Source organism: Microplitis demolitor, chromosome 2 (genome assembly GCF_026212275.2).
Source record: "Microplitis demolitor isolate Queensland-Clemson2020A chromosome 2, iyMicDemo2.1a, whole genome shotgun sequence".
Classification (NCBI taxonomy): Eukaryota; Metazoa; Arthropoda; class Insecta; order Hymenoptera; family Braconidae; genus Microplitis; species Microplitis demolitor.
In genome coordinates, this window is record NC_068546.1 from 824,574 (window position 1) to 882,842 (window position 58,269).

A 58,269-nucleotide genomic window follows, 5' to 3' on the forward strand; every position below is an offset into this window, starting at 1 on the left:
CACAGAGTTGTGTTTGTTGAACAAAAAAAACAGAAAAAACTAAACGAAACATTTAACAGACTTCGGGTTTTTTATCACCCAGTTCCTCGCGCAACGGATTCTTATTTATTTTCGTCTACTGGCGTTTCAATTTCGGTAAGAAATATTCTTGCTTAAACTTTTTTAAGCTGATAGATAGATAAATAGACAGATAGATTTAGTTGAAAAATTTTCTTCTGATGATTTTTGTGCTTACATTTAATTAAACTTTATTATTAACTATTAACTTTTAGTGCATAGTTGAATATTTATATTCTTTTAATTTTTGAATTAACTTTTTTTTTATACTTTGCTTTAGGAGATTCTCTCTATTGTTTTATTTACAGATGAAGTTATTTAAGGATTTTTTTGTATTTTTTTCAAAATTTTTTACAAACAATTACATACAACAATCCGAATAATAACAATAATAACAACAACGACAATAATAGTAATAATACTAATCACAACAACGAAAACAACAACAACAGCAGCAAAAACAACAATAAAACAACTAACAACAACAACAACAACAACAACAATAACAAAAACAACTACAACAACAGCAACAACAACAGCAAAAACAACAACAACAATAAAACAACTAACAACAACAACAACAATAACAAAAACAACTACAACAACAGCAACAACGACAACAACAATAAAACAACTAACAACAACAACAACAATAACAAAAACAACTACAACAACAGCAACAACAACAACAATAATGACAGCAACAACAACAATAAAACAACTAACAACAACAATAATAAAAAAAACAACCACAACAACAACAAAAACAACAACAATAACAACCACAACAACAGCAATTACAACAAAAACAATAACAAAAACAACTACAACAACAGCAACAACAACAACAATAATGACAGCAACAACAACAATGAAACAACTAACAACAACAATAATAAAAAAAACAACAACAAAAACAACAACAATAACAACCACAACAACAGCAATTACAACAAAAACAACCACAACAACAATAAAACAACCAACAACAAAAACGACAATGAAACAACCACCAACAACAATAACAAAAACAACCACAACAACAGCAACTACAACAACAATAATTACAACAACACCAACAAAAACAACAATAATAATGACAGCAACAACAACAACAACAACAATAACAAAAACAACAACAGCAAAAACAACAATGATAATGACAGCAACAACAACAACAACAATGACAAAAACAACTACAACAACAGCAACAACAACAAAAACAACAACAATAACAACCACAACAACAGCAACTACAACAACAATAATTACAACAACACCAACAAAAACAACAATAATAATGACAGCAACAACAACAACAACAACAATAACAAAAACAACAACAGCAAAAACAACAATGATAATGACAGCAACAACAACAACAACAATGACAAAAACAACTACAACAACAGCAACAACAACAAAAACAACAACAATAACAACCACAACAACAGCAACTACAACAACAATAATTACAACAACACCAACAAAAACAACAATAATAATGACAGCAACAACAACAACAACAACAATAACAAAAACAACAACAGCAAAAACAACAATGATAATGACAGCAACAACAACAACAACAATGACAAAAACAACTACAACAACAGCAACAACAACAAAAACAACAACAATAACAACCACAACAACAGCAACTACAACAAAAACAATAACAAAAACAACAACAGCAAAAACAACAATAAAACAACCACCAACAACAATAACAAAAACAACCATAACAACAGCAACAATGACAACAACAACAACAACAACAAAAACAATTATTAATAAGAATAACTATATTTTGTGTTTTAAAATTTTTCGATGCTCACAAAAATAAACAACCAATAGATCAAATATTTTTGATTTGCATCAGAAACAGGTGAACATGTATATCTTAAATATACATATAAATACATATGCATATATACTAAAGTTGTTTCCGTAAGCCAGGAGCAAGAATATTATTATTATCATCATCATTATTATTATTATTATCGTAAGTATCTAACAATGAATAGCATACATCATAAACTAAAGTTTCGAAAACAAAGAGAATGAAAATTAAGTTTTTAAATTTTTCTTCAGACAAAATAAAATCTCTATTAAAGCTTCGTATCGTCTTTACAAAAAACAGGTAGTATATATAATTCTCGACTATACAAAGACTGGAGACTCAGTACAGGAGCAGTCCGTTCTTTCATTTTTATATTTTTATACTTATTTTTTAACCGACGTCTTTCATTTTGTTGACATCCACCCGCATTCTCTCTATAACATCTTATTCATTTTATTCAAAAGCTTCAGCTCCAGCTTGAGCTTAAAGCTCTAACCCCAACTACGGGTACACTACTAGTGCCCATAATACTATTCTATACTTTTTTACCCTTCAATCTAATTTAATCTGGGTTTTATTTTATACATTTATGCTCATTCAATGACTTGTGCTACTTGGAGGAAGAGTGAAACGAGTCGAGGGTTATATACAAGATGAATAAAAGTCACTTGTTCTCCGATGTCTGACGGAGGATTTAAGTATACATTCACTAACCCTTTTAATCATTATATCATTAATCATTATATCATTACACTCTATTTCATTTATTTTTTTTTTTTTTCATTTTTTTTAACCTCGCGTTACAGTTCAACCAGAACAATAAACGCATCACCTAGTTTTTCATTAGTGGACGTGATAAATCGCGTTACTGATACAGTAAGGGCGTAACCTAGCAAAATGTAACGATGCGAGGTCATAAGGACCTTAAAAAATTTTTTTCATTGCAATTTTGCTCGAAAATATAAAATTGAAAAAATAAAAAAAAAAATTTTTTTGGCCCTTATGGTTCTTGAAGTAGGTCAAGGAAACTATAAGGACCAGTTAAAAGTTTTAGTTATGGTTATTATTAAGAAATTAATCAGAAGTCTCAAAATTAAAAAGCGAAAATTTTTAAGTTTTCGGACCTTATAGTTGCCAGGACCTATGCCGAGAACCATAAGGGCCAAAAATTAGAACCTATAAATTGTCTGTAAGACAAAAACCTGTAAATTGGTGTAAAACATTTAATCAATTGTCATAAATAACATTTTTTAGTGGCCCTTATGGCTACCTTGACCTACTGGGGAATCATAAGGGCGTTGAGAAAAAAATTGACTAAAAACTGTTATAACGTTCGTGTGATTGTCTAAAAATAAACCAGTAAAAATTTTAAGTTTGTCAGTCAGCCCTTAGGGTTCTCGGAACCTATACCAGGAACCATAAGGGCCAAGAAAAAATTTTATTTATAGTACTTATAACGATCTCTATCCAAAGTCTAAAAATTAAAAAAAAGTGAAAACCTAATTTTTTGGCCCTTATGGATGCTAGGTCCTATACCAAGAACCATAAGGGCCAAAAAATTAGAAATTTTCACTTGTTTTATTTTTATACCTCAGACTAAAAAAGTATCAATAATCATAAATAAAATTTTTATTGGCCCTTATGGTTCCCTCGACCTATTGGGAAACCATAAGGGCTTTGAAAAAAGAAATTAACTAAAATCGTTATTGCTTTCATGAAGTAGTCTAAAAATCTAAAGTTTGTTAATCAGCCCTTATAATTCCTGGAACCTATAAGGGCCATAAGGAACCATAAGGGCCAAAATAAATTCTCTACCACTAATCACTTCTACTATTATCTAGAAGTAAAAAAAATTATTATCTCGCCTATAGATATCGGCCCTTATCTGAGGAATCATAAGGGCGCTTGAAATAAATAAGAATTTCCACTCGCTAAGTTCTTAACTTCCAGACGATGTACATTAGATATCACGAAAAGTTTTTTCACGCCCTTACACCGCTCACCATGAGGACCTAAAAATATCTGTGCGCTCCCGCGGGATCCGTAACTCAGTATAAAAATAAAATAAAAACGAATACAACGGAGTTATATGAAAATTGAATTTTAGCTTTTCCTTACTGCCATTTAAATTCACTATTCCTACTATAGATATTTTATGTAAATTATCTATACTTGTATGTACTAAACAAGTTTTTTTTTTTAGAAACCAACTTTGTCAATAATAATAATAATAATAATAATAATAACAATTATTTTATTGTTTCCAACGTATTTTCCGTCACATTATTTTCAGTTATTGCCAAGATAAATGGGTCTTTAGTTTCAGAACAACCGAACTTTTACAATTTAGCGTAAAATTTCTACTTGTCTTACAGCGTACGCCGACTCAATCTTTTAAGCTTTCAACTTGAAATAGTAAAGTATAAAAAATTTAACCGTAAAAACAAACTTTCTTAAAATACCACTCCAAAGAAATTCATAAAAAAACGTTTATATATATATATATATATATATTTTTTTTTTATCGCTTTATTATTATTATTATTATTATTATTATTATTATTATTATTACTATTATTATTATTATTATTATTATTATTATTATTATTATTATTATTATTATTATTATTATTATTATTATTATTATTATTATTATTATTATTATTATTATTGCGTTGTTGCTGTTGTTGTTGTTGTTTTTGTTGTTGTTGTTGTCGTTGCTGTTGTTGTTGTTGTTTTTGTTGTTGTTGTTGTCGTTGCTGTTGTTGTTGTTGTTTTGTTGTTATTGTTGTTTTGTTGTTATTGTTGTTTTATTGTTGTTGTTGTTGTTGTTGTTGTTGTTGTTGTTGTTGTTTATGATGTTTATGATGTTGTTGTCCTTGTAATCGATTACGATAACACCGTTTTAGAGCTTTGCTGCAACACCAGAATCGATGGTTCGAATTTTAAAATTTAAAATTTTATAAATTTTAAATAATTAATTTTTTAATTTTTCATAAAATAAATTTAAAAAAAACTACTTGAGATTTTGAAATTAAATTTTTTAAAATCGTAGTCGTAAGTTCGCCCAAAATTTTTAGCCCTATCAAAAGTGGCTGCAGTAGATTCCATAAACTAAAATTTAAAAATGAAAAATCCCGAATTCCACTAAAATGAATTTCGTCACTAAATTTATTTTATAAAAACCCCTCAAGAGTTTTTTTTTCGATTTTTAAATTCATTACAAATTGAAAATATTAATTATTTTTCTCTTATCTATCAGGGCAATTAATTCTATTTCAACAAACAAACAAAGTAATTAACAATTAGTGACTTCTAATTATGATAATAAATTTCCGACACTAAATATCCAAAAATCTTTTATTAAAAAAAAATTGAATAAAATAAAAACCCGCCATCTTGTTTTTATCACCCAAAATCTCCAGCATTTAAAATCCCCATTTTTTATTTTTTCATTCTTAAAAAAGTATAAAAAATGACGACGAACGTGAGTGAGAATTCCAACGAGAGCAGGTCGTGTGTCCTGTCGGATGCAACTTTCTGATGCTATAATGTCACACAACAGGGTGGTCCTCTGTCAATCTTACACACTCAGTACACATGTTATTAAATAACAAAAAAAACAACATTCAAATTTGAATTAAATTTTTCTTTTTTATTAAAACTTCATTATTATTTTCAATTATACACAAACAGCCATAGTGGTCATTCCAACTCTCAAACACTTGCCCGAGCAGCAATCGGTATCAAAGACACACTAGAAAAAAAATTTATATTTATTATCATTTTCCAAAAAAAATTTTTTTTAACGCACCTCTGAAGATCTTTCTTTACAGTCGCAGATCGCATACCCAACAACTGTATCAGCATAAATAATTGTCATAATTATAATAATTAACAATAATTTAAACATTTTATTTTCGCGCCAATCAAAATTATAATTGAATTAAAAAATAAATTTATTTTTTCCTTAACTTTTTCAAGTCTGTGTACTAAAGTGCGTCTCTAAACTGAATGACAATTTTATAATTAAAAAAAGTCATTAAATAATTAATTGACAACGTCAATTGCTCACAAAATTCTAGTGTGCGACGGTAGCTGTAAATAGAAAATTTTCTATCCATATTTGGAATATCTCCGAACGAGCCCTACCGATCAAGCTCAGACGAAGTCCCGGCAGGATTCAGGGGCAGTGCAATTTTTGGCATTTTTTTATGTGCACAGTCAACCGAGAGACCAATTTTTTTTAATTAGCCTACTCTATGACAACAATAAAAAAATTTATTAAATTTCTTATCTATTAATAATAATTTATGCCAGCGAATTTTCAAAGGAAAAAAAATATTCTTATTTATTAGTAAAAAAATTTTTCTTTGTGTAGTTGCTTAAAATTAAGTAATTGTCATTTTCGTTGATGTTAGATTTAAATAATTATATATAATTAGCGATTTTAATTAAAACTTGTGAAATGTTTAAGGTAGTTATATATAATTTGTAGAGGATTTCGTACCTCGGGCTACTGAATAGTCTCCTCACATGCTACTAAAGTCCTAGTAAAACGTTTTTAAATCCTCCACTTAGCTTTATGCTGTAGAATAAAATTTTTAATAGACAATTCGTGTATAGGTTTTCTGTATACTCCAGTCTTGGTATTTTGATGTCTCATAAATATTGTTAATGTTATTTTATTGTAACCATACTATAAATATATATGTATATATATATATTAGGGTGGTCGTTAAAAATTAAATTTTCTCAGACGCCCTATAAAAGCCACTTTTTAGTGAAATAAGGACGATCTAAGTTCATTTTTTGATACGATCGCAGTTTTTTTAAAATATCTCATGAAATATGCAGATTAGAGGAAAAAACCATAGGAACAATTTTGTAGGAAATTGATTTTTTGACAAAAAAGGTCATCTTCATTTTTTTTATAAAATGTGTATTTATGGAGATATTTAATGAAAACTTTTTTAGGTCTTATCAATAGGGCATTTTAAGGGTAACGAATGTTAAAAATAAGGTTTTTTCATAAATATAGACAACTTCGTAACTCGTAAAATATCAATTATTAATGCTTGTTACAGTTTCTATATACTTAGGAAAATGTTGTTTTCAAAATTTGTAATCCTGAGAACGCGCAATTTATCAGATCTAAAAAAAGTTTTTTTAAAATATCATCATAAATATACATTTTATAACAAAAATGAACATGACCTTTTTTGTCAAGAATTTAATTTCCTAAAAAATTGTTCCTATGATTTTTTCCTTTAATTTGCATATTTCATGAGATATTTGAAAAAAACGCCGATCGTATTGAAAAATGAACTTAGATCGTCTTTATTTCACTAAAAAGTGGCTTTTATAGGGCGTCTGAGAAAATTTAATTTTTAACGACCACCTTAATATATATTAGAGTGATTCAAAAAATAATAAATTTTTTTTCTTTTTTCGCAAACAGGTTCAAAAGTTTCATTTAGATAAAAAAGACGCCTGTGAAAATTAGAGCTCTTAATACTAACAAGAGGTTCCGCATTGCATTTTTCTATTTTCCATAAGAATAACATGGAAAAAATTTTTTTTTCGTCTTCTGATTTTTATAAGTAGCTAACGATGCGTCATAGGAATAATTGGCAGGCATATTTTTGTAGGTAATTAAACACTTTACAAAAAAAGTTTCTTATCATTTTTTGATAAATCTATTTGTTAAAAAGTTATTTGAGGTTGAAGTCGAATTCATATAAAATTTTGAGATTTTTTTACTTTTCCGGCGAAACTATCAGACCTATTACAAAATATCATAGGACCTTTTCTGTAGACAATTTTATTCCCTATAAGTTATTCTAATAAAGTTTTTTCGAATTCCGCATTGTTTTCTAGTTATTTACATTTTAATGTCAGGCTCATCAAAGAAATAGTTTTCTGATCGATTTTAAGAGCTTGACATTAAAATAAAAATAACTAGAAAACAATGGGGAATTCGAGAAAATTTTATTAGAATAACTTATAGGGAATAAAATTGTCTACAAAAAAGGTCCTATGATATTTTGTAATAGGTCTGATAGTTTCGCCGGCAAAGTAAAAAAATCTCAAAATTTGATATGAATTCGACTTCAACCTCAAATAACTTTTTAACAAATAGATTTATCAAAAAATGATAAGAAACTTTTTTTGTAGAGCACGAGTTGTAAAAAAAAAGCAGGAGAGGGGTAAGTTGACCAGCTAGTAGTTAAAAATTTTCATAAAAAAAAAAAATTATCTCATAATTGATGTCCATTTTCCCAGCCTTCCTTTATACCTTCACATACTTAAAAAAATATGACAAATTTTCTCAACTAATTAGAAATATTTTTTCGTCTCAAATAACTGCACATTAATATTTAAATAAATAACTAAGTAAAAGTATGAAAAAAAATATAAATGATTATAAAAAAAAAAAAAAAAAAAAAAAAAAAAAAACATAAAAGAACCAGATGACTAATGGCCTCAAGCAAAATTATCCCATTTTCTTCAGTACACGGAATAAACATCAACCGCAAATATATAGACATAAATTACAAAGTTTCCATGCTTCTATATATATATATACATACATATATATACAATGTATATATCTATTAATAAAAAAAATTAAAAAAAAAAAAACTGTGCTTTCGTCCTAAGACGTCCAGTAGTGAAAGCAACGTATCGTCGAGCTCGAATAGACCCAATTGGTCATCGATAAATCAGAAGGTGTTGAAGACTAGGGACTCGGTACATGATAACTGCGGCAGTTGGAATTCGAATCAGTGTCTAGAATTCAACATGAAACCGCACGGAAGCGGCGACTAGGGAACGCCTGCGCGTAATAATTTCTGCACCCCTTAAGCACAAACCATTCCCTTGTTTCATCCCTTCCCCCAGCCACCCTACCACCCCACCCCCACTTTCTCTTTATGAAACAGCACCCTCTTCTCTCTACTCACCCTTACCTTTAAACTCACCCCCTTTTACTACCCCTGCAGATCGTCAGTGTACTTTTTTCATCCACGTACCTCCTGTGGCGCCACTTCCAGTCGGGGTCAGTTCAGTCTACGTTAGACCGTAGCATCCGGTGCATCACCTACGGGTTTGTTGTCACCTTTTTTTATGTGTAACGCCCTGACTCGTGTCACCGTCTGATTTTATTATTATTAATATTCATTATTTACTTTAATTAATAATAATATCCATATATATACATATATTGATATATATAGATTTATATATATATTTAATTTTAATCACTGCCGTGTGTGTAGTGAAGTGCAGTTCAAAAATAATTATTATTATTATTATTTATTTGTAAATAAATAAATTTATTTATTTATTAATTAGTTAATTAATTAAGTAAATAATTAATTACTTACTTGACTGGATTAAATGTGAGTGCATGGTGATTTTATGTGAAGTGGGTGATGACTTATCATTATAAAATAATTACAGAGCTGGAAATGTTACGCGATTACTAAGACATGAGACAAGATTTGAGGGTGGGTTTTTTTTTTTTTAATTATTGAGGTGGTTTTTTTTACTGGTCTTATATTTTTTTTTTTTTTATTCAAGACCAAAATTAGTAATTTTGTAGTTTTTTTTTTTTCATGGAATTTTTTATTTAATTTTTTTAATTAATGTACAGGGTTTTTAATTAAAGAAATTTTGAATTATATGGTTTTAATTAATTTACCAAAAATTAAATAAATTTTTTTTCTTTTTTTTAAAATTTATATTCGTAATAATTTTTTTTGCTGTATGAAAAATTAAACAAATTTCGAGATTTTAAAAAATAGTATTTTTTTTTTTTTTTTTTTTTTTTTTTATGTTAAAGTATTTTATTAAATGTAATTGAGTGGAATTGTAAATTTTCGAGTAAATTAAAATTTTAATTATTTTTATATCATGGAGGTAATTTTCACAAAATTTCAATTAATTTTTTAAAAATATTTTAATTAAATTTTTGATTCAATTAAAATGTTAATTATTTTTTTTTATGGTCATAATTTCGACAAAACTTCAATTAATTCGTAAAAATTTTGCTTGATTACAAAAAAAAAAAATTTTTTTTTTAAATCTGATAAAAAAAATTTCTCACAGATTTTAGATAAGAAATAATCTGATTAAAAAAAATATTAAGAATTTAAACGAACAACTTTTTTTTTATAATAGATTGCATGCGTACACGTTGACTATTGATTGTTATATAGTATACTCACTCTACATAATTTATTTATTATATATATATATAAATATAAATGTACATAAATATCACAAAAATGTCAACAAGCTTTTAATTGTCACCCGCTATCATAAATTTTTCAAAACAGTCGCAGTAATTTATAAAAAAAATTAGGTCTCCAAAAATCTAAATTTGGAATTCTACATATCTTAGATCTATATAGATCTAGATCTATGTCTAAATTAGATCTACAAAAAAAAAAAGATCAAATTTGGAGAAATTTAGATTTTAGTCTTCATTAAAAAATTTTTGGGAGTAAAAAGAAAATTTGAAAATTGATTAATTATAGATATATATATATATATATATATATATGTGCGTGTATAGATTTATTTATACATATATTTTTTTTTAAATTTAAATAGAAACATGAAAGTAAAACATAGAATTCTAATATATAACAAAACATAAAATAAAAAATTTTCCTGCATTTACTACTCGCATGCGTGACGTCACGATACGTTCTAGTTTCGATCGCAACTCTGTTTTCAAACAACTTGCACATTTTTACATTCAAACTTGCCTGAGTAATAAAAAAAATTAAATGAAGTAAAGAAAAAAAAACATTTTATTTTTGTTGTGGAAAAAAAGTTGTTTCTTACTTTTTCGTGCCCAAAGCGGAAAAAGTTTGATAGTAAAAAAAAAAGTTTTACCGCTAGATATTTTAGGAACTATTTTTTTTTATTATTCAAATTATTTAAAGTTAATTATGGCTAGATAATTGCTGTTGTTATAAAAAGTTTTAAAACGTCGGTTTTTTTATTTTCACTTTTATGAGCTCGCGATATTCTTTTACTGTTTGGCTCGGAAAGTATCGATATTTTTAGAAAAATATATCAGTGCAAATTTGTAGCTCGGAAAATTTTCTAAAAATTCCACTCAAAAAAATTTTAATTACAAAAATTACAAGTTTTAAAAATTTGAATTTTCCCGAAAATTTCCTTCAAAAATCCAGCCTCATACTTTTTTGTCTTTTATTGTCCATATCTCGAAAACTATCAAAAATTTTGAAAAATTATATCAGTGCAAATTTGTAGCCCATAAAATTTCCTACAATTTTCACTCCAAAAAATTTTAATTACAAAAATTACAAGTTTTAAAAATTTGAATTTTCCCGAAAATTTCGTTCAAAAATCCAGCCTCATACTTTTTTGTCTTTTATTGTCCATATCTCGAAAACTATCAAAAATTTTGAAAAATCATATCAGTGCAAATTTGTAGCCCATAAAATTTCCTACAAATTTCACTCCAAAAAATTTTGATTACAAAAATTACAAGTTTTAAAAATTTGAATTTTCCCGAAAATTTCCTTCAAAAATCCAGCCTCATACTTTTTTGTCTTTTATTGTCCATATCTCGAAAACTATCAAAAATTTTGAAAAATCATATCAGTGCAAATTTGTAGCCCATGAAATTTCCTACAAATTTCACTCCAGAAAATTTTAATTACAAAAATTACAAGTTTTAAAAATTTGAATTTTCCCGAAAATTTCGTTCAAAAATCCAGCCTCATACTTTTTTGTCTTTTATTGTCCATATCTCGAAAACTATCAAAAATTTTGAAAAATCATATCAGTGCAAATTTGTAGCTCGGAAAATTTCCTACAAATTTCACTCCAAAAAATTTTAATTACAAAAATTACAAGTTTTAAAAATTTGAATTTTCCCGAAAATTTCGTTCAAAAATCCAGCCTCATACTTTTTTGTCTTTTATTGTCCATATCTCGAAAACTATCAAAAATTTTGAAAAATCATATCAGTGCAAATTTGTAGCTCACAAAATTTCCTAAAAAAAACATTTGTGTTTCATGAACTTAAATTTTAACCGAGATAAGTTACAAGCGTATTAATAATAAAACAGAAAGTTTTATTACAAGAACTGTCAGAAAATTTTAAAAAACTCATACCGCCCATAAATCACTATTAAGAATTAAAATTTTTTTTTATTAAAAAGGAACATTATAAAATGAATAAAAATGTCTGTCATTGTCTAGATATTCATATATTTTTATTGTGTTGTAAATGGAACGAATAGATAAAAAAATATTAAAACCGAAGGGATTTTAAAAAATTTTATAATAATGATTTATGACCTGAGAATTATCAAGATTGATAACAACTTACCCAGTTATTTATTTGTGATTTATGACTATTAATTGTTATTAAAAATTTACAGTCGCCTAATTTTTTTTTTCTTTTATTATTGAAAATTCTCAAGAAAATTTGATGAGAAAGTCGGAGATAAAAAAATGCAAATACGTTTTATTAAATAATTTAGATGGTTTTATGTTACGGGTTATTAAATTCCGAGTTAATGAGGTAATATTAAAAGCTATTTTAATTACATGGTCTTTAAGAAAAATTATTAAATATGTATAATTTTTTTTTAAAGCTTTCTAATTAAAAAAGAGGAAACGTTTTTCTGACATTTTTGACAATTGATTAACTTTGCGTCATTAATATGCATGTAGCTTGTGAAGATTTTCATTAAATTTAATTACCAGTATGGGTTTTGGTTAGGAAATTTTCCGAGCTACAAAATTGTACTGATATATTTTTTCGAAATTATTAATAGTTTTCGAGATATCGTAAGTTAAAAAAAAAAGCTATGAAAATCGTATTTTTAAAAATTCAAAAATTCAAATTGTGGCAACCGGAAAAATTTTTTTTTTTAATTTTATTGAGATGTAATAGTTAGAAAATTTTATAGGCTACAAAATAGTACTTATAAATTTTTTCAAAATTTCCCATAGCTTTCGAGGTTTTTTTAAAAATACTAAAGTTCATCTGAAATTTCGCTGTCAAATTTTTTTTTTTTATAAATTAATAAAATTTTATCAAAATTATTGTTGACAATTTTGTTAAAGTAACATTGGGTGTATTTTTAATTTAACCGTAAAAAAGAGTAATTCCCTAGATATGATGTCACATAAAAGAAAAAAGGACGAGAGGAGTGACAACAAAAAGGGGTTAAAGTAAAGTAGAAAAAAAAATATATATATAAATATATATATATATACTACATACTTGATATCACTATGAGTGCACATCACATATATTTATACGTATATATATATATATATATATATATATGTATTTATACCGTACTAAAGTCGATTGCTCATGAAAACACGAGAAAATGTGTTACTACTGTCTAGAGGGCGGACATAAAAAATAATTAAAGATACCATATCATTATCCAGACATTACTTTCCTCATAATGCCCAACAATTTTTAATAATAATTGAAAAAAAAAACCAAAATCATTATTTTTTAAAATGATTTTCGGAAAATTTGAAATTTTAGTACTCAGTTGACTTCAAATTCAAAATAACTTGAAAACTATCAAGTATTTCAAAAAATTATAAGAATACTTTTTTTTAGGAAATTATCTCCTCTATAAATTTGTACTCATACATTTTTACCGTATCTTCAATATATAATGAGTAAACACACAAAGTATGAAGACATCAAAAAAAATGATTCGGGTATTTTGTGCTTACATAGAAATTTTGGGAAAAATAATGAAAATATGATAAAATGTGTAAGGACAAATTTGTAGGTTATGAAATTCTGCTAAAAAAGTTTGAGATAACCTAAGCTGTATGATGGATATTTTAGATAATAATTTGCAATGAAGCCCAGAAATCAATGATTTTTTTGTTGGGGGATGATATAAAATATTTATTATGATTGTTTATATATATATATATTTTATTATTCAGTGGTATTAAGTAGTTATGAAAAAAAAAAATCAAATTTAGTGGTGTAACGGCGACATACAAATGCCTCTTAATTTTTTTATTGAGTCAATTTTATGGAATTAAGGTCACGTAAAAAATGAAAAAAAAAAAAAAAAAAAAAAAAAAAATGGGGATAAAAGTCTTGGGAATAACTGTAGTATGGTGAACAGTAGAAACTAGGGTGTGAAGGATAAGGAGGTGGGAAGAAGTCTAAGAGTGATAAGGGTGCTAAGGGTAAGGGGGTAGGGTGGGGAGGGATGAACAAAAACGGATGAAGAATGAGAGCAAGAGTAGAGTATGCCGACTCTTACTCGGGATAGGAATCCGAGTGAAGCGAAATGAGGAACAAGAAGATAAAAAGGGCAAGATTATGTTGCTGGTACCGGAGACAGAGTTTTCTTCAGACAGAAATAAGGGTTGACTTTTAAATCTTAATGATAGTGTGGTTTTTAATAATTTCATGTTCCCGGTTAAATATGTCGGTCTTTATGGGCTTTAATTAATTGTCGAGATTAAATTTTAATTTATTGTTACTATTGTTTGCTTTTATGTCCTAAAATTTCTATATGAAGAATTTTTATTTATTTATTTAAAAAAAATACGTTTATTGCGCAGGATTTTATCACGATGCTTATCAACAAATAGATTGTTATTATTAACGAATAAAACCTACGATAAATCCATTTATTTGGTATAAATTTATTATTATTTATATATAGAAATATTGTATAGAAAAAAAATTATAATGATAAATATATAAAAAAATACAAATGTTATTTGAAAATAAATATTTAATTATGTGAAAAAAAAAAAAAAGTGATATGAAAAAAAAAGTAAACGGGTGTATGTATTTAAAATATTAAGCAATAGTTTGATAAGAGATTTAACTGGAGTATTAATCAGAAATTATAATTCATTTAATTAATAAATTAACTAAATAATTAATTTATTAGATGAGTATTTTTTTTTAAATTTAACCGTAGAATGCTTGCTTGTGGAGATTGTTATTATAAATAATGAGTACGCTGATTAAATGTCTTGAGAAATGGTCATTTTTTTACCGGTTAATTATTTTAATTATTTTTATTAATTGCTGATAATAATTATAAAATAAACCGGGGTAGCAAAATAAATAAATAAAAAGTTTTGTTTGCTGTGATTATATAGAGCGGGCTGTTGAACAAAATATTACGCGTATATTATTTATTTTTTTCGTCGAAACATTAGCGAGGCTGTTTTATCTGCAGGTAAAATAAGTCGCCGCTAAAGATCAGTGGCTCTGATAATTTATTTATTTATCTTAATTATCGTCACGAATTAGTCGCTCGTAAATAAAATAAACATATAAATAATTAATGACTAAAAATATGATAAATACAAGAGATTATTAGAGCAACTAAATAACAAAACGATCATGTCGATGTAAATGATCAAAGGGGGCATAATGAACATCGTGGTTTGATAATCGGCTCGTTAAATTAGTCGGTTGATAACACAAATAACAGGTCGCGACATTGAAATATCAGCAGACACCGCCGCCGTTAACCGACGTGGATTTCATTTTTTTTAACCCGCGGTATTTATTCAAACATGTGGAACCATGTACTCATCTATGCAGACTCTCATTATAAATATTAAAAAATTAAATTTAAAAGTAGACATTCAAATATATTTATTATTGTTTATTATTTATTAATATTTGTATGATAATTATTTAAATAAAAAGTTATCAAATAATTTATAAATAAATAAATTTAATTAAAGAGACAACTATTAAATATATATAAATATAAATAATATATATATTATTTGATGACAACAAAAAAAGATAATTAAATACGACTGTATTTAAAATTGAATTTAATTAAATGTGTTCGTGGCTTGGCGCCAATTCAAAAATCTATCGTCAATAATTATTAATTAAAATTTAAATAAAACGCTCAACTGAAAATCCGAGATCTACAAATACAAAGACTTGTAATAAACAAAAAAAAATTGTATTATACGATCGTCTTATTATTGTATTTTATAAAAAAATTTTAATGTTTCTTAAAAAAACAATCGTTTAATTTTTTGAATGGAAAATTTAAATCTGACGTTAAAATGCCGAATTATTTAAAAATCAAACTAAAGATTAATCCCAACTCTAAAGTAAACAAATTAAACAAAAACATCTACCGAATTTAAAATTTTCCATTAATCCATTAGCATAAACTTTACAAATGTAATTATTTCCACTAGCAGCTAAAACCCAATAAATAATTCACAAGAATAAAAAGATTATCATCCCCAGAATTCAAAGCTCAGCTCAAATACAAATCCATCTGTATAAATTATAAAAAAAAAAAAAAAAAAAAAAAAACACCATCTTAAAAAACAAGTTTCTTCCTTTTTATTTCACTCAATCATCCGTTCACTCGTTAAGATCATTAATTTTATTTTAAAAGTAAACCCCCATCTCAATCACCCTCTTATAAACTCCTTCCCTGTCTCCCCTCGCTATCGGCGTTTCTCTTAACGCGATTATCACAGCACGAGTGAACTTGACTGAGGAATATTTTACGCTTGACACTATTCTTTACAGCCTTCTTTGTGTTTAAGAGCCTCCCAATATTCACAATCAACCTCCCCCTTCTTCTCCCTCCTCTCCTTTCCTTCCTTTCTTGCCTTAATTTCCGCCAAGAAATGGCTAAGACTCGATATCTCTGCCCGAGACCTGGAAAAAAAGACCAAGGCCATTAATCAGCCCTCATTAACCATTAATCATTAAGGCCTCATGTGCAGATAGAGATTTGTATCAATATTCGTAAATCCATCGGCAAGACAATTAATCATTAACTATAATCGTTTTCCAGGTGAGGCCGCCAGGATCACCAGCAGCAGTAGCAACTGTAGCTATTGGTTGCCAGCGGTAGCAGTAAGCCGATTAAATCCTCAATTCGAGCAGTCCCTGGCAAAACAGTCAATCGAATCACCAGTAACTGTCTAATTGCCAGCAATAAACCACCAACTCACTTAAATCACAATGAATTTGATAAATATGGACGCGGAGAACCGGGTGGTCCTCAACATTGGAGGCATCAGACACGAAACCTACAAGGCGACCCTTAAAAAAATACCCGCTACGAGGTTGTCCAGGCTAACGGAAGCACTAGCCAATTATGACCCCATTCTCAATGAGTACTTCTTCGACCGGCATCCAGGTGTCTTTGCCCAGGTCTTGAACTACTACCGCACTGGAAAGTTGCACTATCCTACGGACGTGTGTGGTCCCCTGTTTGAAGAGGAGCTTGAGTTTTGGGGACTTGACTCAAATCAAGTGGAACCCTGCTGCTGGATGACGTACACGCAGGTAAGTCACCGAAAATTCTTGGGCCCAGTTGGGTTGGAGCTGAACGGTCTCAGCTGGTTGATGCATCATCAAATGATCGGGTGATGATAGGGAACGTGGAGAATCAATTGACGATTGAGCTAATTCATTAGCGATGTCAAACGAGCCATTGCTATCTAATCCAGCTGCCCGTTCTCATGCTGGACTGGTCGCTTACTCTGTCGATTCGCGTTCTCTACCTGCCACTAACGGACTTACACACCCCGCGTACCACAAGTGCGCTGGTGATTGTATACGCCGGCGTACGTCGACATTAACATTTCCACGATAATCTATTGCTTTACATTCGACGACGATCAACGAGCAACAACCGGAGAGACGACGACATTCTATTGTCGATGGAAATTATTGCGCAAAGTACTGCAGATAAATTTGAATTGATTATTACTTTTTTTTTGGGGCTTTGAAATTCAAATGAGTAACGGATCAACTGAATAATAAGCTGGATTTTATTTCTCGATTTAAAATGTTACGCAATTTATGTCAGATAGAAAATTGGATATCAGTTAGATTGATTTTACGTCGGTCATTATTTTTGAGATTTTAGGTATTACGAGCTTATTTCAGGGATTATCTGATGAAAAATTTTTATTGAAGCTTCAGTTTTGTTGTTTGAGAAAAATTGGTATAGATGTTAGTTTTTAATTTCTAAGGCGCTTGAAAAAATTGAAGTTATAGAGTAAATAAGCTTTAGATTGGATTAAAGCCAAGGAGTATTGAAGCTTGATATATTGCTGAGATTTTTGTGATAGAATATTTTAATCAATTTATACATGCCTTGAATCCGGTGATTCCTGTGGAAATCTGAATTGGGCGCTTTTTTTAAAACCAATATAATTTTGCTGTCAGTGTTTAGGATGGAATCGCACTTCCAGATCTTTAAGAACAGTGAATTTCTGATATTTCAAAGGTCAAAGTTCTAAATATATTAAGAATTATAGAAATTACATCAATTTTTTAAAAATTCGAAATTTGGCGCCTTTTACAAAATGAGTATAACTTTGGAGACAGTAATTAGTTTTAAATGGCACTTTGAGGTCTTCAAAAGTTGTGAATTTCTGACATTGGAAGACATCAAATTTTCAAATTGATCAATAAACATTGGAACTGCATCATTTTTTACAAAAACCGAAATTGGGCGCCTTTCCTAAAATAAGTATAACTTTGGAGACAGTAATTAGTTTTGAATGGCACTTTGAGGTCTTCAAAAGTTGTGTATTTCTGATATTTCAAGACATCAAATTTTCAAATTCATCAATAAACATTGGAACTGCATCATTTTTTACAAAAACCGAAATTGGGCGCCTTTCCTAAAATAAGTATAACTTTGGAGACAGTAATTAGTTTTGAATGGCACTTTGAGGTCTTCAAAAGTTGTGCATTTCTGACATTGGAAGACATCAAATTTTCAAATTGATCAATAAACATTGGAACTGCATCATTTTTTACAAAAACCGAAATTGGGCGCCTTTCCTAAAATAAGTATAACTTTGGAGACAGTAATTAGTTTTAAATGGCACTTTGAGGTCTTCAAAAGTTGTGTATTTCTGATATTTCAAGACATAAAATTTTCAAATTCATCAATAAATTTTGGGAATGCATCAATTTTTGTAAAAATCGAAATTAGGCGCCTTTTTCTAAATGAGTATATCTTTGAAGACAGTTATTATTTTGAAATGGTACTTTGAGATCTTGAAAAGCTGCGAATTTTCGACGTTTTAAGACATTAAATACTTAAATTGATCAATAAATAACGAAACTATACAAATTTCAGAAAAAATCGAAATTAGGTTTCGTTTCGAATATAACTTTGTAAGCAAAATTTAGTTCGAAACGGCATTTCTAGATCTTTATTAGAGATAAATCTATGATATTCCATAAGCCCTAATCTTAGAATCGATAAAAACTATCCAAGATAAATTTATATCCTTATAAAATTCCACTAAAAATGAGCATTTCTCAAGCCGTTAAGGAAAGCATGAAAAATTCCACCATTTTCCAGACCTACCTAAATCGATCTCAGAGCATCCGAGACATCAATTCTCTACCGATCATAAAAAACCTTATCTGCAACCACTTATAGCTCCCATACATCTTAAATGATAACAAATTAGCATCCTATTAAAATCTCCATCCAACTTCGAAGACCATTGGGCGCCATGGCCTTTTTTAATTTGACAAAATTACTACCCAATCACACCTTTTAATCCTTTTAAGTCTCACTTAACCAGCATTCAGCGGTAGTCGTTGTAAAAGTAAATAAAAAAAATCTAATTAAAATAGTGTAAATTAAAACATTGTTCTATATTTTAAAAGTGATATATTATTTTACATAACATATTTATGCATTATACATTGAGCTAAAAAGTATTAACAAAAGTTTACTTAAACTTGTTCTCAACAATTTTATTTTGAGGTCACGTTTTATAACAAATTGTCTAAAGCAAACTTTTTAATTTGCCTTCGTTCCTTTTTCTTTATTATTAAAATAATAAATATCTGCATAAACCAACTATTTAATTAATTTTATCACATATTTAACCCAGGCTTTACATAGCAATAAAAGTATATAGTCTATATTTAATCCAGCTCGCGCTAATTATTTAAAAGCAAGCAGTGGTACCGAGTCGAGTCCCAGGTTGGGCGCCACTGCGAATATAGTCACAAGGTTATTACATAACGAATAGTAAAAATAACTGAAAATATTATATAGGTCATACGGGAACTTATTATGTGTTTAACAATTTGCAATGGTCTATATCTGACTGGTGAATAATCTCGTGGGAGCTTAAAAGTATAATCTACAAGCAGCCAACCGAGGGATGGCAAAATGAGTCACTTTGTAAGTATTACATTATATAGAAAATGTAAGAGGACTCTTTGTGCCGTTAATAGTGTTGGTTGGTTGGTATACACTGTAACTGCTTGAGGCATCACGAGTCTGTAGTCTGTAGTCTATAGTCTCGCGACGAGGAGGAATAACTTAAGACTTTTAAATATGGAATGTCTTTCATGGAATAACTTGGTAAATGAGGAAGCACCGAATAATAGGTAAAACCTGTCGCAAACGTTAAACTCTCATTCAATACAAAGAATCTCTATTGCTGCTATGAAACTTTTGAATTTTAAATTACTTTTATTCCAAGACATTACTATTCTACTGGTCTACTTTCATACTTGGAGCATTTGTATTGGTTGATCGAAAAAGTTTTAATTTCTTTGATCGACAAGTAAATTATATTTTTCTACTACTTATTGCCGAGTGATATTGCTTTAGTTTATATTTTTACTGAAAGTAATTAATGGATAAATATTTTATGAGCTCTGTGATATCTGAGTGACAGCCATGGCGCCCAATTTGTGTAATGATCAAGTAAATGCTCGACGAGTTGAACATTTCAGCTTTTCGAGTATTGGAAGTTTATTGTTTCAAGTTTTGTCCTCGATTTCTACTAACGAACGCTCTGTTTCTGTGACAAGTTCGGTTGAAATAAACAAAATACTGGAAATTTGTTGATCAATTTTAGAATTCAGTGGGTGATAATGTTCGAAAGACTTTAAGCGTTGAATTTTCAGATGATTATTCCAAACTGACGCTTGGTCACGAAGTTCCGTTGGTTTTTTTTACAAGCACCCAGTTGGGGCTGGCGCCTAAATTGGCATCAGATCAATTAAATGCTCCACGGGTTTGACTTTGAAGCTTTTCCAGCATAGAAAGTTTATTGTTTCCAGATTTTCCCTTGATTTCTACTAACGAACGCTCAATTTCGATGACAAGTTCGATTGCATAATGAAAATTCTGGGAATTTATCGGTCGATTTTAGAATTCGGTGGTCGAAAATTTTTGAAATACTTCGAACTTTAAACCCGCAAATGATTATTCAAAACTGACACTAGGTTACAAAGTTAAGTTGGTTTTTTTACAAGCACCCAGTGGAGGCTGGCGCCCAAATTGGCAAATGATGCGTTTTCGTAAATTCTTGAGCGTTATAACGCCTAGTTTGAGCTTGTAAATTTGATTTATTTAGTTATTGATCGGTCTGAACGTTTGACCTCTCAATCTGTTGCTAGCTTATCACCCTCGTAGACCTTGACGCCCGATTTAAAACTCGATGCTGCCTGCTAGGTAATCATAATTTTTTATGACGACCTTTTTCAATCTTTTTAAAAATGGGTTTACTTGAAATGTTTGCTGGGCAATCAGTTAGACCTCCTGTCACAAATTTCACACGCTCCATCTTGAAATTGTTTGTTTTTAAACTGATTCTATTTAAAAGACGGCAAGTTTAACTTCCAGACTTTATGTCACATATCCTTGGTCTGATTTAAAAGTTTGGCTGCTTAAAATCTTTTCAATTGCTGTCGCTCAAAGACTTTTCCAAGCGGCATTCCAATCTGAAACCTACTTTTAAAGTAATGCCGCTTTCTAGAAGGCGACCGGAATTCCTTGGAGGATCCACTGATGCAATGAATGGATAAGTCTCTTGATTAAAACAAATTAATATTCGATACTGTAATTATCAAGTCACCGAAAAGTTAGCAAAACAATTCCAATCGACTGAATCATCAGAACCCACTGTCTGAATATCCAGTAATTAAACTGTTTCAATGATTGTCGGAGCAGATAAATGGAGCAATTAATGGATGGCCATTGATAAAATCAAGTTATCCGGTAAACTAAGAACAACCATTGAAATCTAAACACCACCAACGTGGAAGGATAGTTTGGAGTTAATCTTCTCGGAAGGTCGTACTGAGAGTCCACAAGTTGTCTAAGTACTCAGAGGGTTAAAGGTACCGAAAAATAAGTGCACTTGAATTACTCGAACCCAAGTCGTTAAACTCTCATGACTCGTAATTCACTTGCTCGATCGAATCCTATAGAATTTTTACCACTTTCTTACCAGTTGGTTACACGAAAGATCACAAGCGTAGCAGACTCCTCGTTTTATTAATCTTCATACCTACCTCAGCTGGATTTTTTCACTAAAAGTTCAACATCCACCGGCTGGCTACTCCAGATGGTTTATTTTTAACACAGAATTACCACTGGCCGCTGGCCAGAAACGCGATCATCGGAATTACTTTTAAAGCTTTTGCTTTTGAGGCGAATAAAAAAGGAATATGATATAGAGCAAGGAACTGGTACCTGGCGAAATAAAAAAATGACTTTCTCTTCGGAAGCTTCCAATTTTCCAATGCCAGTCTCTATTTCCTCTTTCATCAACTTCTATCATTTATTTTTTCGTTCTCTCTTTTTTCACCAATCCCACGTTGACCATTTGCAGTTTCTCACATTCTACAATTTTACATCATCGCATTGGAGTCACCTTTGTCATAAAGTTTCACTTAGTAACTTATCGCCATATATATATATATATAATACAAAAAAAAAAAAAGGAATTTAGCAGCCATGCCTGTATGAAAAAATAATCTATGGTTGAAATATATAAAATTATATATGTTTGCAACAAAAAATATATGATATCGTATATTGTATATTATAAAAAACATACAGCGATTTTGGCCGATTTAATATAAAATTATATACAGTAGTAAATATATGTATTCCATATATGTAACTTATATGTTTTTTATATGAAGCTATATATACATTTATATTTACCTTATAGTATATTGTATTGATATATTTCCTTTTATATTCAAAAAAATATAAAATTTTTATATGAAATGAAATATATATTAACATATAATTTATATTATATATGGCAGCGTATATTTTCTTTGTTATATTTATGCATATATTTTATTCGGTGTATGTATATGTATATGGGTATATCATATATTCGCATCAAATTAACTAATTTTTAAAATTTTATCTGCAATTTAAAGAGTATATTAAAATTTATATCTAATTTAATTGGAGTTGGTCACACGAATAAGAAACTTTTTTTTTCCATACACAATATAAATATATGTTTTTATATATGATCAAAGTATATTTTTCGTATATGATAGAAATATATTTTTATATATGAAAAAAATATAGTTTTCGTATATGACAAGAATATATATTTTCATATATGATAATAATATATTTTTTGTATATGATTGACATACATATTTTATATATGCTAAACATATACGGACTCGTATATGATGAATATTATATTTTTTAATATTAAAAAATTTTTTCAGAAAATATAGTTAAATTGGCCACATATATTTTCTGATATTCATCATATATTTTTACATATATTTTGACCATACATGTTATTTTCATACGAGTGTGAATGCCCAAGTAATAAAAGAAAAAATAATAATGTGCTGGGTGGTTTACATGTGCATAAAAGCCTTCCGTGTACGTGTTTATCCTCCGTGCGGGCTTAGAGCTTTTACCTGACGCCTGACGCCCGGTTGTAACTTATCGATTGCCTCGGTTATACGCTAGCGAGGAAAAAGAAAATAGATCAAGCCTCTACTGGTTGGTTGGATATTTCTTTAGAACAAACGCAAGCGTCACTATACACAAATGCAATACCTACAATATACATTTATATATTTTTTTTCTTCAGATGTATCGAGCTTTCATTCTTTTGTTGTTATTTTTTATTTTTATACTTATTTGACAAATAACCAGATACATCCGGACGAATTCCAATTGGATTACGGTGATTCCTGTTTTTTTTTCCGCTGGCAAACTTGGCAACTCTACGACCCAGATTTCCCTACTCGCATGTCGATTCACATATATGTATATATAAGTATGTGGGGATAGATATGTGCATAATAGGAGTGTAGACACAGAGAAACCGTATCCAGAGTATTCGCAGTCTATCCTTTTTCACTTAAGCTCTCTCTGCACAGACTAAATCGATGTCTGACCCAGCAATAACACTTTCAAGTCAAGTACCTATTAACACCCTTAAATCACAGTGTAAACACTTGAATGTATTTACCAGGTAATAAGTCAAGATTTAAAAAATCGATAAATTTACTTACCCAAGCACTTGTGAAATCCTCCTTAACTGCTTTCTATTGATTTTTTTATTTTTATCCTATTATTTGAAAAAAAAGCGACTTCTGTGCTTCTGAGCTGCATGCACTTTATGATAAAATCGCAATATTTCGAGGTGTACTAAAAATATCAGAGCTAAAAAGTCCAAAAATATCAGCAGTTCGTGCACTTTTCTTTGTTAGGGCATTAATGGACCATCATTACTGGCTAAACCGTACGAGCTACCGTTAAATACTATCAGAGCTTTTTTGTAGAGAACGAAATTCTAGATAAAAAACTCTTTGGTGATATACTACCGCAGTTAATAGTTTTGACGTGAGAAGCGTTTTTATAGTTTAAATGACATTTTCAACGGGTTAAATAGGTTTAGTCTAGTTCAAATACACTTGAGAGTTTATATAACGACTGTACAACGTGTATTACTATAACAAACAAATGTTTTATTCTATAGTCAATGTCACCGCAGTTATATTAATATAGTAGTGCAGGTTGTAGATATTATTATGTAGGCCGCGTCGTTTGCACGACAAACATGTCATCGGATTTACAGAAGTCTATTCCGTCTACTCTAACCCGTTATGCAAATTATCTTTGTATATTTTGTTTTGTAGTTTTCACCCCGGCTAAAAATTTACGTGTGAATACGCTCGGTGGTAAAAACGATCTAGATCTACCGTGACCTTTTCAACGGGGTAAGCTAGGTCGTTTCCATGCAGGCACTAGACAACCTGATTCATGTTGCCCTAGGATACCATGACAATCTCATGTACACTGGACTACTAACACCCTTAACAATGTTTCCTAACTCTCAGCTGTCCAACCCCTTCCTATCAAAACTTTCGGACAATTTGATGAATCATCTTCCAGTTCACTGGTGTTTATCTAACTTTGTATGTTGGTATGTTCCAACAAATATGTGTTTATCTATTATTGTGTGCATTTATCCCTGTCTACCTCACTCTCGAACGTGTTTGGACAGCTATATTGGATTTTATCCATTAGAAGTCAGTGTCCGATTAAATCACTGGATAATAAACTTAAAATTTAACTTGGCTACAGATTTCCCGCTTTTGTTAAAGTCACTAGTATTACTGTATACATATATATATATATATATATATATGTGTATGTGTGTGGTTACGTGAGACAGCTCGTAGATGTAATACGTCAGTGAAAAGTTTTAAGCCTCTGAAATCCACTTTTGAATGACGGCTAGATCCGAGTTTTGATACTTTATTATATATATATATGTATATAGTTACTGTTGGATAAATTATTTTTATTCAAGCTTTTTTCTGGATTATCCAATTTGGATTATTAAGTTTTTAAAGGGATTTTATTTTCGAAGATTAACAAATAATTTATCAGTGCGATACAATTAGTGGTCATTATCGAAATTAGTAAATTTTTGAAATTTTTTTGAAATTTTTAACCCATGGAAAATTAACTACGAGACGCCAAGGACTTAAGAATTGTTTTATGAAATGGCGGGAAATTTGAAATTTCAAAATTGGTATTTAACCCTTTTCCGGCTCGGAGTATCGGTGAGTTTAGGTGTGAGTCATGTGGGGATAGAACCAATGAAAGTCCATTGTAAGGCTGTATAAGTGAAAGTTTAGATGTGTAGTGTAGAGAAGCGCCCCCTTCTACCATTTTTCTGGCCGTCTCTCTAGGAAACAGACTATTTCTCTCCCATTTTAAGAATAAGACGTACGATTCAAATTAAGAGTAGGGATTCAAGGTCGACAGGGAAAGGGTTAATGGAAAGCTTGTTTCTGCATTTCGAGGACTATATATATATATGAATATGTATGTAAAACTTTTGAAAATTATAGTTTATATGTCACTGGTTATTATCTAGATTATATTCAGTCGGTTATTTTGCCGTTTTGGTTCCGGGTCACTGGGCATGGCGCCCAAACATAACGACGAAATAACGAAAGTTTTGTAATGGCATTATTTGAATAAATTCAATAAGATTATTTGAATTTTGTTTTATTTTTGAAGTTTTTGGGTGAATTGGTCTTTTGATAGTTTAAGTTGTTTTACAAGTTCGAAAACAGAAATTTAATTCAGGTTACGGTTTGCAATAAATTTAAATATTTTCGTATTGATGTTTAAAGTTGTTGTTTAGAATTGACCGAATAAAGTCACTTTCACTGAATTTGAAGGCGTTCTTTACAGTAAACAGACACAAATTTTAAACAGTAGGGGATAATTTTTACTGAATTGCGGCTAAAGTTTTTTGGATTCAAAAATTTTTGAAAATTTCAATTTCTTTGTTTTAGCAGTACGCAAAAAAAATTATCGATTTACACAATGAGAATCTGCAGGCATAAAAATGGCATCTGCAATGCCGAAATGTGGGACGAAAGTTTTATAATAACTTTTCTTAACTCAATTAAAAGCTTTGAAATCTTTTAAAGTAAATGTTTGAATTTTTCTTTCACATAATCAAAGAACTAATAATTAATTACTGACTAAATTTAAAATTCCCCAATTCTCAGTTGTTTTTTTTTTTTTTATTTAAACTTTCTTTACATTACTTAATGTTAATAATTTATTATTAAAATGCCTTAGCATCGGGACACCCAAGAAACCTTAACGGTCCTTGACAGACTGGACCTGGATACAGAGAAACCCAGTGATGAAGAATTGGCCCGTAAATTTGGATTCGAAGAGGCCTATTACGAGAATCGTCTTACGTGGTGGCAAAAGCTCAAGCCTAAAATGTGGTCATTATTCGACGAACCTTATTCCTCAAATGCAGCCAAGGTCGGTAAAAAATATATGCATGTATTCATCATATATAACATTCATCAGAATCCAAGAAAGAAAAATATATGTATATGATCATATATGATCTTATATGTTCATATATGATTAATATGTGATCATGACCATATATAATCCATACTTAATCATATAAGATCCACATGTAATTAGTGATCATGCATAATTGATATGTGATCATCGATCATATATAATTCGTATCTGATCAGTGATCATATATGATTATATATGGCCATATCTATTTATAGTAAGCCTTTAGACAGAATTTTTAAAGCATCATATATGAACGCATATGCTCATATATACTGCAATATAGGCTTATATACTCGATATATGATCATATATGTTAATAACATATCCAAACAACAGGAAAAAAAAAATTATATCTGGACATATATACTCAGATAAATTAAACATGATTGTGTATGATTCACATATGTTCACATAAGTCCATATATGGAGAAGTATGAAACTTATTTATGATTTATTTATTTCGTTTGAAGTTAATAAACAGTAAAATTTAATTGTTTTTTCTTTCAGTTATATGGTTATTTTTTAACCATCATATATATCATATATGATCATATAAAACAATATATATACGTACAAGACAATATATGATAATATATATGCACTTGTAGTCATAAGATTTGATAAGGCCAATTTTTTAATATGATCAGATATAGAATCTTCATATATGACTTATATGATCATTTAGGGCTGTTTATGATCATGTACGACCATATATGATCATATACGATCATAGATGATCATAAGATGTTGTAAGGCCAATTTACATGTATGATCAGGTACAGACTCTTCATATATGATCATATAAGACCACATATGGTCATATACGATCATATATGATAACATGTGATCATAAGATGTTGTAAGGCCAATTTATATGTATAATCAGATATAGACTCTTCATATATGATCATATATGACCACATATGGTCATATACGATCATATACGACCACACATGATCATATACGATCATATATGATCACATATGATTATAAGATGTTGTAAGGCCAATTTACACATATAATTAGATTTAGAGTCTTCATATATGATCATATATTGTCACATATAATCATATATTCTTCCCCCGGAAAAACCCACAGCACTCTTTAGCGTGTGACCTCTATCGATTAAAAGTTGGAAGCCGTCAGCTTTGTATTTTATTTTATTTCACCTGTTTTCATGTTAATATCACTAGTTTTTTTTTTGACATAATTTAATTAACTGTCCAGTTAATTTGCTAAATGTATTTGCTGGCTGATAACAAACTGTGAAACTGTCTCCACTAATTAAATACAAACACTTATACATTATTTATCGATAATACAATTCATCATGTAAATGTATATTATTTATTCTCCATATTTACATTAATATAGTTTCATACATTCTTATATAAATACATATATGTAGATGCTAAAATACATATACTTTTATAATTTTTACTGTACTGAAGACATTTAATCATCGATTGAATTGTCCGGATGCACTAGATTATCTTTTGTGATAAATAATTTTTTTTATCTCCGCTTTTATCTATTGATTTTCATTTTATCTCATATTACATCATTTATATTTATATAAATTTCTTTTTAACCTAAAACTGAAATAACTTTTAAAATATTGAGTTTAATAAAAAATTCAACGAATAATTTTTTTTATAAAATTTTATTCTCTATAAATTTGTTATCATAAATTTTTATCGTATTTTTGATAGTTGAGCCATAAAACCAATTTATAATGCGCGCTGATAAAGCAAATAAAAATTTGATGATTTTTTTTTTGTCTAGAAACGTGAATTTTTCTGATATTATTAAAAATAGATTAAAAAAATTTTTGAATAATTTTCGAATGTAAATTTAAATTAACGGAGCGAACATATGTAAAATTTCGTGATAGTTTCCACTGCAAGTGATTTTTAATGCCTTTATTTAATTACATAAGCAAATTTATTCAAAAGCTATTGATTTTAAAATTAAATTTTAAAACGCTAAGCATGCAATGAACCACAATCGCAAATAGTTCAGTGATATCTACACACTGCACGTCATTTAGTATCAGTTTGCTACATAGATGTACAGTAATTTGCCTGTCATTGATTCGATCATGTGGGTTACAGTTAACTCATTGCCGTGCCAACGCTTTTTGTTATCAACATTCTATCCAGTCATCTATGTGTACTTATGCGGTAATAACGACTGTCCTACATCCAAACTTGATTTTCACTACATTCCCTTGACATTTACACGGAGAAGAATATTTTACCGAAAAACTGGGCTCAAAATTGCAAATCATCGATTTTAGCTAAAAAAAACTACACGGAGAAAAATTTACGGTAAAAATTACAACATAGTAATCGAAATAGTTCCTATGTCATAATGGTAATAATTACTATGATGATATGGTAACCATTACCATAATATTATGATATCGATTCTCATTCATTGTAGTCCTTGTTATCATGATGTCAGGGTTATATTTGCCATGATATTGTTGTAATAATTATCATAACGTTTGAAAATTCTTCATAGTATGGAATCATTACCATATTATTAGGGTAACTATTACTATGGTGCATGAGAATCATTAACATGGTATCATGGTAATGGTTACTATACTATCATAGTAATCATTATCATAATATAATAGAAACCATTACCATAATAAATGAGAATCGTTATCATAATATCATAGTTATAGTAAACAATACTATCATAGTAATCATTACCATGTTATTATAGTTATCAATACTTTCGTAGTAATCATGACCATACTATTACGGTAACCATTACCATTGAATAAAAATTATTACCATACTATCACTGTAATCAATACTATCATAGTAATCATGACCATACTATTATGGTAACCATTACCATTGAATAAAAATTATTACCATACTATCACAGTAATTATTACCATACTATTACAGTTATCAGTACTATCATAGTAATCATGACTATTCTATATGGTAAGCATTACCACTGAATGAAAATTATTACCATACTATAATAGTAATTATTACCATACCATTATAGTAATCAATACTATTATAGTATTCATTACCATACTAGTATAGTAACTAATACTACCATAGTAATTATTACCACACTCGCATGGTAACCATTACCATTAGATGGAAATCATTAAATTAATATCATGTTAATGGTTACCATACTTTCATAGTAATTATTACCATGCTATTATACCAACCAATACTATCATAGTAATCATTACCATTCTATTATGATAACCATTACCATTGAATGAAAATCAATATTATAGTCTCATGTTAATGGTAACTATAATATTATGGTAATAGTAATGATACTACCACAGTAATTATTACCATAGCATCATGTGTTGATATTTAACAAACGTACTAGGAACAGTTACCGTAATTTTCTCTCCGTGTAATAATAGATTTAGCCACATTAATTAATCAATTAGTATCTCATATCCACAACGTAATTAATTATCGATCGTCATACTTATTATGAATACATAAAATTTCAATAGATTTAGCGAACCCTTCGCTCCGTGTAAATCAATACAAATTTCAAGTGGGTTTCGTATTTTACACGTACCGCCAATGTTTAATCATCAGTGGAACCGACCCCTGACTCCTTCCTTTGTATTTCTCTCTACATCTCCCTCTATCATTGACTCCCGGTTTATTAGCAGACACGTTTAAACCCGATAAATTAATAGACAGCCATAATTCAACATTCCCTTAACAGAAATCGTCTAAAGTTCCAATTACTCCTACATCCTATCCTTGAACCAATTGGCGCCCATCCTTTCAAACCTCCTTGCCCAAAATCTCCCTATCAAAAATTGTCTAACCAATGGCTAAAAACAATATTGTTATTTGTATTTCCACAGATAATTGGCGTGATATCCGTCTTCTTTATTTGCGTATCAATTTTATCATTTTGCCTAAAGACTCATCCAGACATGCGGGTTCCCGTGATAACGAACAACGTCGTAAGAAAAGGAAACCGTACGACGATACACATCGACAAGGAGCACACAAATGCCCACGTTGCATTTTTCTACGTAGAAGCACTTTGCAACGGATGGTTCACTATCGAATTCCTGACCCGGATAACAGCGAGCCCGAATCGTTGCGAGTTCATCAAGTCGTCAGTGAACCTGATAGACATGATAGCCACACTGAGTTTTTATATTGACTTGGCGCTGCAGAAGTTCGCGTCGCATCTAGAGAACGCAGATATCCTGGAGTTCTTCAGCATAATTCGTATAATGAGACTGTTTAAGTTAACGCGGCATTCGTCGGGACTTAAGATACTGATACAGACGTTCAGAGCGTCTGCTAAAGAGCTGACCCTGTTGGTATTCTTCCTAGTCCTCGGCATCGTCATCTTCGCCAGCTTGGTCTATTACGCCGAGAGGATACAAACAAATCCACACAATGACTTCAAGAGCATACCTTTGGGTCTCTGGTGGGCCCTAGTCACTATGACCACTGTAGGTTATGGTGATATGGTACCCAAAACATATGTGGGAATGTTTGTTGGTGCACTGTGTGCACTGGCTGGTGTCCTAACCATCGCCCTGCCGGTGCCCGTGATCGTTAGCAATTTTGCTATGTATTACAGTCACACGCAGGCGCGAGCCAAGCTGCCCAAGAAGAGGCGTCGAGTATTTCCGGTGGAACAACCTAGGGTGCGTCCTGGAGTTCCGGGGGCTGCAGGGCAGGCTACTGGTCATGGTGGTGCTGCCTGTACTCCACAGACTGCCCTACTGCCTCCGGGAAGCGGGGGGCTCGGGAGTGGGGGCGGAAGTGGAACCATTATTACTCCCCAGAACAGGAGGATGAATGCCATCAAGACGAATCATCCGAAGGATCCATTTGCTATCAAAGGTTAGTGGGAATTTTTATTGTTTTAGGGTTAGTTGGTTTCGGGGCCGGACTAAATGAGAACACCTTTTTTTCCATGTTCGTAAAAAATATACTGATTTCATTCAAATTTGAAAATGTCTGAAAAAAATTTTTTTTTCATGAAATTTTACATGGACATGAGATAGGCGATGTTAGCAAAAAAAATCGAAATCGGACTATCGATTTTCAAAATTTTTCACCATCGAACCATCCATGTTTTGACAAAAACATCGATGTTGAAGATGCGCGAATTTCAATCATTGAAAGCTTTTAAAATCCTTCAAATAAAAATGCAACGAAACTCACAGTTAGTCAATAGTCGAAATTTGCAAAAAAAATGGAACACAATTTCTTATTGGTTAAAATTAAGGCTCGCGCGTGGCGCGTTATTTAAATTTCTTGTAGAAATTTATTTCGATGTCGATGGTTCATTATATTATATCGAACATCGATGTTTCGACTTTAAAAAAAACCGACCGAAAAATCCATGTTTTCAAAAAAAAACATGGATAGTTGAAATATCGATAAATATCGCCTATCCCTATCACGTACGTCGGCGCAGTGGATAGCAGCGAGGACTTAGAATCGGAAGGTCTTAGGTTCGAGCCCAGCAGTCGCCGGAATTTTTTTATTAAAAAAAAACATCATTCTGTCTCACTAATGTGTGCATCCATCAGACTAATTTGTAAAATCTAGTTGCAATTTTTTTTTTTGTGACATAAAATTTTTTTCAAAAAGTATTAGCTGACTAGAATTTTATAAAATTTTGTCAGACCATTTTCAGCAAAAAATTTCATGAAATTTTGTGAAAGAACTTGTTCCTAGATAAACAAAAAATTTCTAAATGAATTAGATATTTTTTGCCGAAATCAATCATGGGCGCCACGACTCGGAAAAAAGTATTTTGCTAAAATTTTGTAATTATTACCGTTGATTTTTACCCCCGCGCATGTAATTAGCCAGCATTAATTAACTTCTAACCCAAGAGCCATAATTAAAAATAATAATAACTTTAGATGAATGAACACGGTCATTTAGCCGTAGGTCATATAAGTAGAATTTGAAACCCAGAGTTTATCCAATATAACCGATAAACATTTTCCAATTAATATTGACATTTTCTGTTATGACGAAACCGCACACTAGCATCGTCCGAGCTTAATTATACCTCCCACATAGCATACTACACACTACATATATAGTGTCCACCCTATAAATGTTCCGGCGAAAGTTAATCGAGTTTGTCATATGTCAAAATACTCATAGATGTCACCACTTTTCTGATGCATTTACGTTCTATTTTAGCAGGGCGGGTTTTTTGGCGCCCAAAAGCAGCCGAGACCCGAAAAAATTTATCTAACTACAATAGATATCATTCGTGATATAAAATGAGGTATTAATATCAAAAGAAGCCGTAAAATATATTTAATATTAATAAAATAACAATATGCTGAGTTAGACAAAAGTTTTTCGAGCCTGGGGATAAATTATTAATATAATTATATTATACATCACGTAATATCCTGTTGCCTTTAGGGGAAACTCACTAACTCTTGTTGCATATATATAACAACTCCCTTGCCTACATACTTTGTAATACTCCTTTACTGTCATTATTTAATCAGGAGACCGCGGAAACCACAGAATTCTCTAGACCTAGACGATTCTTCCAGGTCTTTGTATCTGCACCCATGTGATATGTCTGTTTAAGTCATTTGACCTGCGGTGATTAATAGTTGTTTTGTTTGATAATGTCAACAACTATCAATATGTTTGTACTGATTAATTATTAAAGTTTATAAATGGAGAGAAATTTACGGTAACAATTACAAAATTGTATGGAAATGGTTACTATGATAGCATGGTAATGGTTACTATAATAATATGGTAATGGTAACCATACTATTACAGTAATTGTCACCATAATGTTATAGTAATATTTCTATTTATAAATTTACATTTATAAATTCTCCATATTACGGAAACCATGACCATAATATTATGGTTATTGTAATTATATGGTCACAGTAATCTTTACCATGCTATTATGATAATAATTACCATAATCTTATTATAATTATTACCATAATGTTATTGTTATGGTTACTATGATAGTACGGTAATGGTTACCATACTAGTATGGTAATTATTACCGTAATATTATACTAATGTTCATCATGATAGTATGGTAATTACTACCATGAGATTTTAGTAACAACTACCATAGCTTTTAGAAATTATTCAAATTATAATAATGGTTACCATTCTATTACGGTAATGGTTACCATACTAGTATAGTAATCATTACCATAACATTGTAGTAATAACTACCATAACTTTTAGTAATTAATCATATCATAATAATGGTTACCGTTCTATTATAGTAATGGTTACCATTCTATTATGGTAATGGTTACCATACTAGTATAGTAATCATTACCATAACATTGTAGTAATAACTACCATAACTTTTAGTAATTAATCATATCATAATAATGGTTACCGTTCTATTATAGTAATGGTTACCATTCTATTATGGTAATGGTTACCATACTAGAATAGTAATCATTACCATAATATTGTAGTAATAACTATCATAACTTTTAGTAATTAATTGTATTATAATAATGGTTACCATTCTATTATAGTAATGATTACCATACTAGTATAGTAATAACTACCATAACTTTTAGTAATTAATCATATTATAGTAATGGTTACCATTTTACTACGGTAATTATTACCACACTTTTATGGTAATTATTATCATTTTTTTATGGTAATTATTACCATATCATTATAGGTTCTAATTTTCTAAACTTACTAGCGATAGTTACCATAATTTTCTCTCCGTCACAAAAAAAAAAACTTTTAAGTAACAAAATGCCTCATTTTAATTTTTGTCCGGCCCAACTTAAATTAAAATTTTCGTTTTTATTCAAAATTAAAAAAAAAAAATTATTTTGTTTCAGACGACGACAGAAGAAACTCAAATTTACGAACTAACGGGACCAAATCGTCAAGTGGCCTGGGCTAGTATTGAAATAAAACCTCACCTCCACTGCCACTGCGTTCGTCATTAGAGATTTTCGATAAAATAATGCCAGTTAACGAGACACTTGTGTGAGTAAATATAAAATAAACTAAAAACAAAGTGTGTGCTATCGATTGTGTTATAAATAATTAACGAGTTAGGGTTTTCGCAGATTAAATTCTCGCGGATAAAAATAATAATCACTAACAAGAAAACAAACGAACAATTGAACAAATAATTAGATAAAATAAAGTGAATGAGTGAGTGTACATTAGATAGCTAATGACTTAAATTAGAGTTAATCAGGTCGTAAATAAATAAATAATAAATAATAATAATTTTAAAAATGTGTCCAAGATCGAGGAGAAATGAGTACGAGGCGCGGACCATATAATGTAATTAAATAATTTAATTAGTGATATAATTGATTACTGATAAATGTTTTAATAGATAAAAAAGAGGCGTGATTGCATCTACATTAAATATTTACCCTTTTACTATATTACTAATGATATGTATATAATATATATGACCAAATTTCTCTTTACATCGACACGTGATTGATTATCCAATCACTCATACATATGTCTTATCAAAGAGAGTATTTCCGGTCGAATAAACCTATCCACGCTGCCTTTTTGCCATTAACACATATATATTTATATATATATGAATTTATTTATATTATTTTTTATTTTTCTATTGTTTATAATCATCGTTAATTACTTTTATTTATTAAGCCAATGGATTACTTGCAGTTACTGCACTTTTTCAATCCTGGTCTGTAAGTCTTGGGTTCGAATCCTGTCGCCGGAATTTTTTTTATTTTTCTTCCACTAGATAAATATTTTATAGAAATATAACCATTGAGAAAATTTGAATTTCTATGAAATGGCGGGAAATTCAAAATTTAAACTAAATCATTTTTTTAAGAAAATTAAATTTTTTAATTGGAAATTTGCGGCCCAATTTTCCCCACTTCCATTTAACTCGGTCAATTGAAAAAAAAAATATGACCCATTTTTCAGTAGAGATTTTTTTTATTTATTTCTTTTGTTCTCACGTCTTAGATCGTGGGTTCGAATCCCAGTGGAATTTTTTTTTTTTATTTATTTTTTTTTTTTTTTTTTTTTTTTTTTTTTTAATGTAAAAGTGCAGTAACTCAGAAAAATAATTTTAAAAAATATTTAGCCAGTAGGAAAAGAAATTATTAGCTGCTTCAATGATACTTTATATCTATTATTAAATTTTAAATAATCAACCCCGCGTTTGGACAATCATCACGTCCTTTATCACCGAAAAAAAAAAAAAAAAAAAAAAAACAATCCCCATTAATTAAAAAATAACAATAAAAAATAAATCCCTCCATTACTATCTCGATCAGTGGAAATATATAAAGATGGCGCGCTTAATATAACAAAAGGAAGCTTATGAATTATGTCAGACGAAAAAAAGAAAAAAAAAAAAAAAAAAACCGTAAAATGAAAATTAAAATTACAGATTATAGAAAAAATTTTCCACTTGGTAAATGTCAATAAGAGACGAATCCAGTGAATCTAATTCACTCCGATTTTACCAAATGCTCTTTTTAATTTTTTTTTTTTTTTTTTTTTTTTTTTTTTTTTCAATCATAAATTTATCGCTCGTCTTTTTCTCGCTTTTTGTCAGCCCAATATTCAACAATAGTCAGCAGGAATTAAAAAAAAAATGACTACATATTGTAACACAAATCGATTCCGACTGTTTTCGATTTATCGCAAATTATAAACGCGTAGACGTAAAATAAAAAAAAAATAAAAAAAAAAAAAGAATAAAAGACAATAATTCGGGGACAATTGATTTAAAAATAGAAAAATACCATAGCTTTGTCTATCTGAGTTTGGTTCCAAACGCGGTAGGTTCGAATCCTATTCGCTGTATTTCAAATATTTTTTTTTTTTTTCTTATTTAAATATAATAAATAAATAAGGATAGGGATAGACACTATGAGTTATTCGAAACACATTGAAAGCTTCTTCCCGAACCCCATAACGCTGCTGGGACCAATCATCAATCATACCCTCGGTCAAAAAAAAAAAAAATAAATAAATAAATAATAATAATAAAATAACCACAAGGCCTGAGACGTATTTTGTTCGCAAAATCGAATGTCAACTCGTATATTTTACACTTTACTATTTCGTGTGATGGCCGGATAACAATTTTTTTTTTTTTTTTTTTTTTTTTTTTTTTTTTTTATTCCTGATTCCATTTGTTGATTAACGGAATGTTATGTATATATATATAGAATTTTAAGTGAACGAAATGCTTCAAGCTAGGTTTATCGTATACAATACTGATACATATATATGTATATATATATATATATATATATATATATATATATATATATATATACTGGAATATTGATATTCAATAATCGATTTTTAAAAATTATTAACAAATGGAATATTAATTACAATAGTGAAGAATTTATACAAAATATATGAGGATAAAATGTCGAGTAGAGTGAATTTATAAAAAGCGGGAAATTTAAAAAAAAAAAATGTAATTTGCACTAATGATTAAAATTTACTTGAATAAAAAAAAAAAATTTGTTCTTTGCTGCGGTAAAAAAATGATTATCGGAATTGGACGAGGATAGGAGTGCGCGTTCAGTGAGCGAAGAAAAATATTATTTTAAAAAAGCGTTTGATTAAAAATATCAATACGAAAGTATATAAACAGAAAAATATATATACACATGTATAAAAATAACCCTCAATACAATAATATCCAATAGATGATTTATTCTTCTTTATATCGACATATCACTCGGGCAACTTTTTCTCCCCTGCCCATATATACCCCTGTCAGAGTTTTTTCCCTCAGATTCTGTCCCTGTTTTTATTCCCACCCTTACACTCGCTCACCCCCTGGGGTTTTCGCTCTTACCCCGAGTTCTTTATGCTTTTTTTTTCTACCCGCTTTCTTTCGCCCGTTGGATTTTATACGTTAAAGAAACTTTCCAAACTCACACATACACACGTCGACACACATACATATATATATATATATATTTGGGGTGTACAAATTATTTGTATCGAATCGATGAGTAATATTTAATTTGAACTCGAATTAGTCATTAATTTTCGAATTCTTTCATCATCACAAGTTTTTTTAACAACAATAATTTTTAAAAAAATCTATTCAAGTATGATCGAGTAATCGCGTGCTTAGGAGCTTACTCTTATCGATTTAAATAACGTCCTGTGGCGACGATACAACAAAGACCTAAATCGAATAAATTATTTTTAAGAATATTTTTAAAATTTTTCTTAAAATATAAAATTTTAAATTTGTAGACATATCGGAATTCAAAATGCAGTTTTGGAAATTATTTCAGTTAATAGTGAGGTGGGAATTTTGGGTCCAAAGTCAGTTTAAAAATTTGTTTTTTTCCCGCCAGTTTTCTCCCGCCATTTTAAATAAATTTTGAACCCCGATTCTTTAGAAAAAAATTTTTTTTTGCAATTCCATAGGCAGTAAAAATTAAAAAATTAAAACCCCGCCCTAGAGAATGTTATATATTTTTAAATATCAATATATATCAAATATTTGCTATCACTCATAAATTTGTTAAAATTTTTTTTTCAATGGGGATGAAAAATATATAGAAGGCCATGAAACAAAAATATATACAAATGTATATCACGTGATAAAATGTACAGCACAATAAATATTTATATTTAAAAGACAAATTTTTAAATTTTCATTTAATTGTCTCGTGCCCAATAGTAAATTTCTTTTTTTTTTTTTTTTAAATATTCGGTGGCTAAAAAACGATTTGCGATAACGAAAGAGCTCTTTCAGATTGTTCGCTCGCGAGGGTGGCGCCGCAATCAAATTTTTTTTTTTTTTATTCTTATTCTTTTCAGTTAACGAACAAATGAGAAACGACAGAACACAAGAGCTGAGGCATAGGTTGAAGAGTATAAAAAATATATGAAAAAACTCGAGACAAAACGAGAAGAAAATGTGAATAAGAGAAAAAAAGAAAAAAATTTTTTTTATAAGGGTGAAAAAAGGGGAATTGTCGTTTTACTAGGGAACAATGAGGGAAACGTGACTCTCGAGCGGTTTTTTTTTCGCCAGTATTATATCGGACTAACTCGTTAAATATATGAAGCTAACAATATGAAAATTAGTGTTAATGTTAACATATATTGTTATTTTTAATTTTTAATTAATTTATTGTATGTATAGAGGATATGGGTATAAAATATATTCAAAAACTTTTGTTTGTTCTGCCCAGGAAGTCAGCAGAAAAATATGAAAGTTTTTCATGTTAATGTATGTAATAAAATATATATTATATATGAGCTGAGGGGAATATTGATTAGATCTAATCATAAATTACTTTTATTATGATTAAAAATATTATTTTAGATTCACTTATTGAAATTAAATTTTTGAATTTCATAACTTTTTTTTTTAGATCTAATTAATTGGATCTGGTAGTATTGGGTCTGAAATTTTGGAAATTGTAAATATTTCATTAAAAATTATTTTTTTTTGTCACTAAAAATGATATTTTAGTTTTACTTATGGAAATTAAACTATTAGATCTGATTATTTTTTTAGATCTGATTAAAGTCAAGGGTTAGATCTAATTACATATAAAAAATTTAAAAGATCGAGCAAATTTATTAAAATTGTAAAATTAAAAAAAATTTTTTGATCTAATTAATTGGATCTGATAGTATTGGATCTGAAATTTTAAGAACTGTAAATATTTCGAGTAATAACTTTTATTGTAAGTAAAAATGTTATTTCAGTTTCACTTATTGGAATTAAATGTTCAGATCTATTGATTCTGATATTTTTAGATCTGATTAAAGTGATGAGTTGGATCTGATTGATTTCAAGATTTGAAAAAATCGAGTAACTTAATTGAAATTGTGAAATTAGAGGAAAAATTTTACTCTATTTAATTGGATCTGGTAGTATTAGATCTGAAATTTTAAGGACTGTAAATATTTCATGATAAATTATTTTTATTATGATTGAAAATGTCGTTTTAGTTCCACTTAGCTATAAAGGTGTTGGATCTGATGATTTCAATTTTTCTAGACCTAATTAAAGTACCGAGTTGGGTCTAATTAGATATTAAAAAAATCAAATAGATCCATTGAAAAAGTAAAGTTTGAGAAAGAAAATTTTTACTCTAATTAATTGAATCTAAAGGTATTGGATCTGGAACTATTAGGGTTATAAATATATGTGTCCGATTAGATCTAAAAATATGAATTAGATCTAGGCTTCATGATATTTTATATTAATTAGATCTAAATGTGTCGATGGTCTAAATTAGAAATAAATAAGTTTTAACTATTAAATCTTTTATGGAGAATTAGAATTTAAATATTTATTCAGATCTAATTGTACAGATCCAATGAAAAAACTAATGGATCTGAATAATTTTAACTTTTATATCTAATAATTCAGATCTGAACTATCAAATAATCTTATTTACAATTAAAAATCAGGTATTAATGTATTAGATCTAATTTATTAGATCTAACTCAACCTATTAGATCTAAACTATAAGATTTAAAAAAAATGAAAATTATTAATAACTTTTTCCTAATAAAATTTACTCATCTAATAAAATACCAGATCCAATTAATTGGAAAAATTTTTAATAATCAGATCTAGAATTTTTTTTTTCATGTCATTCACAAAAAATTCGTGATATTTAACTCTATTCTGTTTATTATAAAATAATCAGATCTAACTAATTTATTCTGGCGCATCACAAAAACATAATTAAATTAAATGGTTAATTATATTTAATGAATGCATGAAATGATTGTCAAATAATAATGGGAATGAATGCATATCCAAAGACACGGGCACACACAATGCACGTAAGCACTGATATTAAATAATTAAAAAATATAAAAAAGTATATGTTTATAAAGAATAAACAGACAGATTAAAAAATCGAGTACTGTGTAATATCTATGCGCGGAGAATGGAAGCTATGAAGAAAATAATGACAAGAGGGATTTAAAAAAAAATCATGTGTGTCACGAACATACTTTGTGATTTATGTTAAAGAATATGTTTTCAGAAATATAAAAAAAAAATATATATATAAAAAAAAAACTTTAAAACTCACGCACACGGTTTAGGTCACGCGAAAGATTTACTCGTATGGATTAAAAATAATAATAATAAATTTAAAAGAATTTAAATATTTTTTTTTTTTTTTTACTATTATAAATATGACACGCAAGTTGACATCACGACATAAAAACATAATCACATAATCACAATAAAAAAATAATTTTGTATCCTTTTAATAATTAAATTATATATTTAAATCAACACCAAATCCTGGTATATAGAATTATTATTATTATTTATAAATTACAAATTTTTTTTTATTTAGTATAAGTCTAATTATCTTTAATCAATTATGAATTTCTGCTCGATCGTTTTCGGAGACATGGGGGCAAATTCGAAAATTGAAAAAAAAAATTTTTTACTACTGTCTAATTTTATTTTTATTCCGATACTAGAGTTTAAAAAAAAAATTATCGAATTTTTTGTCAATTTTTGAAAATTTTTTTGTCAACTAATGTTTGAGAATTTTCTTGCCAATTATTTTTTTCAAGTAATTTTTTCAAAATTTTTATCGATTAATTTTTTCAAAATTTCTTGTCAATTAATTTTTGAAAATTTTTTTTCAAGTAATTTTGAGAAATTTTTTGTCGAGTAATTTTTTCAAGTAATTTTTAAATATTTTGTCAAATAATTTTTTAAAAATTTTTGTCAATTAATTTTTTTAAAAATTTCTTGTCAATTAATTATTTCAAGTAATTTTTAAAAATTTTGTCAAGTAATTTTTTCAAAATTTTTGTTGATTAATTTTTTTCAAAATTTCTTATCAATTAATTTTTGAAAATTTTTTTATTTGCCCTCTTTTTTAAAAATGTGAAAGTTATTAATATTATTGTCAATATTTAGTATATAAAATATTTTATAAGATTGCGTTAAAAAAAAAAAAAAAAAAAAGAAAAGAAAAAAAAATTAATTATTTTCTTTATACTAAAAATAAATAAAATAATTGCATCGTTGAATTAAATTACAGCAATTATCTAATAAACGTTTTACTATCGAAAAAAAAAAGTACTAAGTAATTTTTGATAATTTAAGAGTTTAATGAAGTTAAATTTTGCCCTCTCCTTAAAATAGTAATAATATAAATTATTTATAAAAAAAAAAAAAAAAAAAAATTATTATTAATAATAAATTAACTTCATTAATGTCTTAAGTAAAGTCTCATGACTTATTACGAATGACAAATTACGTAAGGGAAAGAAAAAAAATCATGCTTGTGAAATAATAAAAATTTTAATAAAACATGTTGAGTGCTTGGCTCCTTGGTCCGTGATATTAAATACAATTAAGCAGTTAAACAGGGCGAGAGTTTAAATATAACAAAATAACAAAAATAATAATAATAAATAAACTAAACAATTGTTTGTATAATATAATGTTTAAAAAAAAAAACAAATGGTTGACTCGTTACTATGATTTTCGTAAATAAAAATATAACAAAGTTTTAAAAAAAAATTAATAAATTACATGATACGAATAATAATAATAAATATTATGACGAAACTACAAGATAAAATAATAAATATGATTATATATATATATATATATATATATATATATATATATATATATATATATATATTATTACTATTGTACTACAAGAAAACGGGAGCTGAAGTTTAACGACGAACTTACTCTAGCTGGTTTGTAAATAAAATTATTTGACTCTTTGAAAAAAAAAAAAAAAAAAAAAAAATAAAAAAAATTGTCTATTTTATTTTAAAACCTTTATCCTGAAATTTAATTTATTCTAAGGATTTAAATTATTGATAGTGAGAATATAGGATTATTTTAAAATCGATAAACTCTAAGAGGTCATATCTAGAAGCGTAATTATTGAACACGCGGACAGAAAAAAAGTATTTTTTTTTTTGAGCAAAAAAAAAAATTTACTTGAATCAATAAATTTTTTTCTACAGAGTAAAAAAAAATTTTTTTGTAAAAATAATTTTTTTAACCCAAAGAAATTCGTATTTTTAATTTTTTTTTCTGTGTATTTATCATTAAATTTAATAAACTGAAAATAAACATAAGTCAATATATATATTTATATACATACAATAATAATATAAGTTAAATATATAAATATGAAATAAATTACAATCCATTTTAATATTAAATATATATACAAATATAACTGGAGTATTGAGCACTTAATGTCAATTCACACTTTATCAATGTCGTAGTGTAAATATATAAGGGATGAAATACGAGGGTAGAAATATATATATATGTTGTATAATGAAAAAAGAAAAAATATATAAAAAATAAAGACTAGGATTTTAGGCAGCACATTCAAGTTGTTCATAGTTGAGACACATGCCCGTCATATCAACAGGATACGTGTTGTTTTGATCACCCATACCAAACGCCACCCTGATGTTAAATGGAGTGGCTGATGTTTCAACTCGGCAATTACCATCAGCATCAAATTCACTCATCATACATAGCGACGTTCCGCAGTGCTCCATATCGCAGATACCCGTTCCGTCGTTTCCGGGCTGCAATTATTATTATTATTATTTTTATACTTTTTTTTTAACAGTCGCTCATAATTACAGGCCATAAAAGTTATCAGACCCAAGTTGTCTATTGAACTTTTTCCTGACCCATTTTACCCCATGGCATTTTCAACCATTTGAAAATCATTTGACATCAACTGACCTATTTTTACCTGGATAATTTTTTTAAATTTCAAATTTTCCAAATTATCATGTCCATTTTACCCCCGTTTTTTTTATAAATTTGAATTTGGTTAAAAAAAAAAATCCAAAATTTTTTTTTTCAAAAAAGAAATTAATTAAAAAAAATGCTGGGTCCATTTTACCCCACCTCATACCCGCTTTCTGTAAATTTCTGATTGGAAAATGCATTTCCTGGATAATTATTATTATTTTCATAGTTTTTTTTCATTAGTCGCTCATAATTATACGCCGTAATTTTGACCCATTTTACCCCATGGCTGTTTTTCCGCATATTTCAAAAATATATGACATCAAACTAATCCAATTTTCAGCCGGGTAATTTTAAAAAATTTTTAATTCTCAAAATTATCATGTCCATTTTTCCCCTCCTGTCTCTTAAATTTAAATTCAGCCAAAAAATTTCTACGGGTAAATTGAACCCTTTTAAAAAATCCAAAATTGTTTTTTCAATAACAAAATTAATTGAAAAAAAAATTCTGGATCCATTTTACCCCAGCTTCCCATAAATTCCTAAAAAAAATTTCCAGAATATTTTAAGTGAATAATTAATTTATCCTGTAATTATTATCATGATTAAAAAAAAAACCGTTAGTCAAATCAACAATAGCTTTAATATATAAACCCTGTTAGCAATTGTTGCAAACAATGTCTGACGTTGTCGATCGAATCGTTGAATAATTCATAGCCATCATGAGAGTGACGGTGACGTGGGCTATAGTAGTTTTGCTAAATTACTAAACTAAAGGGATTGAAGCAACCCCAAAACCAGGACGAGCACAAGCGTAAGTATCAGAGCCCGAACTGGGGTCAGAAGTCAGAGCAAGTAATGAATAATAATAATAATAATAATAATAATAATAATAATAATAATAATAATAATCAATTAAAATATACCGTTATGAATTCCTCGAAATCACAAGGAATGAGAATCCGATCGACGCAGCGACGTAATGGAAGTCCGTCAACAATAGGGTCATCAACGGGTCCCGTTCCAGATCCTTCGTCATCCAGCGAGGGCTGATTGGTGGAACTGCCGTTAGTTTGCCGACGAAACCGAGACGGACCGATGCGAAATGAGTCGTTGGTACAGGGGGAGTACGCGATGCTGCAGGATCCTTTTTCCTGACGGATGCAAATTAGGTAGTCCTGGTTGGCCAGGTATCGTCCGTTCGGCAGATAGTTGAGGGTTCTCAGGGTCCCTTTGGCCCCGTCGAAGTACTGAAGGCAACCAGCTGGCGCCCGTTGCTCAAATGGCAACTGGGTTATGGACATTTCCCACATGCGTGATTGAATATTGCGGGGCAATCGGAGATTTAGGGTCACCGGACCATCGGTTACGTCGACGTACACTGTAATTTATTGTAAGTGTCATCATGAGTTATTGGCTACTGATATTTTGATCAATAGCTTATACTAGGGAGGATTACATTACATGGGATTTCGTTTTTATTAAATTATGTAATATCTATATGGGAGAAGTTTTATTTATATCGCTTTGATTATTACTCTCATATATAATTTTCTATATGATGATTTCTAAATTTGGGAATTTTCTGAGCTTATATTAACGGAAAATACGAGCCGAAAAATATCATGCCTTCAAAGATCCGAATTACAGTAAATTACCGGAATTTGATGTAATTTACGGTACTTAACAGTAAAATTCAGTGTTTTACGGTAAAAGTGGTATTTTTGTCGTAAATTTGCAGTAAGAGAACAGTAATGTACCGTAAAATTGCGGAAAGTCTAGAGTATTTTACCGTAAAGTGAAGTATTGCATTGTCAAAACTGTAAAAATAGAAAAAAACATACGAAACTTGCAGTAAAATGCCGGAATTTGATGTAATTTACGGTACTTAACAGTAAAATTCAGTGTTTTACGGTTAAAGTGGTATTTTTGTCGTAAATTTGCAGTAAGAGAACAGTAATGTACCGTAAAATTGCGGAAAGTCTAGAGTATTTTACCGTAAAGTGAAGTATTGCATTGTCAAAACTGTAAAAAAAAAAAAAACATACGAAACTTGCAGTAAAATGCCGTAAATAACAGTAAATTGAAATGCTTGACCGTAATTCATTATAAAATACCGAAAATTACCGCAAAGCGAAGTCTGTTATCGTAATTTACGGTATTTGGAATAATAACGGTATTAAACTGTAGCATACCGAAGTTTACGGTAACATATCGTCATTGACTTGGAAAATGCACTATTCTACAATAGTTTATGGTAAATTTACGAAATTTATACCGTACATTTGCAGTAAGATGGTGGTAAATTACCGTAAAATTGTGCCAAGTCTTTGGGATTTTACCGTAAAATGAAATGTTGCATTGTAAAAACTGTAAAAATGAAAAAACTTACGAAACTTCTGGCAAAAATGCCGCAAATTGCCGTATTTTACGGTAATTTACTGTAAAATACTGTAAATTTCTATGCCCAACCGTAAATTGACGCAAATTTCCGCAATTTACGGTATTCGGAAGAACAGCGATATTTTACTGTAAAATTCGATATTTACGGTAAGTAAACGGCATTTTACGACAAAACATGGTATTTTACCGTAAAAGAATGGTAATTTGCCGTAAAATTGCGATAAGCTTGTGGTATTCTACCGTAAAATGATGTATTGCATTGTGAAAACTGTAAAAATAGAAAAACTTATGGTAAAAATTTCGCAAATTGCCGTATTTTACGGTAATTTACTGTAAAATACCGTAAATTTCTATGCCCAACCGTAAATTGACGCAAATTTCCGCAATTTACGGTATTCTGAAAACAGCAAGTCTTTCTTATAATGCCGCAATTTACGGTAAAATATCGTAATTTACCGTAAAATGCGGTATTTTACAGTCATCCACGGTAGTTTATGACAAATAAACAGAATTTTAGGGCAAGCGCGCTATATTTTATCGTAAATTTGCCATAAGAGTATGGTAATTTACCGAAATTGCGAGAAGCCTGCGCTATGTTACCGTAAAATTAGGTATTCCATTGTAAAGTCTGTAAAAATGGGAAAACAAACTTAGCTTATGGTAAAAAATACCGCAAATTACGGTAAATACCCGTATTTTACCGAGATTGAAGGCAACGAAACGTAAATTCCTATATATTACTGTAAATTTTTGGAAATTATCGTAAATTGCGACACATTTGCCATGGAAAAGCTGCGTTTGCGGTAAATGACATCAAAATGCGGTAAATTATCGTAATTTAGATCCGCCAGGTTGTTATACATATATTTTTGCAAAAAATCCTAATACGAATCATTAATTGGATGATTTTCATAATTCATTATCAATTGTATGATAAAATGGGCCTCTGGGGCAAAATGTTCTAGCATTTATATTACACATAGGCCCTTATTTCTTAAGGGGCCCATTTTGCGCCACCTTTCCCTAATTTTACTAAATTGAACTGATATTTTTAAGTAAAGATGCCTATATTTTTTTCTTCATATATATGTATATAGAGAAAGAGAGAGAGGTGGGGAAAAGAGAGAAAAAATAAAGATGTATATTTATTAAATTTAAATGGACTTGTATAGAGAAATGAGCTGGTATATATTAAATGAAAAGTAATTGACGAGTATATATTATTGTAGTTTCTGTCAGAGGCCGGCGTTTCTCCCCTAGTAGTTATTTGTCGAGGGTGGGACAGAAAAAAAAATCTGGGAAAATTGAGGAACTATTGTGAGCTAAGTATTTCGCTGGAGCTTCTTTATTTTCGTGTAAATCGATACTGTAACTACGGTGTTTTGTTGATCGATTTTCATGACGTCAGACGCTATCTATATCTGATGCTAGCCGTACAGACGGCGTTCATATATTTTCATTATAACAAATCCTACATTTTTTTTATTCAATTTACCTCGGTAAATAAATCTATTGAGGTATAAATTGGATTAATTAACATCTAGATAAAATAATTTAGCTGTAAGATATTACTATTATTTTTATAAGTTGGGATAATTGATATTAAATATTGCAATGGGATTTAAATAGACAGCATAGACTATTGATCGCCAAACACCTGAGTCCAAATACTTTAAACGCCGGTATTAATAAATAGTACCCAATTATAAACATTTAATGACCCACTTACTGACACTGACAATTAACGATAAATAATTATTTTATTTTATTTGCTGAGCCTTTTGTTGGGACTTGATCGCCGCTTAGTGTCATACATTACCATTTTTAAATTGTCCCTATTTATTTTTAAAATAAACTACCGACGAATAAACCGCTTGGAATTTAAAATAGTAACACAATAACAAACTTTAACATCTTTATTTTATCTTTATAAAACAAAATAATATTTTAAATTAATTAACATCTCCGCAATAAATATATTTGTCATGCGATTATTTAAATAATTAATAGAAAAATTAAAATCATCGACGTTGAATATTATTGAGCAAAAGTGGGCCATTTGTTGCTGGGGACTTTTTCACTAAAAAATGATTAATCAAATAAATAAAATGGTTTAATTAGTGAGTGAAATAAATAAACAAATAAATTAGTATATATTTTTTTTTAACAAACGATCTTTAAACTCAACTTTCCTGGTTTTATTTAAAATAAACAAAATATTTTTTTTAAAAATATTATAATATAATAAAATAGTTGTTTTGTCTCGACATCGGGGCATTTGTCGATGATATTAACCAGTTCATGACACATCACCACCCACCCATGTGTTATTTAAAAATAAAATAACTCGAGGGCCTGAACATTGAGACCGATAACCTCATGCCCAATAACAAAATTCCCAACCGTGCTTTTAAAAATATTATTCGAGCCTTGTGAACCTCTCGTTAATTAAATAATCCGTCAATTTGAAATAATTATTTACCCAGCCCGGACAATTGTCCTTCCACTAATAAAACTCTGTATAAATGTCACTAAAATTTTATTGTGCCGTACAAATAATCTGTTATTTAAATAAACAAATAATATTTATTTGTTTCCCCGCTCACAAGTTCCCTATTCCTCACATTAGTCAATTACTATCTTTCCCCCACTCCATTATCTACTATACTACGCAAGACTCATTCATCATTTTTAAATTAACTAAAAAAAAATTCCAAATTTTTTTTTTTATTCAATTTCTTTCTTTTCCTCATTTTCTCCACTTTTTCGCAAAAATAAATAACAAACAACTCCCTTACTTGATATTCCAGAATGAAACCATATTTATTTGTATTCCACGTCTTCAGAAAAAAAAAAAAACTTAAGCGCGCCTGCAATCGGAACGAAATAACAGAAACTTCATAACTGCATTCTACAAATATATATATATATATATATATATATATATATATATATATATATATATATATAAATAATTCATACTATTAAACGCTTTCATTATTATTTCACCTGCAATTTGAGCCAAACCATTACCACCTTGTAGTTATCTTACTAGACTACTAGATATAAAGTTACATATTAATGTTATTATTATTATTATTATTGCTGTTGTTATATAAAGATACTTACTATGCTGACCGCTATTCCAACCGCACAGCTGGAATGTCCGCACATCGCTGCTGATCTCCATAACGTCCTCGTCGCAGACTCCAGTCCGTAAATTCGGTTGACCCTGGATGCAATATAATTTTTTTTTATTTATTTTTATTCTCATTTCATGAATTTTTTACATTGATCAATACACATATTGGATTCGGATTGTCTGTTTAAAAAAAAAAAAAAATAATAATGGAAAATATTCGAATCTATTAAAAGGTCATCTTTTTTTAATTGATTTTTTGAAATTGCGGCTAAACCATTGAATTTATAGCCAAAGTTACCTGATAGTTTTTTGTAGGAAATTTAATTTCTGATAAAAGTGTACTAATGTATTTTTGTCATATTTTTGATATTTAAGACAGAATTTTGATATAAAGACCGAAAAACTATAACAAGGGTTCAGTTTTGGGGACTAGATACAAGAAATTGATATTGTGAGATATTTATGATAGATAAGATAAAAATGTATGAGACGAAATTTATAGAGAATTGAATTTGCTACAAAAAAGTATTCTTCAAATTTTTTCGTACGCTCAATATTTCGGGTGTTATGTTCATTCAAACTTTGATTACTATTTTATAAAAAAAAATGATAATAATAATAATAATAATTTCTTACAATATTAAAGTGTATGAAGTCGATTCTCAACTGGCTGACTTGCGACTCAATTTTTTTTATAACCACTGAACAATTCATAGGCTGATCGATAAGGTTTGGAAAACCAGGACTGATCACGTAGGTCAAATTGTTGATCACCTCACCGCCGCAACTCGTCGTGACTTGATGGGACATAAATTATTTATATACTTTATTGCTATAATTTATATACATAGTAATGATAGTGGGGTAAAATGAGACACCATTTTCGCCGATAGTTTTAATTCCTGCTCTATTTAGAGGGAAGAAGTTCTTTTCTTTTGCGAGAAAACAAACGACAAAAATTAGCGCATGCGCCTTTTTTTCTGCAAACAGAAGCTAAAATTTAATCTCTCAGGTGCAGATCTGGTAAAAAATAGTATACGCCAAAAAAAGCTCCTACTTTCCTACTTTGATGTGTAATATACTATTGTGACAGTAGAACACTATTTCGCTTCACGCTCGAAGTGCGCAATAATTCTCCAGACGCGCTGGACCTAATCCATAGCCCGCACGAAAAAATATATATGACATATATGTATCGACAAATATCATACATGTTACACACATTCATCTTACAGAAAAAATTCAAAAATCTTACGATGCCACTCATTAAAGTAATTTTTAAAAAATTCAAATAGCCCGCCATTTTTTAAATTTTCAAATTTTACAATGTCGCTCATAGAAAAAAATGTTTATAAAATTCAAAGCCCACATTTTTTAAGTTCCCAAATTTTACGATATCGCTCGTAGAAAAAATTTAAAAAAAAATTCAAAGCCCGCCAATTTTTAAATTTTAAAATTTTACGATGTCGCTCATAAAAAAAATTTTTTTTAAAATTCAAATAGCCCGCCATTTTTTAAATTCTTAAACTTTACGATGTTACTGATAGAAAAAATTAAAAAAAAAAATTCAAAGCCCGCCATTTTTTGAATTTCTCAATTTTCCTTATTCCCACCCGTTAATAACAACAATCTACTTTATAATGAGAACCTTGATAAAATATTCTTCTTTGATCAGCAATTCCGTCTATCAATAATTAAAAACAATAAAACCAAGTACCGAATTCACAAAGTCTTCATCTAAAAAAAACTTTTTTTAAAGACTTTTGATTAAAAACTGCACAAGGGCCGTTAAGAAAAAAAAAAAAAAAAAAAAAAAAAAAAATAGAAAATTACCCGGCAATTCACAGATCGGAGAGAAATGTTGCAAGTGGGTCCTTAACTCCTCATGCATTCCAAAGCAATTCCCTAGTGGTTAAACCTATTTTTTACTTTATTTTTAAAAAAAAACTTTTCTTGCCTCTTCTCTCATCTCTTTCTCTTCTCATCTTCACTCTCTCAGTCTATTCACGATTTATCCGCATGGTACTCTGGCACAACTAACAAAACTCTTTTTTCATTTATAATTTCTTCATTCCAGAGAAGATATTTGCACACGGCGCGGGTAAAAAAACTAGCTTTTAAAAATTCATGACTACCGATTCTACTTCTGAGCTTCAAAGCTTCTAAAGAGAGGGGATAAAACTTGCAAGCTCGTATGGCTGAGTGTGAGTGAGGGTCGAGGGTTGGAGTCGAAATTAGGCTCAGGCTTGGGGTTGCCGTTGGGATTCGGGTTGAGGGTAAAAGTAAAGGAAAAGTTTAAGTAGCAGACTAAAAAATAAACAAATAAATTAAAGAATATGCAAGTTAAGAAGCTGGGGATTAAATTGGGCCCTTAAGCCCAACAATTCGATGGTAAATTTCCCTAGTGGGTAAGTACAAATGTCACAAGTGTCGAACTGGGAGTCCCATGTCGACAGGATGGATCTAAAAGCATCACCAGCAAAGATACTGACTGTACCAGAGGCTACTAGATGCTGGGTATTGAGAGAAGGGAGAGAAAGAGGGGGATTATTACCCCACTCTCATGGGTAAGTAGAAAACCGGTCATGAACCTCAACGGTATTAACTAGTTATCTATAGAACCTAATACTGGATGAAATGTCAATGGGGATATAAATTTTTTTTTACAGAATCATTGATTAGTCTTGATTATTATTATTAAGACTGTGGTTATTAATTGAAAATTTTTTTTTTTAGTCTAAGTGCTGAAGCTACTAATTGGAAGTATAATGATCATTTTTTTGGAAAGTCATTATTAATATTTAAATGGTTGTAACTTGGCTCAGAATTGTGGTAATTGAAAAAATAAAAAAAGAAATTGGAGCTGAGAATATCTAGTTTGTGGGTAAGTGGGGGTAAAGTGGGTTAAAAAATTTTTAGGACACGTTTTAATTGAAATAAAAAAGAGTTTTTGGACTTGGGAGCCAAGCGGAGATTTTGGGCTGCATTCTATTGAATTATTGAGGGATTTTGGGGGAAAAAATTGATGGAGTTTCTGAAGTTACTTTTTATATCTGACGTTAAAAAGTTGGGAAGTTTAAGTAAAGACTTTAAGCTGAAAATTGATTTTTGGACACCCGATAAGACTGAGTTATTTCCAATTTTTTTTTTTAATAGAAAAGAAATTTATTTTCCATTTTTGGATCCGTAAAAAATATGAACAATATATATTTATATATATTTGAATAAAAAAAAAATCTCACTCATGAATTGCGACTCAAGAATTTCCCGTTTGTTAAAATAAAATCCCGTACACTCTTAAGATCCTATCCCATCACCATACAATTCAATAAAATAAAACTCCGCAACCTACAAACTTGCCTCTTAACAAAAACCCGTACGGAATTATCCATTTCCTCATATTATACACCATCGTCTAAATAATAAATTCTTATTCCGTCGCAGCATAAATAAATTAACTAATTTACGGTCCATATAAACAAGTATCACAATTTAAATATTTAACAACCCGCCAATAAATTTTATTGACTTTCGCAATAAATAATCAGTATCTATATTTTATTTTAATTAAAAAAAAAAAAAAAAAATTTAATCCTGCAAAAAAGTGCACGGTAAATATTTTATAAAAACAATTCCTAGATTTATTTATTATTTTTAAATTTATTAAATTTTTATTTTTTATTTTGCGAATGTTGAATTAAATCTGCACGAAACCTTTAAAAGTGAGCAATCAACTAACTGTACTTGGGATCCGGTTGTACATGTACGTGATTCAATACAATTTTTTTTTTTATCTATATCTATATATATATACATATACATATATATAGATATATAAAAGCAACATGTGTTAAATCTGTAAAAAATTCCTTTTCACAAATTTATAAAACAATTCAATTTTCTCAGCATTTTTTTTTCTGGCAATAAAATTTTAATATTTTAATAAAAATATTTTTTTTTTTTTTAAATTTTATTTTATGGCAAAAATATTTTTTTTTTATTTCATTGAAGATTCACGAGTAACTAAAACGTGGTACGAATGTATGAATAATAAATATAAATATATATATGTATATATATATTATTTTTTTTTTATTAACTTACAGATACAGCAAACACCAAAACCTAGAGCACATGGTCCATGTGATTTTCCTTGTTGAATTCGACACTCGTATGTATTCATGCATATTCCACGTCTACGTTGATCTTCAGACATACACTCTTCCTCGACGGGTACGGGAAAAAAATTTAGAACTGTAATTTAATTATTAAAATGTATATAATAGTATTACAGGTTTTTTAAAATTATATTAATTAAATACTTGAGCTCCTAGATTTTTTTATAGAATAAAGTTAAGGCATGGAAAAAGTTTTTAGTATTAATACAGCAATATCTGGTCCGGTGGTTTTATAAGTTCGCCGTAAAGAAACATGTCTTGTTAGCATAATATATAAAAAGTTTTATTATTTATTTGTTAAGCTTTTTTGATTAATACTTTTTTGAATAAATGCACCTAAGAGGGCTATCTTTATAATTTTTATGCGGCGATAATTTTTTCAGAAGAAGATACTATTCATTTTTAATTGATTATTATATATAATACTATAAAATTGTCGTTTTTTTTCATTATATATTACCGAAAGTTTGAATATTTCCCGCGATTTTTTTTCTACTAATTTTGCTGTATAATTTTTTTTTTTTTTTTGGTAATTTTGACTTTTTTTTAGTAACTATTTTTTTTCGTAGCCTCCGTTTCACAGCCAAGTAATCAATACTTTTTTTTTACTACCGTTAAAACGAATAATTTAATTTTTGACATTTCTACTAGCGGACAAAAATACTACCGCCCGCCACCTAGCGGTTTTCTGACCGAACTAAAGGAAAAAAAAATTAATAAAGAAAGACAAGCATTAAAAAATACTTTTTATTATATGTATGAGGGTGAACCAAAAAAACTGACGATTTTTTTAAGGGTCAAAAATTACGAAAATTACAGAAATGATGGAAAATCGAATTTTTTTTTTCTTAATTTTTTCTTTCTCGTGGTAATGATAGTTTGTGTGTAAAATCATGAATATGCTGAAAATTTGAGCCCAAAATTTGAGCGTTTGAACGTCGCTCGAGAATTTCGAATCTTTCCGAGTGCTGTCTTTTGGAGATTTTCGAGTGACCCTGAAATATTAATATTAAGGCTTCCTGATTTTTTCACCATCATTTTGTATCATAATGAAAAAAATCCGAATTTCAATAATTTTTGTAATTTTCAAATTTTTGAGCGACCCCTAAACAATTTTTTATCCAGGTGATTTTTGGAGCGGGTTCTTAAAACATTAAACCAACAAATTTTCATATGAGACTCGAAAAAAATACTGTCAGTTTTTTTGGGCCACCCTAATATATAAAAAAAAATTTTAAATCAATAATGTAGAACTACAACCATATCGTCATATATTTTTCATATATAAACTGCCTCGGAATTTATATATGAATACAAAAATTAAATTGTATTGAAATAGACATTGTATAAATATGACAATAAATATAATACAAAGCAAATATATAGACAAATGTGCAGAATTAATAAATCTATATGTAAATACTCTATATATATATGTATCTATATATATTCGACTAAATAAGTTGCAATGCACTATCTATTTTTTTTTTTTTTTATTTTTCCAACAAATTTGTTTTTTCGATTGCAAATTTGTAATTTTTTTTTAAAAATAAAATTGATGGAATTCTAAAAAAAATGCATTCGAGTAAACGTAATTTTCTTTATGAAAGTGCAAATAAATTTTGAAGTGATTGAAATATAAAAAAAAAAAAAAAAAAAAAAAAATGATTGCAACAAAAGAAATAATTCAAGCACCAATGAACAAAATTACCTAAAAGGAGAAAATAGTCAAAGTTAATTTAGATTCACGTGAGTTAAAGCAACTATACTCCGATATACTTTAATTATTTATGTGGAAAAATGGGAACGGGGCGTGCGAGTATATAAAATACATCTACATCTATATATTTATATATATATATATACTATGAGATAAAGGATATAATATTGAAAATTGAAACAATGATAGTTACATACAATATAATAAATAGCATTGAGTAGCATTGAATCACCAGTTGTTTTATTTGCAATCCGTGATTGGATTTATTGAGATATTGAGCTATTGTTGTTATTAAACGGACTCTATTTGTTACTAATGAATTCATATTGAGTATGGAAAGAAGGTATTAGTGATATTTTTATACTATATTTAAAAACTGAGTGAGTCTTGCGTAGTATAGTAGATAATGGAGTGGGGGAAAGATAGTAATTGACTAATGTGAGGAATAGGGAACTTGTGAGCGGGGAAACAAATAAATATTATTTGTTTATTTAAATAACAGATTATTTGTACGGCACAATAAAATTTTAGTGACATTTATACAGAGTTTTATTAGTGGAAGAACAATTGTCCGGGCTGGGTAAATAATTATTTCAAATTGACGGATTATTTAATTAACGAGAGGTTCACATGGCTCGAATAATATTTTTAAAAGTGCGGTTGGGAATTTTGTTATTGGGCATGAGGTTATCGGTCTCAATGTTCAGGCCCTCGAGTTATTTTATTTTTAAATAACACATGGGTGGGTGGTGATGTGTCATGAACTGGTTAATATCATCGACAAATGCCCCGATGTCGAGACAAAACAACTATTTTATTATATTATAATATTTTTAAAAAAAATATTTTGTTTATTTTAAATAAAACCAGGAAAGTTGAGTTTAAAGATCGTTTGTTAAAAAAAAATATATACTAATTTATTTGTTTATTTATTTCACTCACTAATTAAACCATTTTATTTATTTGATTAATCATTTTTTAGTGAAAAAGTTCCCAGCAACAAATGGCCCACTTTTCCTCAATAATATTCAACGTCGATGATTTTAATTTTTCTATTAATTATTTAAATAATCGCATGACAAATATATTTATTGCAGAGATGTTAATTAATTTAAAATATTATTTTGTTTTATAAAGATAAAATAAAGATGTTAAAGTTTGTTATTGTGTTACTATTTTAAATTCCAAGCGGTTTATTCATCGGTAGTTTATTTCAAAAATAAATAGGGACAATTTAAAAATGGTAATGTATGACACTAAGCGGCGATCAAGTCCCAACAAAAGGCTCAGCAAATAAAATAAAATAATTATTTATCGTTAATTGTCAGTGTCAGTAAGTGGGTCATTAAAAGTTTATAATTGGGTACTATTTATTAATACCGGCGTTTAAAGTATTTGGACTCAGGTGCTTGGCGATCAATAGTCTATGCTGTCAATACTTAATAACTGTAATTAGTATTTAAAAAACAATAGTTTTAACCACTTTCCAGATCGCGGTCCCTCTCTTTAGCCATAAATATAAATCCCGTTTTCTATCATAATTTCGCAGGCGGATAAATAAAATATCGTTACCTCTGGGTTCTATCTCTCGATTCCGAAAAAGTTGTTGTTTATTCCCCTTGACTGGCGATTGCCCAAAGCCAGGCCACATATTGAACACGGACCAGTGTTGACTCGGCGCCACGAGAACCAAAATAATAGTCCACCAGCATGATATCGCAGTCCATCGGCACATGGTTCGTATGGTTGCATAAAACCCAACGAGGACGTAACGACACAGCAATTATTGTGTCTCACAGCGCACTTATCTTCAGCCACTCGTAGGTAATGTAAACACGGCTGTGACAACAACGGGACATCTACAACAGCCACACAAAGACAACACTCATGTGAATATCGATGTGTATTTACACAATACGGTATAAAAGGCACAGTGGCCTTTGATGATTTACGCAAACTTGTTCCCTGGTTCAAGGTCTTGCTCTTTATGCGGAAATCTCACTCAACTGGGTGACCATCAACCTCATCATTATCCTCTTTTTATTCCCTCTCCAGTTCTTCCTCCTCCTTCTCCTCATTCTTCTTCATCTTCTTCTTCTTCAACGTCATCTTCTTCTAAGTCTTATCCTTCCACATAGTTTATAATAATCATAAATTATCCAGACTATTATTTTTATTTCCCATAAAATTTTTTATCAACACAAAAAAAAAAAATTTTTGTGTAATAAAATTAAAATAAAAAATTTTAGAGTTTATTATAAAGATAATTTTTTTTTTTGCTTAACTATACACCCGTATGAAAAAACAATATATGGTTAAAATATATAAAATTATATATGTTTGCAACAAAAAATATATGATAAAGTATATTGTATATATTATAAAAAAGCATATAGCGATTTTAGCCGATTTAATATAAAAATATATACAGTAGTAAATATATGTATTCCATATATGTAATTTATATGTTTTTTATATGAAGCTATATATACATTTACATTTACCTTATAGTATATTGTATTGATATATTTCCTTTTATATTCAAAAAAATATAAAATTTTTATATGAAAGGAAATATATATTAACATATAATTTATATTATATATGGCAGCGTATATTTTCTTTGTTATATTTATGCATATATTTTATTCGGTGTATGTATATGTATATGGGTATATCATATATTCCCATCAAATTAACTAATTTTTAAAATTTTATCTGCAATTTAAAGAGTATATTAAAATTTATATCTAATTTAATTGGAGTTGGTCACACGAATAAGAAACTTTTTTTTTCCATACACAATATAAATATATGTTTTTATATATGATCAAAGTATATTTTTCATATATGATAGAAATGTATATTTTTATGTATGAAAAAAATATAGTTTTCGTATATGACAAGAATATATATTTTCATTTATCATAAAAATATATTTTTTGTATATTATTGAC

General features: G+C 28.9%; 2 protein-coding genes across 2 annotated transcripts; one reads left to right on the forward strand and one right to left on the reverse strand.

Moving 5' to 3' along the window:
• Window positions 1-16,922: 16,922 nt before the first annotated feature.
• On the forward strand, window positions 16,923-35,031 carry LOC103578431 (potassium voltage-gated channel protein Shaw). Its single transcript, XM_008559532.2, has 4 exons — window positions 16,923-17,249; window positions 26,848-27,042; window positions 30,974-31,976; window positions 34,967-35,031. The coding sequence occupies exons 1-4, from the start codon at window positions 16,923-16,925 to the stop codon at window positions 35,029-35,031; spliced, it is 1,590 nt and encodes a 529-aa protein (XP_008557754.2).
• Window positions 35,032-43,321: 8,290 nt separating this feature from the next.
• Window positions 43,322-57,292, reverse strand: LOC103578419 (uncharacterized). The gene is made up of 6 exons (XM_008559516.3): window positions 56,885-57,292; window positions 53,519-53,668; window positions 50,051-50,211; window positions 49,402-49,504; window positions 44,796-45,250; window positions 43,322-43,697 (listed from the first exon to the last, which is right to left on the reverse strand). Exons 1-6 carry the CDS (start codon window positions 57,045-57,047, stop codon window positions 43,479-43,481), a joined length of 1,251 nt encoding a protein of 416 aa, XP_008557738.1. The 5' UTR covers window positions 57,048-57,292; the 3' UTR covers window positions 43,322-43,478.
• Between the last annotated feature and the right edge of the window lie 977 nt (window positions 57,293-58,269).

What these genes read in the sequence shown, in the direction of transcription:
- LOC103578431 (XM_008559532.2), top strand. Translation starts at nt 16,923, where the DNA reads ATGAATTTGATAAATATGGACGCGGAGAACCGGGTGGTCCTCAACATT. An exon ending in ATTCCTCAAATGCAGCCAAG is followed by an intron (nt 27,043 to 30,973) that starts GTCGGTAAAAAA and finishes GTATTTCCACAG; the next exon opens with ATAATTGGCGTGATATCCGT. An exon ending in GGATCCATTTGCTATCAAAG is followed by an intron (nt 31,977 to 34,966) that starts GTTAGTGGGAAT and finishes ATTTTGTTTCAG; the next exon opens with ACGACGACAGAAGAAACTCA.
- LOC103578419 (XM_008559516.3), bottom strand. Translation starts at nt 57,047, where the DNA reads ATGTGCCGATGGACTGCGATATCATGCTGGTGGACTATTATTTTGGTT. An exon ending in TTTTGGTGTTTGCTGTATCT is followed by an intron (nt 50,212 to 53,518) that starts GTAAGTTAATAA and finishes TGTCCCATCAAG; the next exon opens with TCACGACGAGTTGCGGCGGT. An exon ending in ACTTCATACACTTTAATATT is followed by an intron (nt 49,505 to 50,050) that starts GTAAGAAATTAT and finishes TATTGCATCCAG; the next exon opens with GGTCAACCGAATTTACGGAC.